The sequence below is a fragment of the Cornus florida genome, unplaced genomic scaffold, assembly GCF_030987335.1.
Source record: "Cornus florida cultivar Cherokee Brave unplaced genomic scaffold, ASM3098733v1 CherokeeBrave_3.0.0_Hap2_Chr04, whole genome shotgun sequence".
NCBI lineage: Eukaryota > Viridiplantae > Streptophyta > Magnoliopsida > Cornales > Cornaceae > Cornus > Cornus florida.
Genome location: NW_026775574.1, coordinates 13,620,748 through 13,692,836, shown reverse-complemented (window position 1 = coordinate 13,692,836; position 72,089 = coordinate 13,620,748). Strand labels below are relative to the sequence as shown.

The following is a 72,089-nucleotide window of genomic DNA, read 5'->3' as shown; positions in this document are numbered from 1 at the left end:
GACTTTTGGCAGGAGCTCCAAGCACTTCGAGAACTTATGTTGGGGGAGTTTGCCACCCTACGTAGCTATGTTGATCAGGAGCTTGGCACTTTCCGCGAGCAAATGGAGGAAATGCGAGCGGACTGGACATTGTGCAAATGAGCGGTGGCTTCCGGCACAACTACTACGGGGATAGTGGCACCCTGGGTTGATATTCCTAAGCCTAAGTGCTATGGTGGGAACCGGGTAGCGAGGGAGTTGGAGAACTTCCTCTTCAGCATGGAGCAATACTTTGAGGCTACGGGCATGACCGATGAGACCATCAAGATACGCACGGCGACCCACTACCTCACCGACCATGCCATGCTATGGTGGAGGAAAAAGTATGGTGACATAGGCAAAGGTACGGTCTCTATTGATACTTGGGCTGATTTCACTAGGGAAATTAAGAAGCATTTCTATCCTGAGAATGCCGAGGATGAAGCTAGGGGCAGACTCCGAAGGCTAAAACAAGTTGGGTCAATTCGGGACTATGTGAAGGAATTCACTAACTTAACTCTTGAGATCCCGGATCTATCAGACAAGGACTCTCTTTTCTTCTTCATAAATGGATTGTAGTTGTAGGCTAAGACGGAGTTGAGGCGGCGCAATGTGCAAGACCTTGCCACAGCTATTGCAGAGGCGGAGTCCTTTATTGATTTCAGCTCCAAGAAGGAACCCTCGTCCAAGCCAAAAGACAAAGACAAGGACAATGAGAGGTATGCCGGCAAAGGTGGGGGAGACAAGGGCGTTGCACCCCACAAGGATTGGTCCCGTAAGCCAGGTGGTGGCCATGGAGGCAAAGAGGGAAGGGAGAACAAGGAAGGAGCACCCAAGCCAAAGGGTTCTTGCTTCATATGTGATGGACCACATTGGGTACGAGATTGCCCAAAGTGGAAGACCCTCAATGCCATGACGAGCCACTATGAAGAGCAACAACAGGAGGAGGCGCAGATAGGTTCACTGCAAATCAATAATGCCATCAAGGATAAAACTGAAGTCCCTAAGGCGGCGGCTAAAGGGCTAATGTTGGTGGAGGCGAGCATCAATGGGACACCCACACGTGCTTTGGTGGACACGGGTGCATCCCACAACTTTGTGAGCCTTGACGAGGCTAAGAGGTTGGGCCTCAAGTATAGCAAAGAAGGGGGCTCCATCAAGGCAGTTAACTCGGCGGCAAAGGCTATTCATGGCATTGCACACGGCGTCCAAGCATGCATTGGCGAGTGGGGTGGCCACATAGATCTATCGGTGGTACCCATGGACGACTTCAAACTAGTCCTTGGGTTAGAGTTCTTAGACAAGGTGAGAGCCTTCCCCATTCCTTTTGCTAACACTATGTGTATTATGGAAGGCAACACAGTATGCATAGTGCCGGTGGAGCGAGGCGCCAAGTTGGAAGCCCAAGCTTTGTCAGCTATGCAGTTCAAGAATGGCTTTAAGAAGGGAGAGACTAGCTACCTTGCTACGTTACTGGAGACACCCGAAGATGAGCTAGTCCCTTCCCCACAAGAAGAGGTGCCTAAGGAGATACGAGCCGTGCTAGACGAGTACACGGACGTGATGCCTAAGGAGCTGCCCAAGAAGCTTCCACCTAGGAGGGAGGTGGATCATAAGATTGAGCTGGAACCGGGTTCTAAACCCCCTGCTTTGGTGCCCTACCGAATGGCATCCCCAGAGTTGGAGGAGTTGCGGAGGTAACTTAAGGAACTGTTAGATGCGGGCTATATTCGACCATCGAAGGCCCCATATGGCGCACCGGTGTTGTTCCAAAGGAAGAAGGACGGGTCCTTGCGTATGTGCATCGACTACTAGGCGCTCAACAAGGTGACTATAAAAAACAAGTACCCCATTCCTCTCATTGCCGATCTCTTTGATCAGCTTGGTGGAGCACGCTACTTCACTAAGCTTGACTTGCACTCGGGGTACTACCAGGTGCGGATAGCGGACGGGGATGAGCCTAAGACTACGTGTGTGACAAGGTATGGCTCTTATGAGTTTCTTGTTATGCCGTTTGGCCTCACCAATGCACCTGCTACTTTCTGTACTTTGATGAACAAGCTCTTCCATCCCTACTTGGATCGCTTTATGGTGGTGTACTTGGATGATATTGTTGTGTATAGCACCACTCTAAAGGAGCACGTATAGCACTTAAGGGCGGTCTTCCAAGTCCTACGGGAGAACGACCTATATGTGAAGACGGATAAATGCTCCTTTGCCCAAGAGGAGGTGTTGTTCCTAGGGCATAAGATACGAGATGGCAAGTTGATGATGGATGAGGCAAAGGTGAGGGCCATTTAAGAGTGGGAGCCGCCCACTAAGGTGACAGAGTTACGCTCATTTCTTGGGCTTGTCAACTACTACCGCCGCTTTATCAAGGGTTACTCAGCGAAAGCAGCCCCATTGACAGACCTTCTCAAGAAGGCGCGTGCTTAGAGTTGGACAGAGTCATACCAGGGGGCATTTGATGACTTGAAGAGGGCAGTTACAGAGGAGCCGGTACTTAGCTTGCCTGACCACTCCAAACCATATGAGGTGCACACAGATGCATCAGACTTTGCTATTGGGGGCGTGTTAATGCAGGAAGAACACCCCATAGCTTATGAGAGCTGCAAGCTTAATGACACCGAACGGCGCTATACGGTGCAGGAGAAAGAAATGACGGCGGTCATCCATTGCCTACGTACTTAGAGGCACTACTTGCTCGGGGCACAATTTATGATCAAGACGAATAATGTTGCAACCAGCTACTTCCAGACACAGAAGAAGTTTAGCCCCAAGCAAGCTCGTTGGCAGGACTTCCTAGCGGAGTTCACTTATCATTTTGAATATAAGCCGGGCAAGGCCAATGTTGTAGCGGATGCGCTTAGTCGCAAGGCCGAGCTCGCAGCTATTAGTCGGCCCCAGCACCCTCTTATGGAGCGGATCAAGGAGGGGTTGCAGCATGACCCTCTAGCCAAAAGCCTTATTCAGCTGGCTAAGGAAGGGAAGACTCGGCACTTTTGGCTAAGGGATGATTTACTTCTCACTACAGGGGACCGAATCTTTGTGCCCAGGTGGGGCAACTTACGAAAGGAGCTAATAAGGGAGTGCCATGACACCAAATGGGCTGGTCACCCAGGTATGCGGCGCACACTAGCACTCCTAGAAGATTCTTACTATTGGCCTCGGATGCGTGATGACGTGGAGACATATGTGAGGACTTGTCTTGTGTGCCAACAAGCCAAGATTGAGCAACAGCATCCTGCAGGCCTACTAGAGCCATTGCCTATTCCAGAGAGACCATGGGAGAGCGTCTCTATAGATTTCATCACTTGCTTGCCCAAGTCAGAAGGTTGCGGGAGCATTATAGTGGTGGTAGATCGGTTCAGCAAGTATGTCACCTTCATGCCTGCACCAGCAGACTGCACAGCAGAGAGGGCAGCGGAGTTATTTGTTGACCATGTGGTCAAGCTTTGGGGAGTCCCGCAAAACATTGTCAGTGACAGAGACCCGCGCTTCACGGGTAGATTTTGGACGGGGCTCTTCAAGAAGATGGGGACGGATATCAACTTCTCTACGAGTTTCCACCCCCAATCAGATGGGCAGACGGAGTGTATCAACGCTCTCCTGGAGCTTTATTTAAGGCACTATGTGAGTGCCAACTAGCGAGATTGGGCCAAACTCCTTAGAGTGGCACAGTTTTCTTACAACTTACAGCAGAGTGAGGCTACCAATCACAGTCCATTTGAGGTTGTTACCGGACGGTAGCCTATGACACCCAATGCCATTGCTTCGATTTGCGATGGTAAAAGTCCGGCGGCTTACAAGTTTGCTAAGAGGTGGCACGAACAGTCCGACTTGGCTAGGGCGTACCTTGACAAGGCGGCAAAGAAGATGAAAAAGTGGGCCGACACCAAACGAAGACGGGTGGAATACATAGTGGGAGACCAGGTGATGGTTAAGCTACTACCCTAGCAATTCAAGCCCTTCCGGAGCGTGCATAAGGGGCTAGTAATGAGGTACGAGGGCCCGTTCCCCATTGTCAAACGGGTGGGCAAGGTCTCCTACATGGTGGAGCTTCCATCGAAGCTGAAGATACATCCAGTCTTCCATGTCAGCATGCTCAAGCCTTATCATGAAGACACGGAAGACCTTACTCGGGGCATATCGCATAGGGCACCCACGGCCGTTGTCACATCTTTTGACAAGGAAGTTGACTGCATCATTGCGGATCGTGTGATGAGCAGGAGAGGTGTGCCCAAGTATACATAGTACTTAGTAAAATGGAAGAACCTGCCAGATAGCGAGGCGAGCTGGGAGCATGAGGATACACTATGGCAGTTCGCGGAGCATACTAACGGTTTAAGCAAGAAGACGCGACGAAGGCGTCGCGAGCTTAGGTGGGAGAGAATGTCACACCCCGCTACCAAGAGGCTATGCCACGCAGACGCCCAGTAGACGATGACATGGAGCCTGCATGGACTGGAGCTTTCTAAACTTCTCTACACAAGTATGGAACTTTCTGGAATTCTCTAAATTAGTGTGGAGTTGTCTAGCCTTTTCTAGACTTGTCTAGAGTTGTATAGAGTTCTCTAGAATTCTCTAGACTTGTCTTGTACATAGTAGATAGTTCTAGAATTGTGTAAATATTTCTGGAGGATTCTAGACACTAAATCTAGGCTACACATTTGTACACATCTAGAATGTTCTTGTAAGGCCAAAGGCCTATAAATAGGAAGTGGGAGTTCATTTGCTCCTCACCAAGCAACCAAGTTGTAATCTCTCCTCTCAAGCAATACAAGTTCTATACATTTCCAAACTCTCTTGCTCACTTGCCTAACCTCTTCCTACACACCCAAGTAAGCAAAACACTTGTCTAGCCTTAGTCTTCACTATGCTACCACACTCGGGTAGACTGACTTAGCGCTTCAAGGGGGCTTGAAAGTGTCTAAGGCCGCACGGTAACTTGAAAAGGTTCAAGTCTGTGACAATATGCTATTGTTTTTAGTGGAAGAAGAGCAGCTGACCAAACTGCCCGTAACCGACGTCTGACGGATAGAGATGAAAACCTAATTTTATGCATGTCTGAAACGTGGCAATCTAATTTCATGCATGGTGACATGAGACTTCGGTGTTGTACTGATACACTTTATAATCACACAATCCAATAAAAATAATTTTTTTAAAATAATTTAAATTATTTTTATTGTATTTTTTTAAAACCAATTAATGCATAGAGTGACTCATATAGAATCTAAGTAGTCGTATGTTTTTTTTTAAAAAAAAAAACCATATTAATTACTATATTTATAAACAATAATGAATTTAAACAAAAAATAAATAAAAATTTATACAATATGTAAGTATATAACATGTGATAATAAATAACTAAGAAAAACTATTATTCATAACAATATATAATACTATGTCCCAAAAAAAAAAATTACCTATTTTGAAAAACAGAGACTTACAAATCTTTCTGTCCCAAAAAAAAATAATAAATAAATTATCTTTTTTTGAGAACTGCAATTCACAAATTGTGATGATTTTACAAGAAAGACATTTTTTTTTTTAAACGGGGAATAATAAAAAGAGAGGTTGAGCCTTGGAGTCAACATGCATTTTAACCTTTGAAAATAAAAACTAATTAAAATATCTTTACGTTGTTAGAATGTTTTTAGGGATGTCAATTTTTACCGCCCCGTCCCGCCCCATTAATAACAGATATGGGAACATTTTTTATACCTTTGGAACGGGTATGGATACAAATTTTGTACCCGTCGTGGGTTACGGGACGGGTGAGAGTTCAGTATACATATCCTAGGGGCCCCGCCCCGCCCTGCTAAGTATATAACTATATTTTAGCGGCTTACCCAATTACCCATCTCTTACAATCCTAATTTGGGATGTAAATTTGGTATTAAATTTGCTTTTGTTTTAGTTATGGTGGAAGTTGGAGCTTAGAACTTCTTGTGATTTGGTTGTATTAAACTTTTATTTTTGTTTATTATATTCTCTGAATTATGTTTTGTGCATGTTAATTTTTTATTTTTGATTGGATACATAATTTCATTTATGTTGTGCCATTTTCAGGCTTTCTACATTTAAATAGCAGGAGCTTAAGTTCCAAAAAGTGGGAGAAAAAAATTTGTTAGCGAGACGGGCACGGGGGCGTAGTATTTCCCAAAGGGCGGGGTTGGACATGAAAATCCAACTCGTCATTCGTCTCGGGGCGGGCATGGACTTGACAAAAATTAAAAGGGGCGGGGCGGGATTTAGGGAAACCCGCTCCAAACCTGCCCCATTGCCATCCCTGAGTTTTACTATGTAGTTACCATTCAAAGAAGCTAAAAAAGTGTGATCATAATTTGTATATAATACTTAAATTATGATCACACTTTTTTTTTTTTATATTCCTTTGTTTAAATCTTAATTTTTTGTATGTTAATATTGTAAAAAATTTATTTATAATTTACTAAAATTTACAATAAATCTTTAAAACATTTTACGTTTAGGAGTAATTTAATCTAAAATACTATCCTTCCAATCTCTCAATCCAAACGTACCATAAAGGAAGGTTGCTTGTCCGCCATTGCGCATTGTTTTTTTTGAAATCCAACTCATCTAAAATGTCGCCGTTGTCGTTCATAGTTGGTATTTTACTTTTTATTAACTTTGGTTTGTCATAACCCAAGGGGTTAGCCTAGTGGTAAAATCACTTGGGTTTGAATGCTTACTGACACTAAGGTTTGGGGTTCGCACTAGAAGCCTACGACAAAAAAATTTGAGCCAAGTTTTTCTTATACTCCACATTAATGTAAATTAAAGTCTTGTATTTTTCAAACTTAATATATATAAAAGCTTTTCATCCTTCTTGCCTCCAAATTTTTTTTTCTTTTTTTTTTTTTAAAAAAAATAATAATAATAAATAAATAAAATAAAAATAAAAAATTGGCCCAAGAAAGGGAGAGCATGTTAGGTTCAAATCACCATGTGTAGGTTCAATCCACATAATATATATAAACAGCCCTATAATACATAATATATATAGGCTTTATGTTTATATTATATGGGTTTGGGAGCATAAATGGGTCTGGAGCGATTTAGTTTTTAAAGGAAGAGGAGTGCCAATATAGTTTGGGTTGAGTTATTGGTTGGACTTGGGATTAATAAATTAAAAATTAATTTCAATTTCTGGGCTTAGATTTATATTTATACATATATTTTATACATATTTATATTCACTTGTATATATATATATTTATATATTCCGAGCTTAAAATGAACTTTTGAACGAGTCATTTTACCAACATATTTACAAATAAGCGACCTCAGCTCACTTGTTTGAACTTGACCAGTTTAATAATCGAACTTGAAATTTATGTTAGAGAACGATTTATTTAGATTCTTAAATTTACATTATGTTTGTGAGATCCATCTGGATGCATTCAAAAGGTGCAACACTTTGCTGACCTCTTCAAATTTTTGGTCCGAGGATCCACATACATAGGTCAACAAACCCCATGTCAATATTGGTCACACACACAGAAACACTACAGCATCTCTATATATATATATTGTGTGTATGTATGTTTGTATTACTGTATATATGTATGTATACATACTGTTGGAAGAAATCACCACCAAATCTGACTCGCCGATGGGTGGTTTTAAGATCTTTCCGGTTCATTTCGCGGCTTCCAGCATTTCCTTCCATTGTTGCTGCGACTAGGGTTTCGTGCAGCGGGAAGATTTAGGTTTGCAGTGGCTAGGTTTTCATAATTTGGGAAGAGACAGCGTAATAAGATACATGAGATATGTAGGCTGCGCCGATTGAGTATAAATGGGCCTGGGTCGAATTAGTTTTTAAAAGGAAGAGAAGTGTAGATTATAGCTTGGGCTGAGTTATTAGTTGGACTTGCACTTAATAAGTTAATAATATTCACATGTGCTTGTATATATATATATATAGGCAATGTTTTGCTACATGCTGCAATGAAGTCAAGAATATCTGATTTTGGAATGGCTAGAATTTTTGGAAGGGAACAAATTGAAGCAAATACCAATAGAGTGGTTGGAACATAGTAAGAAGCACATGCATTCATGTTATGAAGAAAGAGATTTACAGAGTAAAATATTTAAGTACACTAACAAAGTTTTATATATTATGTGGTTATATGTCACCCGAGTTTGAAGAATTATTTTTAATAAATCTGATGTTTTCAGTTTTGGGATAATAATATTGGAGATCATTTGTAGTAGGAAAAACAGCCGTTCTTATTAAGAGAACTATCTGAATTTGATTGGAAGTGTAAGTAAAATGCATGTTATAGTTTTTAAAATAAAAAATAATAGAGAAAAGTGCAAAAAAAAACCCACCTGAACTATTGGCAAATTTGTAACTAACCCCCTAAACTATCAAAATTGCCCCCCCGAAACTATACAAATTTATTGTAGATCACTCCATCCGGCTACCGGCCGTCCAGAAATGAGCGTGTGATTCTCACGCGACAAACAAACTAAATTTTTTGGACAATAATGCCTTTTAATGTATGAAAATACCAAATTGTCCACTGCCAAACACCCTAATTACACGACTAACAGCTTGGGCTAAACACGCCCTTACATATACGCCGCTCTCCTGTTCATTACTCCATCCCAGCGGTGACTAACTCCATCGTCTGTTCATATCCACCATCGCCGCCACCACAAATTCTTCTTCCCCCAAAACAAAAATATGTTTTGGTTGCAAAAATCTAAAATTGGAGGGGGAATTGATTGAAAGAATTAACACAACAGCTGCGAGCTTGGCTTCGGATAATGGCGACCGGCGGTGGAGAGGACGGCGACGCCGATGATGGAGATTCCCTAACCCTAAAGACTTCCGATTCGGAGAGTTCTGACTCGGATTAAGACTCAAAGCAATTGGCCAATTTGGCGTCGAGTTTCAGAGTCTTCTCCGAGTCCATGTTGAGAATGAAACTTGAATGATCAAGGCCAGAAAGGCTTTGCGTTATGAAGCAGAGAAGCGGCGAGTCGAATCGAAAGCCGAAATGACTCGGATGTTGTTGCAGACTCAGTTGCAAATTGCGTCATTTCATTTGGGGGTGATTGTTGACGGTGGTGGTGACTGATGGGTTGAAATTGGTTGTAAGGGTGGTTGTGGATGGTGGGGGTGGTTGTGGGTGTGATGGGATGGGCAGTATTGGTGGTGGTGGCGGCGGCGGTGGCGGTGATACGGCCGAGTTCAATGGCAGAGATTCGAGTTGGACTCGGTGGTGGCCGGGCTTCGAACCAGCCGTCTCCATCAACACCACCTCCCTAACCTGTACGGCACCATCACAGCTCCGCCAACGCCATCGATCCAACCCAACCCTCTCTCCTCATCGGACGCTGCCGCTGCGGACGTTCTCTCCCAACTCCTTCATCACCTCCGACCCAATCTCTCCCTCCCTACTCGCCGCTCACCACCACCACCTCTTATTCCCTCATCTCTCTTTCCAACCCAAATCATTTGTTTTACTGGTTCACTGTTAGTTTCCCCAAATCAGGCCTCCTTGGTGGTGTCTGTAATTTGAGTTTTGAGATGGGAAAGAGAGAGAGGACAGGGACGGTCAAATTTTGGTCAAAATTACTTCAAAGGTAAATTAGACTTTTTATTTTTCCGGTTAAAGTCAGTCACCGGAATGGACTGAAATGCAACAAATTCATAGTTCAAGGGGGTTTTTTGTAGTTCAGGGGGGTTAGTTGCAATTTGCCAATAGTACATGGGGATTTTTTGCACTTTTCTCAAAATAATATGATTGATGATTATACTTAAATTGTTTCAGTTTTGGGACCTTTGGGGAAAAGAAAAAGCCTTGGACATGGTTGAATAATAGTAAATTGTAATATTTTGAGAAAAATAAAATAAAAAATTGTGAGATATAATGTCAATTTCGACAATTTTTTTTTTTTTCCTAGTTGATACTCACACACACACATGCCTCCACTGAGACTCAAACCCCTGACCTCCTTTTGGGAAGTAGGGGCCTGTTACCGCTAGGCCACAGGCCTGTTGGTCAACATTTCATACTACGGCTTCTCAATCTCCCAATTGGTTAAGAGATATTGCAGTGTAACTACACTCAACTCAAGTGAGCACACACCTTTAGTGAATCAATACTGTTGATGAAGCATATTCTTGCACCCACCTTAATTAATTGGATTAAATAATACTCCAATTGACAGTCTTATATAATTAGGGCATGTTTGGAAGGCCAAAATGATATTGGTTTTGGTTTTGGTTTTAGGCCAATATCATGTTTGGAGTGGGCTGATCTGATATTGAATAGTTGTATAACATATATGAAATTTAGGCCAAATACCACCAATTTGTTGATATTGGGTGATATGGCACTGTAACGGTGCTGTAAGCCCAAAACAAAACCATATCAACCCTATTTTTTTACTATAGCGGTGATATCACGTATATAAGGTCGCATATCAGATTTCAGCCATTTTTCAGCCTCGTTTCTCTCTCTTCGCGTAGCTCATTCGAGGCAATTTTAGTGGCGATCCAACTGTAGGTGACTCTATACACACCACTAATTTGGCAGAGCTCCTCCACCAGCTACCTCCTTCCATTTTCACCTCTTATTTATCTGTCTTCTCGCAGGTCAATTGAGGCAATTTCATTTTGCGCCTCTCATCTCTTTCTATTCTCGCAAATCAAGGTTGGTAGATCGTTTTTGTTTGCAAATCTTTCAAAAAGAAAAACCAATTTCATCTTGGCATCGGCTTTCCTATCGTTTCTTTCTACTCTCTAAAACCCTAGCTCGGTGGCCAGCAGATCAAAGGTATTTCTCTTTTCTCTGAAACCCTAGGTCGATATTTTTGCCTTTATTATATATACATAATAAACCATCATGGGTTTTAAATGTAACTAATTTACTTTCTAGTTCATCTGGATTCTGTGTTTTTATATGGTCTGCCTTGGTAAGCTTTTCATTTCTATCACATTACATGACTACTTTAAGTAGCAAAGCCTATACTTATAGATATATATATATATATATATATATATATATATATATTTATGGAAAAATAGTGCTTGTTTTCCCGGAAATGAAATGGTTTTATTCTTAACTGACTTGATAAATCAATAAATTATGGAGAAAAATGAATAAGATTTACTCGTTGTCTAGTATCATACTTAAATTAAAGACGAAACAAATTTCCTACTGTAATACCCCTAGTTTTCAAAAGGATAAGATTGAAATTTAAATTTGATTCAATGTGTCAAATTGTTTATTTGAATAATGGTTTATTTTAATTAATTATTTTATTTAAATGAATTGTTTTTTTAAAAGTGTTTATTTGAATTAATTAATTGTATTTTGATTTTCGGTAGTTACATTAATTAATTATTGTTTTTTTTATTACGTTTATTACTTACAGTCTTTTGAACGTCACGTATGTGGAGCCGTAGGTTATAATTTAGGTGTTGTGGATGATAACTTGGGTTTTGTTCTATTGGCCAACTAGGATTTAGATTAGGGCTCTGTCTTTAATCCTACAGGGAGTATGGTTATAATTAAGTCTATATATATATATAATAGTATGTCACCTTAGGGTATTAGCAAACACAGACCCTATTTACGTTCAGAGTTGTTGAGAGAAAATAGAGAGGAATAGTGAGAGGTTGTGAGAAACAAACAGAGCAACTTTGGTGTAAGGTTTGGCCATGGCTTGAAGGACGGACGTAGGAGAGGGGAAGATGGAGCTATAAGAGATTGAACAGTGAATTGGATCGTCGAAAAAAAAAAAAAAAAAACTTAAAAAGATGGTAACAAAGTTTTGAATCCAAAACTATAAAGGCAAGTTCTATTATCTCTCTATCCTTTTGTCCTGTGTTCTGTGCATACCTAGATGTCTCTAGGATTTTGATTAAATATTAATCGAATCTGGTATGCATATTATATGTCCAATTGATTATCCGTATGTGTTTATGGTTGTCTGAAACAAATTCTTGTTTGACTGGTGTTTGTCGTCTGTTTTAAGCTTACAGATTTGTATTGTTTTGATGGGTTATTTAATTCATACTGTTATAAACAAGGGTTTAGGATGTTATTGAATATATATAAGATGGTTAAGATCAATTTTGATTATCTGTATATGTTTTAGTATTGTCTGTAATTATGCCTGCAAATTTGAGTTCAAATTTTGTGTTAACGTGTAATGAATCGGTAGGGGTTTTAAGTCATTGTAATAAATTCCAACTGTTAAACCAAACCATTGGGATGCTACTGGATATTTATCAGACTGCTAAGATCATTTTTAAGGAAGAATAGAGGGGTAGGAAGAGGCTGCAAGTGAAGCAGATAAAGCAGAACGAAGTAGAACGCAAATGAGAATGCTCAAAGGAGGAAAGAGAAGGCTCCAGAAGGTGGGAGCCTGCTCCCCCTTCATAGAGCCATCTCTAAGGGGTTAGGGAGCCGGCTCTAAGGTAAAAGAGCCTGCTCTGTGTTTTTAGAGCAGGCTCCTTTGGTTAGGTCTTGTTTGGGTGCGTTCCGGAGTTTGTCTTGGCACTTTTGGGCCATATTTGGGATTTTAAAGGGTTTCAGGAACTGGAATGAAAATTCTAAAAGTAATTTCAAGGGATGTTAAACCCTCTAAGTGTATAATTTGGTCCATAAGGCAAATGGAATAAACAGTGAAAAATAAGCAACTTTGTACGCTGCTAACGGATAGGAAGGACTAAGTTGCTAAATTTTGTTTTAAAAATTTAACGGATTGTAGCATGGACTTTAAACATGATATTAGGCTATGTTGGAGCCACATTAATTAACTTAATATCTTTGTGCTCAGGGATTTAACCGTAGGGAAGTTTAACCATTTTTGCAGGCTGTTAACGAACAAGCAGTATTAAATTAGTCAGTTTTATTTTCCAAATATAATGGACTATAGAATGATTTTTAAATCATGTTCTGGATGCATAATAGAGTCATGTAATTATCAGACTTGTTGTATGCTTACTTTGGATTATAATTGCTGAACTAATACTTACGTTCTGTCAATTACCTGGATAGATGCTGGATTTTAACTTAATGAATTATTAAATTTGTCCCGTTAGTTACATGAATGGATTCTGGATTTTTAGTTGATGAACTGTTTAAATTATGTGTTTATCAACTAGATGGATTATGTGGACTTTATTTGATGTACTGCTCATAATGTTGCATCATTTACGAATCATTTGCATGGTATGCACCGGTATGGGACGGTGGCATACGGAGGGACGGATTAGATCCAAACGTTAATCCTTACCCATTCATACATATGGAATAGATTAACTAAAATAGTTAAATCCTACATGGTTTCATGTCCTGTCAACTAAAACAGTTAAACGACATATTGGATGGTTGTTTATATTTTCTGTTAATAGGAAGGATAGGGATTTAATTAAAATATTTAAATCCTAATTTTATGTCGTGTCATGGCAACGAACAGTTGAGCGGCACTACATTAGTTTGGATGGGAATTTATATATATAAATTATGGTACCGCGATCTGAGCTTGAGTCTCATAGTCGACGGTTAGGGAACGTATATGCAGCAGGATGCATAGCTAGCTATGTTGGTTGAGGTATACCCTGTTAGGCTTAGGTAGTCATGTCCACTCAGGTGCATTTTGCATGTTACCTTCTATTCAGGTTGAGACCCTCGGCATAGTCTAGTGAGAGTCCTGTAGTGTGGATATATGTATATCTATTTACGGACTATATAGATATGGTTGAGACATCTAGGATGTATCTGCGTATCGGGTCTCTGTTTGGATTGTAGTTAGGATAGAACTTGTTCGTGGGCCTGACCCACTCTTATTTTTCATGTAACGGACAGTTCCAGGTCTTAGACCTTGTTCATGCTGAGCAAAGATGGCTTCTCATTCTTCCGACGACGTAGGAGTTTCTTCAAGATTTAGCATTGGAGTTCTTCAGTTGTTGATTTCGGTATTGAAGTTTATTAGGGGTCCACCAGATGGATTCCCGAGTTGTATTAGAAATGGAGAATTTGGATGTATCGAAATAATACTTTATTTATAAAATTTTATTCTGAGGTTTTCAGTTTTGGATTATCATTCTAGTTTCTTTCAGCAGTTTTATTTATTCTTGATTATCTTATCTGTATTCTGTGTTCGTTTATTACTAATTTATTTGATATCCTCGGGTAATCGGGCGTAGGCCTGGCCAACCCGCATCCGAAAATCCGGGGGTATCACACCTACCCTCTTTCTCCTGCTAAAATTGATTGAAAATTAGAAAATTTGTGACATACTTTGACATAATAAGATACAACAAATTTCTCACTCTCATTTTTTCTCCAGCTAAAGTTGATTTAAAATTAGAAATTTTGTGACATATTTATGTGGTGAAATCAAATAGGTTTGCTCTTAATTAAAGTAAATAAATAAAATATAAAGAATGAGAACAAGATTTATTTGAGGATTGTTAAATAACATGGTTATTAATTCTTTAAATTTTTAAAATTGTGCCACTCAATTTTTTTTTTCTTGCATTGTGCCCCTATGAACATAATTTCTAACTTAATTTTATAGTTGTAACAAATTTTGCATTTTGTTCGTCAGCTAAAGTTGATTAGATGAATTTGTGACACATTTTTGTCTTGATTTAATAATTTTGTTTAATATAACTAATTAACATAAACAATCTCTTGTTTATAGAGTTACAAACTTGAGGCCTATTAGTTTTATACGAATAGAGTTCTATAGAAAATGATGATAAACAACTCCTGTGTGTTGTAGAGATACAATTGTGGAGATGCAGCGATTGGTTAACGCTTGATAGTATCTTAATTAATCTGATATTGAGTGTTTATAGGGATTCTTTGTGTTGCCAAATAAGTTCTCATATGGGATCTGGTATCATGTTATTAGCCATTAGGAATGAAGACGATATAACAATTTATCATAACTATATTGTAACTTAGAGTATTCCTTCGTATTATAATTTAGTTATCATCACTTTCTTTTAGATAATATATATATATATATATATATATATATATATATATATATATACATAAATGTAAATGACCCATGTTGTAGGACATATGAAACCATCATGGGTTTTTACTTCCCAATCTGATCATAGGTTTAATCATATTGTACATGAGTAACAAATAATTTTGCAACCTCGTGAGGGATAGTATTAAGACTGACCTCCTAATGTGGTTATTAATAATATGACTGAATTGTTTTTTAATTTTTAATTCTTATATAATGTAGTACCATTGAATTATCAGTTTAAAATTAGTATTATCTAAACAATTTACTAAACTGTTCAATTTACTTAATAATAATCAGATGGACATGAATAATGATAATGTTGACCAATAGCCATCAAGAGACATTCATTCTCTTGATGGTAAGAGTGGTGAGGACGTTGTAGTTATTGAACAGGCCGATGCCACTGTTTGGTGTGATGCCCATCAAGAGAAATTCATGCTCTTAATGGAGGAAGAAGTTGGAAAAGGAAATCGTACAGGCATGACTTTTAATCCAATTAAGTGGACACATATTGTGGACGCAATGTTGGTAAAAATTCAAAAGAAGTACACGAAGGACCAATGTAGACAAAAATTCAACACAATAAGAGCACTGTACAAAGATTGCAAACAAATATTATCTGAGACTGGTGTAGAATACAACACTGGTATGATTGAGTTGGAAGCTGAAAGATGGGTTCGATTGTGCAAAGTTAGTATTTTAATACATGTCTACTTACCATACATAAAGTTAGTAATTAGTGATTTAGTATTAAAAGGGTTTGATGAACAATAATTGTAAGCTAATAACGTGTAGGTTCTCAAGTATGGCAGAAAATAAAAAAACAATGGTGAAAGAATTATGAACAGATGGTAAAGATTTTTGGGGATACACATGCTACTGGTCAGCATGTTCATCCTTCTACAAAAGCACCCAAACCTCACCAAGTGCTAACAATGTCTCAAGTGGCAACACATGAAGTTACAATTCATAATATTGAGGGTAATGCGAACATGACTGATGTAGAACGACCTAATGTAGGAGGACCTATTGACCTCAGTCCTACTCCCAAACCTGTAGCTAAGAAACCTAAGAAAGAAAGTTTTTCCTCCACAATGTCTCACGTGATGGCATGTTTGACTGATATTGGGAACGCGAAAGCTGATAAAATTGCCAAAGCCATAGCAGAATCATCTTCTAGTTGTCAACCATCTCGTGTTAAAGAAATGCCTGAAGTGACATCTCCCAATAAAAAAGGAAAAGAAAAATAAATGGATCCCCAACTTGAGGAGTACCTTAGGATCATCAACACATTAGTGGGGATTGATGATACCCATTATGCTAACATCATAAAGATGTTTGGTGAGGACAAGGTGTGGAGGGACATATTTATTCACATTCTTGATGAGAGGAAGGTTGGGTGGGTGATGAATTAGCATCTGTGATATATTCGCTATCTTACTTTTATGTGTTTTTGGATGACTGTTTTATGACTCTTTTTACATTACTGTTAGATGACTGTATTAGTTTTCTTTATCTACTGATTTTACATTACTGTTGGAAGACTGTATTTAATTCCTTTATCTACTGCTTTTAAATTAATGCTTGATAACTATTTATGTTCTATATCTATTACTTTTACATTATTGCTGGATAATTATATGATTTGATATGTCTTTTATCATTTTTTATAATTATTGGTGAATAACTGTATTATTTGTTATACATTTTTCTATTTTCCTTATATCATGAAGTTGTTTAATTTTTATTACAATAATTGCTTCTGTTTATTCTTAAATAGGATAGTAGATATGGATATAAGGACAATATTAACCATGTATAATGATGATGTTGATGAGAAAATTCTTGCATTGATCGCAACCGTATATGAGTACTATTATAAACTTTTTGATAAGCAACGTTGTAGGGATTTCATGTTACAAGGGGAAGATTATGTATTCGAGATTTTAAATGGACATGAAGATAGGTGTTATGAAAATTTTCTGATGTACCCCAATACCTTTAGGGCTTTGTGTCGTGAGTTGAAATTGTTAGGATTGAAAGATTCAATATTTGTAACAGTAGAAGAACAAGTTGCAATTTTCCTACTTACCGTGTCTCACAATGAAAGGAATCGTGTCGTTGCTGAAAGATTCCAATACTCTACATCTACAATTTCATATCACTTTCATGCTATCTTAAAGTTAATTTGTGAGTTAGGAACTAAGATTATTGTTCCCCCGGATTTAAATGAAATTCCTAAACAGATAAAAAACAATCCAAAGTTTTATCTATATTTTAAGAATTGTGTAGGAGCTATAGATGGTACCCATATCCATGTTGTAGTGCCAGTCAACCAACAAATACCCTTTCATACCCAAAATGTCATTGCCGTGTGTTCTTTTGATATGAAATTCACATACATTCTAGCAGGGTGGGAAAGGTCTGCTAATGATTCGAAGATTTTAAATGAGTGCATTCAGAATGAGGATTTGAATTTTCCATCACCACCCAAAGGTAAGAAAATTACCTTTCCATATTTATATTTAACATTAAAAATACGTTAATTTTAATACTTAACATGGCAGGTAAGTTTTATTTAGTGGACTCTCGGTACGCCAATCAACCGGGGTTTTTGGCCACTTTCCGAGGTCAACATTACCACATGCAGGAATATCGTAGACATGCTAAAGGACCGCGTGGTAGAGAAAAGGTGTACAATTTTAGGCATTCATCATTGAGAAATATCATAGAGCGATGTTTTGGGTTGGTAAAGATAAGATTCGCTATATTGAAGCAAATGCCCCCTTATCACTTTGACACTCAAGTTCTTATTGTCATTGCTTGTTGTACATTATATAATTTCATAAGATCCCAAGGTGAATCTGATGAAATTTTTTATGGTGAAACCCCTGAATCTTCTACTTCACAAAATGAACCTGATGTGGATGACATTGTTGAGGTCATCAGTGCTACTAATACACAGATGCGACAGATGGATATTTATCGTGATCGTTTTGCCAACCTAATTTAGGAGCACTGTAATCATTAATTATAATAATGTGTAATAGTGTGTCGGATTTTAATATGGATAACTGTAATAACTAATTATATTACGTAAATTAAACTCACATATATACAATATGGATAACTGTAATTGATAGGGACAAAAAAACCTAACCTACTTTGACTAGCCGCCAAACCTCTTCGGTGATCAATGATAATATTTTATTATTAGAGGTAACGATTTCCATGGATAAAAATGATGACAAATCTTATCAAGGATAAGATCTCCATAGGATAAGTTCCATGGGATAAGGATGATGAAGTTCACTTATCAAGAATAAGGGAAGTAACGATAAATAGGACGACGACTCGGGAATAAGGTACAACGAAAAAACTATTATTAAATCCCTGCCTTCCTTTTTAAACCTCTGGTGACTAACTTGATCGTCGGAGAGCTCTTGGCAGGCACCACACCGGTGCTGTCAAGGTTCATCGATTTTCTCCTCTTTCCCTTGCAGGTAAACGGTGTCATATCGGACCGTGCGGATTTCACCCTCAACAGTTGGTGCCGTCTATGGGAACAACGATTCCCTTGAATCAATTAATTACTCGGTTGGGTATATACGTTTGTGGTCCGGTATAGTTACCGAAAGAACACCGTCTAGGGATATGGTCAAAGGGTAGAGTCGGGTGAAAACCTAAACGTCCCAAACAACCAGACACAGCTTACAGCATTGGAACTGCAGGTCCAAACTCTGAGTCAGAGAATGGACCAGTTGATCCAACAAAATGCAATGCTCCTGCAACATCTTGTTCCATCGGTTCAACAAAACTTGCCACGACAAGATCTCTCAAATCCAAACGGAGGGAATGGGAATCTTGCAAAACAGGACAATCATCCCTCCCAAAATGAGACCGAAGTGGAACAAAGCCAGGTGAGAAACCGACATAGAGAGGTGGTACACCCATCTCTCCCACGGAATTCCTAACCTCAGGAAGGCACAGCTTTTTGTCTTAAGGAAAAGATAAAGAAAGTTACCTATTTCGACCTGCAAGTCAAGAATCTCAAGGGGAAAATGGAGGGTGTAATGTAGGCTATGAAAGGGAAAGGTCCTGTAGCCGTAAATGACCTGGTACAAAGGACCCACTTGCCGTTCAGCTTTGCCGTTATGAAATGTCCACTGCCTAGCAAGTTCAGGATGCCCTTATTCGAAAGCTTCGATGGGACCAAAGATCCCCTCGATCACCTGGAAATCTTTCAAGCTTTTATGCATTTATACGCCGTACCAGACGAAATTTTGTGCCGAGCTTTTCCCACTACACTTAAGGGATCAGCAAGAGTTTGGTTCAACAAGCTGAAGCCGGGAACTATCAACACCTTCGAAGAACTGAGTAAGCAATTTGTGAGCCACTTCATTGCAGGTCAGAGGCATAGGAGGCCAGCCACCTACCTGCTTATCATGAAGCAGCAGGAGGGTGAGTCGATCCGGGAATACATCACCCAATTCAACATAGAGATGTTGCAGGCAGAAGAGGTGGACGACAAGGTGGCCTTGACCGCTTTCATAAGAGGACTCCAAACCTCCAGATTCTTGTTTGCCCTATCCAAAGAACCTCCCACCAGCATGGTAGAGTTGTTGATCAGAGCGCAGAAACACATGAACACTGAAGACGTTATGAATGCACGGAAGGGAAAGGAATGAGAGGACAAGAAGAGGTCTGCCCCTCTCACCAGGGATGAGAATGATACCAGTTATAAAAGATCATTCTTCAGCCAAAACGATATGACATATAGTGAGGAGGACTCAAATAAGTATACCGATTAACAATTACCTCACAGCTAGAATTAGCCTTATCAAGTCATTCAAAATAAAGACTGGGGGCATCTCAGTTCATCATTTCACATGTTATTTTATTTTATTTTTCAATAAAGTCACTATCACCAATGAGGTGGATGACCCTCAATTTCTACGCAATAAAATATTATATTTTCAGTTCCCTACTACCTATGTGGTAATATTAAGCCAATAATAATCTATTTATCTCCAACTACACATTCTTCCCTTATTAAAGGGACAAGAAGCCGACTACTCCTTATATACAAAAGGGTGAGATAATTAAAACTTCCTTCATTTACTAGAGGAACGTGACGACTACTTCCCGTATTACAATGGATAGTAAATAAAGTCCTGTATTAAAAGGATCCGGGCTGAATGAATCCCGTAATCCATATCCCCGTACTATAAGGGATAGTAAATGAGTATCCTGTATTACCAGGACCCGGGCTGAATGAATCCTGTAATCCATATCCCTGTACTATAAGGGATGGTAAATAAGTGTCATGTATTACCAGGACCCTGGCTGAATGAATCCCATAATCAATATCCCCGTACTATAAGGGATAGTAAATAAAGTCATGTATTAAAAGGATCCGGGCTGAATGAATCCCGTAATCCATATCCCCGTACTATAAAGGATAGTAAATGAGTATCATGTATTACCAGGACCCCGGCTGAATGAATCCCGTAATTTATATCCCGGTACTATAAGGGATAATAAATAAAAATCCCTTCTTAAAGGGATGAGTAAAACTCGTAAAGTTTAATTCCCTTATTAAAGGAGTGATGACCTGAGTGAAGCTCGTACAATTCAGGAGAAGATTACTCAGGAGTATTAAAAATAGTACCCTGGGACAGAGTACCCAAGTGTACCAAAAATAGTAACTAGTGGCAGAGTACCCAAAGGTACCAAAAATAGTACCCAGGGGCAAAATACCCAAAGGAAGGGTACCCGTGGCATTGTTCCCGGGAATAATGCCGGGGGCAAAAAAAAAAAAAAAAATTATGCACTATTCATGTGAATAGTACCTGCGGGTACTATTCCAGGGCAAGAGAAAAAAAAAGTAAAAAAATTTATGTATTGTTCATGTGAATAGTACCCGCGGGTACTGTTCCAGGGCAAAAGAAAAAAAAAAAAAAAAAGGAGTGTTTCCTGTACTATTCATGTGAAGAGTACCCGCGGGAATAGTACCAGCGAGTACTATTCCAAGGTTAAAAAAAAATAATAATAAATTATTATTATTATTACATTCCCAAAGCTAGACGAGCAAGCTTGGGAATGGGGGGCAACTGATAGGGAAAAATAAACCTAACCTACTTTGACCAGCCCCCAGACCTCTTCGGTGATCAATGATAATATTTTATTATTAAAGGTAACGATTTCCATGGATAAAAATGATGACAAATCTTATCAAGGATAAGATCTCCATGGGATAAGTTCCATGGGATAAGGATAATGAAGTTCCCTTATCAAGAATAAGGGAAGCAACGATAAATAGGACGACGACTCGGGAATAAGGTATGAAGAAAAAACTATTATTAAATCCCTGCCTTCCTTTTTAGACCTCTGGTGACTAAGTTAATCGTCGGAGAGCTCTTGGCAGGTACCACACCAGTGCTATCAAGGTTCATCGATTTTCTCCTCTTTCCCTTGCAGGTAAACGGTGACGTATCAGACCGTGCGGATTTCACCCTCAACAGTAATAAATAATTATATCAGGACATCAAATATTAAATGTTTTAGTACTTGTAGGCACACTTATGTATAGGCTTGAAGGTAAGCAACCACAATGTGCATGTGGTAGAGGTCCTATGCATTTGTATAGGGCTCGAACTCCAAAAAATGATGATCGACAATTCTATAGGTGTCTAGCTCGAGAGGTATAGCTTTAATCTTTTAGGTGTTATTTCTGTTATTGTTTCCTAATTGTATAATTTATATTTCTTGTAGTCACATATGAATGCATTTATGTGGGTGGATAAGTTACACCAAGGTGCACAAGTTGAAGAACAGGTTCCAGCTGACTTGGACAGAGTCATTGCAATGATTCAAAATGAACAATGTAGATAGAAATACATACTCTTCCTAGGTTGTGGATGTCTTACTATCACAGTCATGTTTATTGTGATTATTTTCTTCTTGCTCATTATCATTGTTATTGAAAGATGAAGTTAGATAAACTTCCATCTTTTGTAATATATGACATGTAATAGGTATTTAGTTAATTTCCTGTGTTTCATTTGGTATGTAATAAATACTTAATTTTCTGTATTTGGATGACCTTGCTACTGAGAACTATAAATGCTATATTTTCAACTGCGTATTACTTGCTGTTGTTTTCTCTAATGTTGTTCATGTGTTTGATTTTGCACGAGGTCATTTACATTATAAATTTGCAACTTAACCTAAAAAAAGGTTAGATATATCTTGCTTACTACTTATAATTACTTCGTTCCTACCATGTGTTATTTTATTTTTCTCTAATGTTGTTCATGTGTTTGATTTTGCATGAGGTCATTTACACTCTAAATTTGCAACTTAGCCTAAAAAAAGGTTAAATATATCTTGCTTACTACTTGTAATTACTTCATTCCTACCATGTGTTATTTTGTTTTTCTCTAATGTTATTCATGTGTTTGGTTTTGCATAAGGTCATTTACACTCTAAATTTGCAACTTAGCCTGAAAAAAGGTTAGATATATCTTGCTTACTACTTCTAATTACTTCATTCCTACCATGTGTTATTTTGTTTTTCTCTAATGTTGTTCATGTGTTTGGTTTTGCATGAAGTTATTTATACTCCAAATTTACAACTTAGCCTGGAAAAAGGTTAGATATATCTTATTTACTACTTCTAATTACTTCATTCCTGCCATGTGTTATTTTATTTTTCTCTAATGTTGTTCATGTGTTTGGTTTTACATGAGGTCATTTATACTTCAAATTTTCAACTTAGCCTGAAAAAATGTTAGATATATCTTGTGGTTGTTGGAGTAATTTAGAAGGAGAACGGGTAATTTTACTTGGATTTGTGAATTAATTTTGTAGGCAGTGTCCCTTGTTGAATTGATTGAATGAAGATGATTTGAAAAGTTGAAATTGATTTTTGGTTGTTGAATGATAAATATATATGTGTTTCTTGTGTTTTGAAAATTTGAAAATGTCCATTTTTAAGGGGAAACCATGCCGGATTTTTGAAAAAAAAAATAAATAAAAAAAAAATTGAATTTAAACTTTGATTCCAAAAAGGCATGTGGTTGATTTTTGAAACTTGAAATGGATTTTTGAAAGAGTTTTGAAGTGTGGATTTGAAATGAAAAGAAATAAATTGTTAAATTGTTTTAAGAATCCAAGTTGTTTTAACATGCATAGTTTTTGACTTTGAAAAATATTGATTGATCAAATTTTGTGCTCTGTGATGCTGAAGTTGCTCTGATTATCTTCTCTCAAAAAGGAAGCGTCTATGAGTTTTCCAGCACCAAGTATGTTACTCATCATCTTACCCAGTCAATTTCAGATAACACCTATTCAATTAGTGTGTGTGTGTATAAATTGTGTATAGTTTATGTTCACTATAAGTATTGTAAATTGTGTATAGTTTATGTTCAGTGTGCTTCTACAAACTGCTCTTAGGTACTAAAATATATGCAGTTTTTCCTTATTGAGCAACATGGTTAAAACATGATCATTGCAATGACTTTGATGTGAAAATGATTGACAAAAACAATTCATGAAGGACACGGAAGTAAGTTGTGGGCAGTGGCACCAGTGGGATTTATAGGAAGCATGTGATACCCCTCAATTCTAGAGCCACGGGTGATCAAATCTGAACACAGAATACAAGGGATATCAAACAATTAATAGTTAAACAAGCATTTGAATACAAAAAGAATAATAAAGAAATAAATAAACAATAAGCTGAATGGAAACTAAATAATAAAACCTCATTTAAAAATCCTCAAATAAATAATAATTAAAAAACAAACCCATAATAAAATCATCCAATCCTCTGATACCAGTAATTATTTAAACCACAACTCGGGAATCCATACTGTGGACCCCTAATAATATCCTAACTGAAAAAAAAAAAAAAAAAAAAAAAACTGAACTAAAATAAATTCAATAACTAAAACATGAAAAAGAGTCCTACGTAGAGTCAGAAGAGTGAATGACTGACTATACTCGGCATGAACAATCTCTAAGACTGGAACTGTCGAACACTTGAAAAATAATGGTGGGTCAGGCCCACAAACAAGTTCTAATCTATTACATCCTAAACAGAGACTCGATATACGTACACATCCTAATTAATTCAACAATAACTGAATAGTCCGTATATAAATATATACACACTAAAGGAACCTCACTAGACTATAGGAGTTGTCTCAACCTGAATAGTAGGCAACATGCAAAACGCACATATAGTGAGCATGAGTACCTAGACTTACCAGGGTACATAACTACACTATATCTATCTACACATCCCTGACAATATACGCACCCTAACTACTGATCCTGAGACTTAAGCTCATATCATAGCGTATAATTATATATGTAAAATCCGTCATATCCAACCACCAAAATAAACTATCTAATTATTATTTTAATAATATGTCATCCAACTATTCTGTCGACCTGACACGAAATAAGTAGGACTTAACACTATGGTTAATCCGTTCCCTTATTAAAAATAGGTAGGACTTAACTCTTAAGTTAATTTGTCCTTAATATGCCCCCATCCCATAATGGTGCATTAATCCATATCATAACCAAATAAAAGTTTACAATCTAAGGATAATGTAAATAATATTTATATCTAATAATCCAAATAAACATGACATAAATCATATACACATCCTTTGCATTTACTTGAGCAAAAATATCAATTCTAAGTAACATGCATTTAATTTACATCACAAGAAATTAACATGCATCTCACCTAAATTGTACATCTCCATATTCTGATTAAATTAATTTAAATCTAAACAATTGATTAAAATAATTTAATCTAACAATATTTAATTAATTTATCCTTTTAAAATTAGTTAAATTTTATACTTAGCATGTAAACTTAAATCATGCATTCCAATTCTTAATGAATCAATTTAAATTAAATAAATATTTAATACAAACTCATTAATAAAATATAATTAAAAAATATATATATATTAATTTAATTTAATCATCAATATCAATCATTACTTACTTTATAGCAATCATTATAACAATCATTACTTACTTTATAACAATCATTATATCAATCATTGCTTCAATCATTCCCTTACTTTAGAACCAAAAACCACAATCTGATTACAGACTTCACAATGGATAAAAAACAATTCATGCCAAAGACTATTGTGCCTCGGTCAGCGTGCTCCTCTAGGAAAAACAATTCTGTCACAATGAAAAAAAAAAAAAAAAACTAATTCACACCACAAACAATTTCGCCTTGTTCGGCGTGCTTCCTTCAAGAAAAACTAAACTATTTTGACTTCATAAAACTGATTTATTAAATATAAAAATGCATTACAAAATCATTACTAAAACACATGACTTAAAATTCTTAAATTAATTCCTGTAATTAGATCCAATTAATTTTTTTTAAAAAAAAAAACCTAGAATTAATCTAGCATGTATAGGGTATGAATCAAAGAAGAATAGAAGAATTAAAACTTGTCTTTAGGGATTTGATAAAAATCCTAACCTCCTTCTTCCTTTTTTTCTTACTTTGTCTTCCTTCTTTCTCTCTCTAAAATATATTACGTGATTATTTTCTAACCCCTTTTACTAACATATAGCTATATATTTATAGACTAAATAAAATAACCTAATAATTTTCCCAATCCAAGTCAACTTAACGGAGAAAATAATAAATATTAAAATATTAAAAAGGTAACTGAAATATATGTTACGTATAATCTATGTATATTCTTTTTTATATATAATATATATATAAATATACATCAGATTATTACTAAAGGACTTTTATATATATATATATATATATATATATATATATATATATATTTATTTATTTATTTATTTATTATATATACATATACAATTATCCATAGGTCATTATCCGTACCCATTAAGAAAATAAAAATAAATAAAAATAATAATTAAATTCCTAAATAAATACACATCATCACATAAAATTTAATTTAAACAAAGAAATCGAATACACATTTTAGCACACAATTTAATTTAAACAAATAAGTCAATTAACACATTTAAACAAATAATCAAATCAATTAAACAAGTAAACAATTAGCCAAGAAATCAAATAAAATGCAATTAAAATAATTAAAATAATACCGAGATTATCCTTTTGAAATTAGGGGTATTACAAAGTATTCTCCAGTTGCTACAACTCCAGGAAGCTAGTGATCTCCAAGTTAATCAAATGGAGGCCTATGCAAGTATAAAGAAGTGTGTGTACATTTTATGAAATGAATTTTAGTGATCTCTAGTTGTGTGTACATTTTATGTAAGTATAATGAAGTGTGTATGTACACACATACTATTTTTGAAGAATGTCTAGCTCCCTATATGTGCAAGTATATATGCGAATGGTGAAACAACAATTTATTAAGTTTGTGATGTACAAAAAAAAAAAACTTGTGATTTGTGATACCCCTCGGATCCGAGACACGGATTGATCAGGCCCAGGCCCAAACCCGAGGGATATCGAACAATTAAAGTATTTTAAATCGAACACGGAATACAAAAATGATTCAAGAAATAAAAATTAAAAGCTAAAAAAAACTAAAAGAAAAACCTTGTATCACAATTAGTCTAATCTGATATTCTAAAACCTCCATAAGTTTACAACTCGGGAATCCATCTAGTGGACCCCTTATTAAGAATTCTCAAACTTAAACTGAAACTGAAATAAAAACTAAAGCTAACATAGAGAAGATTCCTACGTAGTCGGAAGAATCAATATCTGTATCTGCTCTACACGTCCAAGCTCTAACCCTGGAACTGATGAACACCTGAAAAATAAAGGAGTGGGTCAAGACCACATGCAAGTCCTGATCTACTACAATCCAAATAGTAATCCGATATGCAGATACATCATAGGAAGACTCAACAATATTTAGAGTAGTCCATATATGTATATAGTACACACTATAGGACGCTCGCGAGTCCAGTAGGTCTGTCTCAGCTTGAATAGAAGGCAACATGCAAATACGCACTCTAAGGTGGGTATGAGTACCTAGACTTACCAGGGAACAACACTTATGTCCAGTTATCCATCCTAGGCTATATACGTACCCTAACCATGGTCCTGAGACTCAAGCTCATACCATGGCACATATAATAAATATATAAAGTTCGTACTCCTAATACAAAATATCATCCATCTGTATAGTGGTCTGATATATGTATAACAAATCCATCCTGAAACCATAATAGGTCATTCAATTTATCTAATTAACATAACACAAGTAGGTGATGGACTTAACATTTATGATTAATCCATACCTTAATCCAAACTAGGTAGGACTTAGTGTTTTGAACTAATCCATTCTCAATATAGGTAGGTCTTAGTGTTTTGAACTAAGCCATCCCTAATATGACACCGTCCCATACCGGTTCATATATATCCATATAAGTAAGACTTAACCTCGTTATGGTTAATCCAATTTATTCCAAATTAGGTAGGATTTAGTGCTTGAACTAATCCATACCTAGTATGTCACCGTCCCATACCGGTACATACAATCCTCCAGTTAACATAGTTGTCAATACAATATTAAATAGTTATCAACCATACTCCAAGTTATGCAAAAGATATATGAATCCATATACATAAATGTTAAGTATTCAATACAAGGCCTAAAAACCATATCCAATGTTGTAAACTGTTATAATATATGCAAACATTTACATCATCTAACAAGATCCATGAATTGATACAATTTAATACAATTTAAGTACTAATTAAGTCCAACCTAAGTATAGCTGTTTATAAATAAATCACAATACTTAAAACACTGAGGAAACATGATTATATATATCATTGAATCATATAATAAAAATTTGCTAAATTCCAGTGCACAAATCTAGCAAAACGGTATGCATCATTTAAGTTTTTTTTAAACTTTATATTGCTCCTTCAATTAATCCTATTATAGATTAATGTTCCTCTAAACTAAGTTTAGGTCTAAAACAGTTCCATCCAATATTTAAAACAGTTTAAATACAATAGAAATACTTAGAATAGTCAAAACAACGCACAAAAACCCAGTTTGCAATCTATTGTTTTTCTTTAGATTTATTTTGCTCCATTCCTTAGCTCAATCATGGATTAATGTTTTCCATATTAGATTAAGTCTATTATAGTCCTAACACATTAATTAAAATAGTTTAAAAGAGATGCTATACACTGTACAACTTAAACTACGCACAAAAAAATCAAAAAATAACATACTGTGAGTGTTCTGGACTAGAGCAGGCTCAAAACAAAGTAGAGCCTGCTCTTTTATGGATTGAGCTGGCTCTATGGCTTAGAGCCAGCTCTAAACAGCCAAGAGTCGGCTCTAAGGATATTAGAGCTGGCTCTTTCCCTTTTTGGAGCCTGCTCTTGCTCCCTTGCATGTCGTTGTCCGTTCCTGCTTCATCTGCTTCAACTCCGGTGTTTTCCTAGACCCTCTGTGATATTTTTAATCCTTGTTCTAGGTTCCAACTCAATCCTAGGTTCATCTTAAACCACAGATATCCATTCATAACATGTATTGAACACAGGTTTTAAAGCAACGACTATAAAGATACAGTTAGCAATCTGAAGCAACCCAAAACAGATTAATTCCATGAATTTAAACACTGTTTTAAAGAACTTGTTCTATGGTTTAATTGTAGACCTAGATAAATTACAAATCATCCACACATACTTATGATCTCAATTTCATCAAAGCTTAAAACGTAAACACCATAGTAGAACCAAATAACAGAACATCAAAAGTTATACAACAGTTAATACACGAGACTAAACAGAGTTTATATTTGCATCAAAGACATGTTAATATGTTTGATTACATTCATTTTAGCTTTTATTAAGTCCCTGGAGTCTAACTAGACATGCACAGAACACGAATTAAAGGGAAAGAGAAGAACAGAGACTTGCCTCTAATTTCCGGTTAGAAATCTAAAACTGTCGTCTCTAGCAACTCCGGCAACGTCAATTATTGTTATCAACCTCTGCCGCTCCTAGTTAAATCCAAAACTCCTCCTTGAATCCCTCCCTTAATCTCTTAAGGTTCTCTCAGTATTTTGTCTCACAACTCGATTGCTCTCTGTATTCCCTCTGTAACTTATGTACGTGAATATGGTTTACAAAAACCCTAAGCAGACGTATACTTATGTATTTATAAGCTTAAGTTGAAACTCTAAATTAAATCCTAAACCAACTACAAATCGGCTCAAACCTAGACACGATGAATTTAAGCAAAACCCTAATGTAAACCAACTCACGTAAATAATTTAATCCATTTAAAATAAAATAAAATTTAATTACATAAACATGAGACTAAAATAATTAACCCAATAACATAAAATAAAACCATTTAATTAAATACACAATTTAAATACAAATTCACAAATAATGCAAATAAATAAAGAAACAAAACCACCAAGCCAAATAAAACAATTAAATTAAGAAAAAAACACGTAAATAATTAAATTAAAATTCCAGGATTGTCTTTTTAAATTAGGGGTATTACATGATTTGATGTGTTATTTATGATTGATTAAAATCTTACAAAATATTTGCGAGTACTTATTTAGATGGCAATAATTTTTCTAGCAGATTGTTTGATGGCATGCCTCTCTTTTTAAATTTTTATTTTTTTCGGGGTGATTTATTGTTCAATCTTGTAAGAGATGGATCTTTCTTGATTGCTTGTTTTTAATCTTTCTTCCTATTTATCAATTATGGTTATGGTTGGAGGTTACATGAAGTATTCAGAAGTTGGTTATCAAAATAAATACTCAAGAAAAGAGGAAATGGTATCATGAGTTAACAATAAAAATATTAGCACTTTGAATGATCTCCACCAAAAAATTTCAAACTAATCTCAGTAAATTAAAACCATTTGCAAACTTCAATGTCCACCAGACCTCAACTCTAACCAATTCAAGAAGATCAACGTTTTGGCTTTGCTTCTTGTTAGTTTCAACTACAAGAATTTCTCTCTCTCACATTCATAATGAATTTATATAATATATATATATATGTATATATATATATATATATATATATATATATATATGAAACAAAACAAAGTTAAATGGAGTGCAAGCTAAAATAAAAAGATAAATGGAGTGCAAAGATCTCCTCTCATTGAAAGATTATTACAAAGTTAGATTTGTAATTTGGTTGCCACTAATCATTTTTATGCCTCATAAACATCCCACATGATCTTATTTATATTCAGAAATTGGTTATCAAAATAAATACTCAAGAAAAGGGGAAATGGTATCATGAGTTAACAATAAAAATATTAGCACTTTGAATGATCTCCACCAAAAAATTTCAAACTAATCTCAGTGAATTAAAACCATTTACAAACTTCAATGTCCACCAAACCTCAACTCTAACCAATTCAAGAAGATCAACGTTTTGGCTTTGCTTCTTGTTAGTTTCAACTACAAGAATTTCTCTCTCTCACATTCATAATGAATTTATATAATATATATATGAAACAAAACAAAGTTAAATGGAGTGCACGCTAAAATAAAAAGATAAATGGAGTGCAAAGATCTCCTCTCATTGAAAAATTATTACAAAGTTAGATTTGTAATTTGGTTGCCACTAATCATGTTTATGCCTCATAAACATCCCACATGATCTTATTTATACATGTAAATTTATTCATAAATTTTTTTCCCAACTCTTTAATGCAGAATATATATATATATATATATATTTTAACAAATTATCTCAAATCATAAAAAAAAAATGGACTATTACATAAAAACTTATAATTGTACTCATATATATAATGATTCAAAACAAAGACAAAATAGTCTTTACCAAATAGGTATCATGTTATTGATTCAAAATTTTTTATAACAAAACTAACTTTCCAAACGTGTTTTGTTTTCGGATTCCTTAAAACGCATGACATTACCAAACGCGTTTTCAAATTTTTAATATACAATAATAAAAAACAAAACAGTCGTTACCAAACATGATTCCGATTTCTAATATATGTTATCACGATCCAAACGGCCCTTGTATTTCCATTATAACATTACATTGCGCTTGCGCTTTTATGTGTGTAAGAACATGCCAACGATTGGCCAACCATGTCAGCAATTATTCTAATGTTGTGCAATGAAACTTCTCTTCCCGCCTAAACAGCCTCCATTTATTTCAAGAAGATCTAAAAATGGTCCGAGCTAATCATCCTAGGTCAAATTTGGCGGCTTGTAGAGAGAGAAGATAGGGAAAAAAAAAAAAAAACTGGCCTTGAAGTCATGTTCATATCAGCCTCACCTCACTTGGACCCCATATATGATTGTGACACTGCTTGCATTTCAACATAGAGGTTAGAAATTAAATAAGAAAGGTAAATGAAGAATATAGAAAAGATTTTTTCAAAAAAAAATCATGCATTATGAACAAAGGTGAACTGCATTAAATCTCTTTTTTTTTTATTTGTGTTTTGCACTAAATCCCTTATTGTCTATTTTTTTTTTTTTTTTTTTTTTTTTTTTTTGCCTAAAAACTTAGCTAAAAGGGACTTGTTTGGAAAGTGAGTTTTCTCGTATATTTTGGAGACGAAATTACCCCAGTATATATACCCCACGTATATATCTATTTCATTGTCACTCTTAGCCACATATCCTCCACCATCAGAGCGCATTTACTCTTTTCATTGTTCAGCTTCTTTTGTTTATCCATAATATATATATTATATATACAATTATAATATTATATATAATATATATCATTAAATATTATTTATAATATATTTTCATTTCCAATCAACCTTCAAACCCACATGAATTTGAGTCTTTTTTTAAAAATTTAACCCTTTTTTTTTTTTTTTTTTTTTTTTTTTGAGAATTATATTGTGCATTCGTTTATTTAATTTTTATTAATTTTCATTTTATACAAATTTGTTAAATGGAGTCATCTTCTGCCAAAACGGGAATAATGAATACATGTTTTTACTCTTCTTTGCTTTTTTCAAAATAGTTTTTTTTTTTTTTTTTTTTTTTTTTTTTTTTTTTTTTTTTTAAGATATTCTTACATTATAAGCTGCTAACTTACAATCTATTCCTTTCATATGATTGATGTGAACTTGACAAGTATTGTGGCATTATTTTGAAATTACGACGACATTGTTGAACTTTTGGATAATTTGGGAGAATTGGGTTGTGAAGGAAGGAATTTGATTATATTGGAGGGGAGTTGCAGAAGCGTTGGTCCTTGCTATTTTCTATTAAATAAAAGACTGCATTCAAAAAGCTTTCTTTTTTTTGTTTTCCAAATTTTTGACCAACCGGCTTAGACTACAATTCTTCTTTTCTTTCAAACTACACCTTCCAACACACGGCCAATCCAGCTTCTAATAAATATGTAAAATTGACAAAACTATAGACAAATGGGGTATTATTCTGTGTCACATTTAAACTTTCACCTTCTGACCGGCCCAACCAAAACTTAGGAGAGAAAATCATCGAAAAATGTATGGTGTCCTGTTTTTTATGCTATTTTCATTTCTTCTCACCCGATTCTGCACTTCCATTGACACTATATCCTTGAACCAGTCCATCAGGGATAGCCATGGAGACATATTAGTCTCTAGCGGAGAATTCTTCGCGCTCGGGTTCTTCAGTCCCGGCAATTCTAACAAATGATACATCGGAATTTGGTACAGTAAAGTTCAAGAACAAACTATTGTTTGGGTTGCAAATAGAGATAATCCGATCAATGACACCTCGGGAGTTCTCTCCATTGATAAAACCGGAAACCTCTTTGTACATAATGGAAATGATAGCTTCCCCCTCTGGTCGACAAATGTCTCGGTGGCAGCTCCTGCCAGCACTTGTTCAGCTCAACTTTTGGATTCAGGGAATTTGGTTTTGCTTCAGGATGATGATGGCAAAAGGGTTGTTGCAAGGTGTACACACAAATTTTGTAAGTCTGCAATAGAAACAAAATATGGAGCAAAATAGAATTTTATTAATTTATGAATGTGGAGTACAGTCCTTTGTAATATCTTTTACAAAAAAGAATGGTCCTCTGATTCGATCTCCTTGTTTTTGGTTGGTTGGATCCAAGGGCTGCATGAGCTTGTTCTTGAATCACTGTGGAATTTAATGAAGAACGGCACGTTGTTGGATGTGCTTGATATTCTTTGCTTTTGGGTTTCGATTCTGAATTTGTATCTAAATTCTGAGTCTCTGGATTTCTGAGTCTCTGAACTTTCTGAATTCTGAATTTGTGTCTGAATTTGTAGACTTCTGAATTCTGAATCCTCTCCCTTTTTTCTTCCTCCAAGCCTCTATTTATAGGCTTCTTGGATTAATAGGATGATGACACGTGTCATCTCCTGATAAGGATAAAACTATAACTGGGCCGGGCCGTTTATATTGTGATAATTATCCTTAAAAATAATTATTCCAAATATATTTTATTAGGAATAATTATTCTTTTTATTTGACCATCTAGACTGTGCTTAATTAAATAATTTAAGTAGACCATACTTGGGCCAATTAAATAACTTAATTAAACATTAGGCCCATATTTAATGGGTCCATTTGTCCAAATTAAAGTCCACTAAAATTTTAGTGTCTACAAATTGCCCCCACCTCGAGTTCTACGCTTAACAGGACTTGTCTCATTTTTCAAGTGGAACTTGAAGTATCTAACTTTTTTTATTTTTATTTTTTATTGGATTTTTACTTTCCAATTTATACAAATCCCTTGCCTATATATACCACCCAAGTCATAGGGTTTGACAACAATTTCAATCAGTTCTAAAGAACTTGTAAGATTGCGGCCTCTGAAGATTGTGTTGGATTGCGGCATCTGCTTGAACACATAGGTATGAATGTTCTTTTTTTTTTTCTTTTTCTTTTTCTTTTTTTTTTTTTTTTTCTTTTTTTCCCCATGCCTGTTGTTGTTGGAGGGAACACATTTTATTTTATTTATTTTTTTTTCCACGTTTCCTGGAGGATTGAGATTTGAAATTTAGTTATTTATTATTATTTTTTTTTTTCACACTTGTTGGAGAAACACAAATTTTTTTCTTTCTTTTTTTTTTTTTTTTTCACGCCTTGGAGGAATCAAAAATTTTTTTTTTTTACTCGCACTATTTTTTCCTTTTTTTTTTTTGTTTTTTTTTTTTTCATGCTGTTTGTTTTTTTTTTTTTTTTTTTTTTTTTTTCCTTTTTTTTTCTATTTTCCTTTTCTTTTTCACGTTATATTTTTTTTCCTTTCCTTTTTTTTTTTTTTTCTCTTCTTTTTTTTTTGTTTTTTTTTTCACGCTGTTTTTTTTATTTTTTATTTTCCTTTTCTTTTCTTTCCTTTTTTTTTTCTTTCCTCCTTTTTTTTTTCACGGTTTTTTTTTTTTCCTCCTTTTTTTTTTCACGGTTTTTTTTTTTTCTCTTCTTTTTTTTTTTTTTTTTTTTTTTTACGACTTTTTTTTCCTTTCCCTTTTTTTTTTTCACGCTAGATTTTTTTTTTTTTTTTTTTTCACACTTCACTATAGGATTTTTTTTTCACGCTTTCTAACTTCTTCTTTTTTTGTTTTTTTTTTTTCACTATAGATTTTTTTTTTTTCCTCCTTTTTTTTCATTATTTTTTTTTTTTTCACGCTTTCTAACTTTTTTTGTTTTTTTTTTTTCACTATAGATTTTTTTTTTTTCCTCCTTTTTTTCATTATTTTTTTTTTTTTCACGCTTTCTAACTTTTTTTTTTTTTTTTCACTATAGATTTTTTTTTTTACGCTTTCTAACTTCTGTTTTTTTTTATTATAGATTTTTTTTCACGCTTTTTAACTTCTTCTTTTTTTTTTTTTTTTTTTTTTTTAAAGGACTTGACCGTATAGCAAATTGGTTTTGTCAGCCATAACAGAAATTGAAATCCTCTTTCTAAACAACATCGATCGAGCTTTGGTACCCATCATGGTGGTGTTCAAGTGTTTCTCAAAGCAAAAGCTGACTATCTTAGAGAGCGAAAATAGTCAACGAGTCCAAGGAACGACATTAAGTGTATATGACTCACTTTTTGGTCGTAATGCTATTCAAGTGCCTGATTCTAACAATAAACATTGTTCATCTCATTGGACATGCACGGTCACATGCGAACTCACCGACTTTGGTCCTGATCAGATTAATGAAGAATCTATTGTCTCTAAAGCCTTGATACTAAATTCTTCACTTCATGAGAGAGTTGTTGAAGAAAACCAGTTTTCACTATTGGGTCTTAATGTTCAGGCGAAGGAAATATCATGGAGTATTCCCTATAAACTTCCTGCTGAATTGCTATACACCGAACTATATTGGGAGTGGTTAGAAGATGTCTTGGCGCGTTTCCATGACTTTCAATCAAAACAACAACTATATGGTGCTTTATTCGCCTCCCTATTTTCCTATGATCATCATGAAGATGTATTCAAAGCATTCCTTGAATGTTGGTGCCCAGCCACTAATACACTTCATTGTTCTATTGGCGAGCTATTAATTTCTCTTCGAGATCTATATATGCTAGGTGGTCTCCCTCAGCAAGGAACAATTTATGATGAAGTTATTCCTTGTGCAGATGAACTATCAAGAGCTGGCAACAACAAAAATTCTATCCCTTTGAGTTGTCAACACCTATTTTTGGCCTTCCACAGACTTTCCAAGAAGTATAAAGGAGATCAGAATGTGAAGATATCTGACTGGATTAATTTCTGGTTTAAAGTTGCATCAAGACATGCCAAACCTTCAAAGAAATCAACAAAAAATAAAGTTCACCGCCCTATGAGGACTCAAAATCCGTCTGGTGTGATCCCTCCTGTCCGGTCGATGTCCACCAAAGAGAAAGAAGTATTTATCAACCTTGGTGTAGATGAAACATCGAGAGACACCACTTATCTAGCTACTTTTTTAGCCTGTTGGCTCTGCAAATTTGCCTTACCTGCACACCCTGGCAACATAATTCGTCTTGGGACTTTCAAGGTCGCAAGCATGTTAGCAGATGGCTGCAACATTTGTCTTTCCATCCCGGTTCTGGCCAATATTTACAGAGGCTTGAACGAGATTGTTTCCTCACCAGATCCTGGAAGCTGCTCTGCGATATTTCCTATTCACTATGTATTCGGATGGTTAAGTGAATGTCAATTTTCAATGCGGAAGAGATCGTTCTTGATGTTCATCGTCGTGCTGCTTTATTCTTTATTGATTTCATAAAGAATATCATACGCAATACTCCTACCGATAAAATACCGTCTCGAGCACCTAAACTTCAAACACTTTATGAAGGACTCGCAAAACTCCCTGGAGACCATTCAGCTTTGAAGAGGCGAATTGACTCATATACCAATAATGCGGCCAATTATATTGCTACATCTTCTTTATATGCCTGTATGATGACTTCAGACTCTCAATCCCAACGATTGGCCAGTATTGATGCACAGCTCACCAACGCTAGGTCTATAGAAGATGATGGTGCTAAGCGTATAGAATCACATCAATCTAGTTTGAGTGAAGCTGAATTTACAGAAGCTAGATTAGTGAAAGAATTGCAGGAAGCCAGGGAAGAGACTCAAGGGCTTAAAGTCCTCATATCGACAACAGATGCACAGTTATCTCAGAAGAAGGAAGCCATCACCAAACTTTGGGAAGATCGAAAATCAATAGAAGAAGCTAACATCATCTTGAATCACGATCTTGAAGTAGTGAAGCAACTGGAAGAGATATTATGGCAAGAACGTGGCGAAATTATCGCTATGGAATTTTAGTATTGATCATCATTTTTTCTTTTCAAAAACAAAGTTGTAACTTTGAATTTTAGCAATAAAACAAATGATTTATTATCTCCATTTTATTTACAAAGATGTTATCATTATTTATTTGTTTCACCGTTCACAGTTTATACTCTTGCGGGCCAGGAGTTTATAAAGAATTTTTTTTTTTTTTTTTTTTTTTTGCAATCACAGTTTTAACTCATGTAGGCCAGGAGCATAGTGCAGTTTAAGCTCGTACGATCAAGAGCATTGCCTTCATGGGTAGTAGCGCTTCAGGAATTTGCCATTAATGGGCCCCACTCTTACTCCGTCTTCATCAATAATGAGATATGCGTCGTTAGTATAAACTTCGCGAACAACATACGGTCCATCCCATTTGGATATAAATTTATTTCCCTTGCGATTTATGACAATCGGTCTACGAACAGCTAATACTAAGTCTCGAACTTGAAATGACCGAGGTCGAACTCTCTTATTGAACGCTTTAGAAAGTCGAGCTTGATAACACTCTAGCTGTTGTTGAGTTTCTAATCTCTTTCCATCTAATGCTTCCAGTTCTTGAAGACGTAAAATGGCATTTTCTTCACTTGTAAGACCTTCTTGTATGGCTATCCTTAATGATGAGATTTGTTGTTCCAATGGAAGAACTGCTTCTACGCCATAAACCAGAGAATATGGAGTTGCTTGAGTAGGTGTCCGATGCGTAGTGCGGTATGCCCATAATGATTCTTCCATTCACTCATGCCAATCTCGCTTTATTTGGTTGACTACTTTCTTCAATAGCTCACATAGAGTCTTATTAAATGCTTCTGCAAGACCATTTGCAGGGGCATTGTACAAGGAGGATTTACGTTGTTTGAATCCAAATTTCTCACAAAGGTCAGTTACCCAACTGTTTTTAAAATTCGTCCCGTTATCAGTGATGATGTATCGAGGGACACCATATCGATAAATAATGTTGGACTTGATGAAGTCAACCACTGTTTCCTTTTTCATATGTTTATAGGGTGCAGCTTCCGCCCATTTTAAAAAATAATCAGTTGCAGCCAAGATATACAAGTGGCCTTTTGAAGACTTTTCTAAAGGACCAACTACATCTAATCCCCATGCATCGAACGGCCATGACGTCACAGTAGGGTGTAATGGTTCCGGTGGTTGGTGTATGAAATTGGCATAGAATTGACAGGCTTGACACCTTTTTGCATACTCCAAGCAATCTTTGACCATAGTGGGCCAATAATAACCCATTCTTTTGACGCGAAAGTGCAACTTTGGACCAGATTGATGAGCTCCACAAATCCCAGAATGTGCCCCCTTTATTGCATGCGTTGCTTCATCATTTCCAAGGCAGCGAAGGAAAAGGCCCTCATAGGAACGCCTATACAATGTATTGTTGTAATAGATGAAACGAGGTGCTCGCCTTCGTATTTCAGTCTTATGGCGTAGGTCTTCGGGAAGCTTTCCATGTTCCAGATAATCAATGATAGGGATTCTCCAGTCTTCTTCCTCTTGTGTCTAACAAGAAACCACATTACTTTCTTTAAATTTATCCTCCAAGACTTGTGGCAAGACCCATCTTTGACATATAGGAACATCAACCAGGTCTTCATCAGTTAACGCCAATGTTGTAGCCAAATTTGCCAAAGCATCAGCTATCCGATTTTCTTTTCTTAGAATGTGCTCTAGTATGACGCTGTCAAACCGTTCCAACAAATGAGAGGCGTAACGATGGTACGGTACTAGATCATCTTTCTTAACCTCATATTCTTTAAGAAGTTAGTTGATCACCAACTTAGAGTCTCCATATATTTCGCGGTCCGTGATGTTCATCTCATTCGCCATTTGAAGGCCGATAATCAAGGCTTGATATTCAGCTACATTATTTGAGCAGTTTTCAGCAAGTACAAAAGAGTATGGAATGACATGTCTCTTTGGAGAAACAAAAACTACACCTGCTCCAGCCCCATCTGATCGTGCTGCCCCATCGAAAAACATCATCCATGGAGGGAGGATGTCCATAAGGAAGACTTCTTCATCAGGAAAATCTTCAGCAATTTCCCAATCGGCTGGAATAGGATGGTCAGCTAAGAAATCAGCTAAGACTTGTCCTTTTACTGCTTTTCGTGGCACATAAATAATTTCAAATTCGTTGAACAAAATTGACCACCTCGCCAATCATCCGGAAAGGACCGGCTTAGACATGACATATTTGAGAGGATCTGCCCTTGCAACAAGATGTATCGTATGAGCCAAGAAATAATGCCTCAATTTCTTAGAAGCGAAGACAAGTGCGAGGCATGTTTTTTCAATTGGAGGATAATTTCGCTCCGTCGGGGTGAGTCTGCGACTTAAATAATACAATGCCTTCTCTTTATGTTCTTCATTATTCTGAGCAAGTAAGGCACCCAGTGATTCTTCTTGCGCAGCAATGTAAAGTATGAATGGCTCTCCAGGTACCGGTGCTCCCAATACCGGAGAATTGATAATGTACTTTTTGATGCTATCAAAAGCATTTTGGCATGATTGGTCCCAATTAAATGGAACATCCTTTTTTAGGAGTCAATTAAAAGGCTGACAACAACCCGCTAAATTTGAGATGAACCGACGAATGAACGCAAGTTGACCTTGTAAACTTCTAAGTTCACGTAAATTCTTTGGTGGCGGCATCTTTTGAATGGCCTCAATTTTATTAGGATCAATCTCAATACCACGATGACGTACAACGTATCCCAGGAATTTCCCTGAAGTCACACCAAATGCGCATTTAAGGGGATTCATCTTAAGTTGATATTTTCGAAGGCGATTAAAGACATTACGTAAATCTTGTAAATGATTTCTTCGTTCTTTTGTCTTAACCACCAAGTCATCAACATAACATTCAACAATCTTGTGGAGTATGTCGTCGAAGATCCTTTGCATAGCGCGCTGGTATGTTGCTCCCGCATTTTTTAGTCCAAAGGGCATAACTTTGTAACAATATATGCCTTTAGGAGTGCGAAAGGCAGTTAACTCCTCGTACCTCGGAGTCATTCTTATCTGATTGTACCCAGAGTAACAATCCATAAAAGAGAGAGCTTCATGTCCAGTGGTTGCATCTACAGTGAGCTCAGGGATGGGAAGAGGAAAATCATCTTTTGGGCATGCCTCATTTAAATCACGAAAGTCCACACAGATTCGAATCTGTCCATTTTTCTTCTTCACTGGAACAATGCTCGAAATCCATGTTGGATATTTGACCTCACGGACAAACCCTACTTCAATCAATTTGTTGAGTTCTTCCTCTATCCTTGGAACTAGCTCTGGACGGAAGAAACGTTGAGACTGCTTAATCGGACGTGTCCCATGTTTGACAGCGAGATTGTGCACTGCAATTTTAGGATCAAGACCGGGCATCTCTTTGTATGTCCAAGCAAAGACATCCTTGTACTCAGACAATAATTGAAAGTAATCATTTTCTTCTGAGGGGTTTAGGAATGCACTAACAAAAACTGGTTTGGGTTGATCGTCAGTTCCTAAGTTGATTTCTTGGAGTTGATCAACAGTAGCCTGCCCCTCGTCTTCTAGTGTTGGTGGAGCTTTCTCGATATCATTTGGTTGTTCACAGTCAGGTTCTTCTTCAACAGTGATGTGGTATGAAGTAACACAAGACGATTCGCCAGTGCCTTCAATTCTATCCACTTCTGCTGATTGATTAGTAAATACAATGGTTCGCCTTCGAGCTTTCAATGTAACATCATTGGTGACATCTATCTCTGTCTTACGTTTCATTCGCGAAGGCACTAGGCTCTGAACCTCACTATTATTCACCATGTCGATGTTAGCTTCTTCTGACTTCACAATCTTACTGTTTTTTAGTGGTGCATCATAGATAGTACCAATTCGAGAAAATACTGACTTTCGAGATTGAGGTTGTGCAGATTTTCTTCCTTGGTCATGAAAGCTCATTCTGTTAAAAACAGAGTTACGAGGCAAATTGCTGATATGAGAACTTGAAACATTTGATTCTCGGCTTGACAACCTGTTGAATACAGATGTTCGATCACATGGAGCTCTTATACGGTCAAAGACTGATTTTTGATGCCTAGTCTGCTGATCTTGTTCATCCTCAACTTCTTCAAACCCAATGTATGAGGTGCTTGACTTCTTATCCCTCTTTGTGATTTGAATTCGAAGTGGCTCAAAAGCTACGAAACCGAGACCAGACTTAGGTGAAATGATTTTATGCCCTTGATCTTTCCACTTCTTCTGTGTCTCATTGAGGCCATGCACCTTCTCACCGGTGACCTCAGCATTAAGTTTTCCAAGGCTTGCAGGATTTGTAAAATCATACCTCGACTTAGCCAAGAGTTGGTATACTTTAGGATCGAATCCTTCGTCGGTCCTTTGTTTTGGAAGTAATAAATGATCAACCATAGATTGAGAAGGTCGCACGAACCCTTTTAACGGAGACTTGGAAGGCGAAGACTTCTGAATCTTAGGGAGAGGAAGAGTTAACTCTCCTTTAAGCTTTTGCATATCTTCTTTTTCCTTGGTTTGTGACATCTTTAATTTAAATTCCTTAGTTTCAATTATCTCGATAACAGGTGCCTGCCCTTCTTGTCGCTGAGATTTGGGAACATACTTTAAAATAGGTTTCGTCCGATGTGCTTTTATCGAGACCCCTCGCATTTTAGCTACCTTTACAATGTCTGTCACTGAAACGTCTAGTGGATCACTTAATGCTTCTTTTGCTTTTGTAGATTGAATCTCTTGTGTAGACGGAAGGCTTGGGATGGGCACTTCCGAAGGTGTATCATGATCGATATAGAACTTGGCATCGGCAAAATGAGATTCTGCCTCTGTAAATGGCTTATGATCCGCCACAACCGTTTGTACGCCATTTTTGTAGAATTTGAAGCACTGATGAAAAGTCGATGGAATGACGCCATTACTATGTATCCAAGGCATTCCCAACAACAAATTGTAGGACGTCTTTGCATCAATCACATGAAATAAGGTTTCTGCTTAGAGCTCGCCAATAGTTAGCTTTGCCCGAATCATGCCGATAGCTTTCTGTCCTCCTTGGTTAAAACCTTGAATAATAAGACGGCTACGCGATAACTCGTCAATTGTGATGCCAAGATTTTTCATCGTAAATTTTGGCATTAGATTCACCGCCGAGCCACCATCAACAAGAATACGAGTAACTCTTCGTTCTTTTATGTAACCGCCGACGAAGAGAGGACAATTGTGCAGCTTCGAACCCAACTGAAGATCCTCGTCCATGAAAACAATTGGTGCACAACATGACTCAAACATACCTCTGACCACTTCATCATCATCAGATTTTTCAATGATGGCTGTATTATGGTTCTCTACAGTCTGGACTTCATCATGATCCTCATTCTTCTCATCATTAAGGCTTGTTTTCTTAGTTGAAACCATGTAAGTTGTTACAACTTCGTCATTTAGGTATCCTTTTGGAAAGAACTATTGCAAAGTAATAGGCTTCTGACTCTTTTTGCTTATAGAGGTGTGTTTAGTTGACTGTGTCTTCTTGACCCATTTTCTGTTATGGCCAGACTGTTTATGGTGATATTGGGGTTTCTTCTTCCTTTGCCCTCTGTCAGAATAATTAGTCTAAAAAATATCAGCTTGTTGCTTCCGTGGTTTCTTTCTTGTCACCAGAGTCCATCCTTCTTCATCATCTTGAGGAAAAACCCTTCCAAATGTTAAAATGTCACGTACACTCCCTTGGCCAATATAGATTGGGATTGGTTCCAATGAACCAAACTGGATAGTTGTGCAAGATACCTCCGAAGTTAAAGGTTGAGAACAAGCACTCCCCACGACAGAGGTTGTCAAAGTAGCAATAGTATGATTTGAAGTTACAACTTCGTCTGTATCCAACAAGATTTTTCCTTGTTTTGCCAGATTCATCACCACCTCCTTGAAGATAAAACACTTCTCAATTGGATGACTGATAATGCGATGATATTTGCAGTATTTTGGATCGTTGATACGTCCCATCTCTGGAGGAAGGTTGCATTTAGGGAGTTCTATAACTTTACTTTCAAGTAAACATTCCAAGATGCCAGGAACATCGGAATCGGGGAAGGGGTATTCTTTCTTCTCTAACTCCTTTAGCGTAGGACGCTGTCTCTCCCTCTCTTGAAATTGGCGAGGCTTTTTATCATCCTTCTTGTCATCTTTAACAGATATCTTGATTGGGGTGGTTGAGATAGCCATTGAATCTTTAGCCACATTTTTTGATGATTTGTCGCCCTTCTTCCAGTCCTTCTTATCTTTGCGTGGTTCTATAGTCACGGGACTTTTGCGTCATGGGATTTCATACTGATCTCCATGTCATGGGCACGCGTAGCCAATTCCTCAAATGTGCGAGGTTTTATGCCTTGCAGAATGTAGAGCAGGCCCCAATGCATTCCCTGCATACACATCTCCAAAGCAGATACTTCTGACAAACGGTCCTTGCAGTCAAGACTGAGGGCTCTCCACCGATTAATGTAGTCGATTACAGGCTCATCCTTCCATTGCTTCGTGTTAGTCAACTCTATCATACTAATAGTACGACGAGTGCTATAGAACCTATTCAAGAATTCTCGTTCCATCTGGTCCCAACTATCAATTGATTCTGACTTTAGGTCAGTGTACCACTCGAACGCTTTTCCTTTAAGGGACCGGACAAACTGTTTGACTAGTAAGTCCCCCTCTGTTCCAGCATTGTTACAAGTCTCGACAAAATGGGCAATGTGTTGCTTGGGGTTACCTTTTTCGTCAAATTGCTGAATCTTCGGAGGTTGGTATCCTACATGCATTCTCATACTGTCGATTCTCCTTGTATAGGGCTTTGAGTACATGAGAGTGCTCTGTGAGACACCACCATATTGAGCTCGGATTGTATTCGTTATCATATCTTGCAATTGTTCAACAGATAATGAAGAGACTGAAGAAGAGGTATGATTGGTTTGACCAGTCGCCTGTTCTATCCCCGGCGTCTGGTTTTGACTGGTCGCTTGTTCTGTCACCGGCGTCTGTTTGGGATTCTCCCTGTGAGTACCTTGTGCTGTAGAATTAGGATTCTCCGTTAGTATTGCTGTGGAAGATGTAGGTTTCCCAGACGGTGGTGGTGTGAAAGTTGCACGATTCCCGGATAGCATTGGTGTTTCACCGAAGGTCTGAACTTCCAATTTATTCATTAGTGTAGCGATTTGCAAGTCCTTTTCTTCAATAGTCTTTGTGAGGTTCTCAATGGAATGAGCCATAGTTGCTAGTTGTTCCTCCACCATAGCAGCTCCAGTCATCATAGCAGCAACCACATCTGAGTATGATAGGCCTTGAGAATCCACGTTCCTTGAAGTGATTGATTGCTACGAAGTCTGACGTGGTGACTCTGGGGGTGAACCGACACTAGAGTGAGCATCATAGATAGAACGAAGTGAATCTGGTGGTGGAGCCTCCTCTGGAACAATGTCAAGGTTTTTGACATGTTGAGTTTTCACGTTCGCCGGTGTTGCAGGATTAGTTTTCACCACATCTTGCTGAAGTTTAAATGACGCCATCGCCTGGGACTTGCTACGTGTCACAGGGCCCGTCAAGGTACTTCCATCGCTTAATTTGGTCTTCGTGCCACTTTTCATGGTGGCTTTAGCGTCGACCTTTGCAATAGCGATGTTCTTTTGGGCTTTCGTGTCTGTCTGAATCTTAGGGGGAGCCATAGAATCTGATAGAGAAGAAACTTGATGGTAGGAGAAAGAGATGAGAGGCAAAAAAGGTCCCACTGGGCGTGCCACAAATTTGTTCACACAAATTTTGTAAGTCTGCAATAGAAACCAAATATGGAGCAAAATAGAATTTTATTAATTTATGAATGTGGAGTACAGTCCTTTGTAATATCTTTTACAAAAAAAGAATGGTCCTCTAATTCGATCTCCTTGTTTTTGGTTGGTTGGATCCAAGGGCTGCACGAGCTTGTTCTTGAATCACTGTGAAATTTGATGAAGAACGGCACGTTGTTTGATGTGCTTGATGTTCTTCGCTTTTGGGTTTCGATTCTGAATTTGTGTCTGAATTCTGAGTCTCTGGATTTCTGAGTCTCTGAACTTCTGAATTCTGAATTTGTGTCTGAATTTGTAGACTTCTGAATTCTGAATCCTCTCCCTTTTTTCTTCCTCCAAGCCTCTATTTATAGGCTTCTTGGATTAATAGGATGATGACACGTGTCATCTCCTGATAAAGATAAAACTATAACTGGGCCGGGCTGGTTATATTGTGATAATTATCCTTAAAAATAATTATTCCAAATATATTTTATTAGGAATAATTATTCTTTTTATTTGACCATCTAGACTGGGCTTAATTAAATAATTTAAGTGGACCATACTTGGGCCAATTAAATAACTTAATTAAACATTAGGCCCATATTTAATGGGTCCATTTGTCCAAATTAAAGTCCACTAAAATTTTAGTGTTTACACAAGGCAAGGCTTTTATTATCCAACAGATACTATGCTTCCTTTCATGAAAATCGAGATGAACCGGAGGATAGGTCTGAACCGGTTCCTAACGGCCTGGAAGTCACCTGATGACCCGGGAATTAGAGAGTGTTCTTACAAGATGGACCTTAGTGGGTCCCCACAATTGTTCTTATCCAAGGGTTCCGTTCGATTATGGCGAACCGGTCCATGGAATGGGTTTAAATGGAGTGGTGTTCCGGAGATGACATCTAATTTCATTTTTAATATCAGTTATATTGACAATCATGATGAGGTCGCCCTACTTTACAGTTTACTTAATACCTCAATTTTCTAAAGATTAGTCGTGAACGAGTCCGGGATTGTGCAAAGGCTTACATGGTTCAAGGGAGACCGTAGATGGGTCAGAATCTGGTCGGCACCCAAGGATCAGTGCGACTCGTATGATACATGTGGTTCATATGGTAATTGTAACCCACGTAATGACGTGGAGTTCAAATGTACATGCTTACCAGGTTTTGAGCCCAAGGTGGCACGTGATTGGTTCTTGAGGGATGCGTCAGGCGGGTGCGTGAGGAAGTGCAAAGGACAAGTTTGTGGAAATGGAGAGGGGTTTGTGCTGATGACACAATCTAACATTCCCTATGCAACAGTGACACATGTGAATATAAGTTCGAATTTGAAAGAGTACAAAGAGGTGTGCTTGAAAGACTATTCTTGCAATGGTTACACGAGTGCAGACATAAGATGAGGAGGGAGTGGGTGTGTCACTTGGCACAGTCAGTTGATAGATACAAGAGTGTTTTCAGATGGGGGCCAGGATATATACATTCGAGTTGATGCAGTTGAATTAGGTATTCAATCAATCTTTCCATGCTCATATTATTTGTGATTCTTCATTTAGACTCCGTTTGTTTTGACGTAAAATATTCTTTTTTATTTTTTTTCAGGTAAAATATTCTTTTATTTTTACTTTATCGGTATTTGGCAAAGGTCTACACCGAGGTTGAGGTCAAATTCATCGGGTGGAACATGTAAAATAACTTGCCAAAAACTTATGAATAAATTATTTTTGTTAAATTTTAATATTTTTTTTCTTCGTAAATATTTTACGACAACCAAACACCTAAAAATAAAAAATAAAAAAAATTCTGAAAAATATTTTACGCCCAAACAAATGAAGCCAAGATAAGGTTAAAATAATAAAAATCCCCTTATATTATCTTAAAACAATCATATACTACACCTTTACATTTAAAAAAATAATAATAAATAAATAAATAAAACTACAACTTAAAAATTTCATTAATTTTCAAAAATCTATCATATCATCCCATTCCGTTTATTTATCATTAAAATCATTAGACCTCTCTACTATCCAATTTGATCACATAACCCCCAATACTAACAAATAAACCTCAAAATTAACAAAAGTAATCATTTTACTTACATTCTCAGACATTTTCTTAAGATGGTGTTTATAAGAAAAATATTTAGAATTTTACATTAATCTCTATCGACAAGTCTTCGAAATATTTAAAGGAAGGAAAGATAATGTATCATGAGTGTGCGATGGTAAAAATATCAACAACATTAATAATATTATATATGTTAATATTTTCAAGTGCAAATGAAAATTTCAATGATATTATATTTGTTAATATTTTTTAATTCTAAATGATAAATCTTATAACTACTCATTGCTCTGCAAATGGCAGACTTAAGTGCTTCTCTATTTTGATCATTAAATCGTATTTTATTGTTAAACTTTGTGAGGTTTGTTTAATTAGATTAAAAAAAAAAAAAAAAAACTTTTCATCAAGGTAGTAATGATACTGTCAAACTCCGTCCTAATTTAAATGTCCCTTTTCGAAAATTTAACTTTTCAAGAAGTGGATTTTAATAATTTTTATTGTATTGATAGTGAATGAATTATCAAATCTATCCATGGTGAGTCCAAGTGATGTGATGATGTTTTGTTTTTATAAGTTTAATGTAATAAGGGTAAATTGGGAATAGTGTAAAAATAGTATATTAACTTTTTTGATTTGGGTCAATTATTTTAGGGCAACCAAATAAGAAAAGATGGATACTTATTATAGGACAGATGGAGTATATTTTTGCCAAAGTGGAATCAATGTATAAAAATAAATAAATAAATAAAAAATAGAAATTAAAATGATTGAAAATTCAAAACAATTGCTAAAGTAAAAAATATTTTCCTTGTCATATTAGTTTTCCATATATTTATTTAGGTTGCACTTTTTTATTTTAGGATTATATTGTTTCAATATATATATATATATATATATATATATATATATATATATATATATATATATACTAAAATTAATATTATATAAAAATTATATTACAATTATTTATAAAATAAAAATAAATTTAAATTATATAATACAAGATTGGCTCCCCAAAATAAAAATTCCTAGCTCTGTGCTTGAATGGAAGAGGTACAATGGACTTGATTTGGGGTCTAAAAAGGCACGAGTTACAAGGACATCCTCGTCATATATTATTTTAAAAGTTGGCATATGACAGGCACATGCTAGTGTCCCGTTATTATTTGATGGCAAACAAAAGGATTGAGAGTGATACGATAGATATTTAAAAAATAATGAAGTTTTTAAATATTTTTCTTAGTATCGAGGATTATATGACTCATTTTGGATAGTATAAGAGAGATTTATGATTTTAAATATGGAAGTCAATTTTATCATTTCATATGTCAGTTAACAATTTGTTAGTATAAGAGGTTATGTCACTGTTTTAGAATAGTAATAGTTGATTTTAAATGAATTGGAACTTATTTGTAATTAAATTGAACTTAAAATTCATTAGTCTGTTTGCACCATGATCAAGTAGTTAGAGTTTATTTATTTATCATTATTTTAAAAAATTAAAATTCTTTTGTGATATCAACAGGGATAGTTTCTGTATAAAATCCCTAATGATTTCTTCTTTGCAGCTCAACATTCCAAGTCAAAAGGCAATCATGGCAAGAAGTTGAAGGTGGCCATTGTGGTAGTGTCAGTCGCTGTAGTGTCATTTCTCATCTTCTTCTTGGCATATTGGTTTGTAACGAAGAAGAGCATAGGTAAACAGATTATTCTTCTTTGCAGCTCGGTACCGTGCAAAACGCATTAAACATACCATCAAGAGCTACAACCCAGTGTTTCTTTCTCACTTTTCAAAATAAAAAGTCCAATGTTCAAGACACTAAGAGGCAATGCCTGTGTGACTTCCTTGGCAGTACAAAAATAAAATAAAATAAAGAGTAAAGTATATAGACACCCTCTGAGGTTTGACAAAAGGACACTCAGGTGAAAATTTGTTTATTTTGGGACAATCACACCCCCTAGCGAAATTTGCCATCCAAACACAGCCTTAAAACATGTGAAAAGACCATTTTACCCTTCACCATTTTATTAATTTTAATTATAAAATATTAAAATACATAAATGACCAGATTGCCATCAGCACGCAATCAATCCTACACTGCTTCCCTCATTAGAGTGGTTTATGAAGCAGGGGCAGCTACTCCGATCCGAACAGTGGAGACTTCTAGCCTTACCTTCGTTGTTGGTTGACTGGAGTCTAATAGGTTTTCTAACCCGGAGGTCTCAACCTGAGATCCCTAACGGCAGAAGTGGAATGAATTGATGGTAGAATCAAGAATTGACCTTGATTTTATAAAGGTCAATTTTTATACTCTAATGGGTACGAGGGTATAAAGGTCATTTTAATAAAATATAATTGAGCCACTTGATTGTGTTTTTGACCGATTTGTTGGCCTTTGCTCTAATACTATTTTGTTGGAAATAGTGGCCTAGTTACACACACAACACTATACTATTTGGAAGAGAATAAAAACGGAAAAAAACACTTTCTATTTCACTTATATTCTAATAAAATTGCTAGAGTACATGATTATATAGGCCTTGAAAACACATATCTATGAATTACATATAAATGCCCATAACTCTTATTTCTCCCACTAACATAATCTTCAATAAGCATAACTCCCACTAACATAGTATTTACTAGGTTCAACTCTCATGATTCTTGATTTTACATAACCTTAACTCCCACTGAGACAATTTACTACCCACTAACATATATGATAAATTCACACATGCATCTTGGATATAAAAATACTTGAAAATACTAAATACTAAAATACTAAAATCAAGTTTATTATTCAACACGATTTGGCAACGAAAACATGAAACAGAAATCCTTGCCTAATAGGCACCAGAACGTTTCATAGCTGGATCACTCAGTTCCTTCATTACGGATATTGAGCCTGATATATTTACTGTATAATTCATTGCAGGAAAAAGGGGAATGGGAAACTTGTCATTTATTGAAAATGAGCTTGTTGAAAGTGAAGCAAGTACAGATTTACCATTCTTTGATCTGAGCACCATTGTAGCTGCCACAGACAATTTATCTTCTAATAACAGGCTTGGACAAGGTGGTTTTGGCACAGTTTATAAGGTACATAATAGTTGTCTCAAAATTGCATAGCTAGCTTAATGCAATTGTGTTTAAAGTAAAGCAAATTTAACTTTATGTTCAAGGTAGGATTGGCTTGAATAGGCTAAGAGTAAATTTGTACAAAATTGCCATTATGACAAAATTAATTTAATCAATTTCAGGGCCGGCTACTTAATGGACAAGAAATAGCTGTGCAAAGACTATCAAAAAATTCGGGACAAGGGATAAAGGAATTTAAGAATGAAGTTACGCTGATTGCGAAACTTCAGCACAAGAATCTTGTTAAACTTGTAGGATGCTGCATTCAACAAGTGGAAAACATGTTAATCTATGAATACTTGCCAAACAAAAGCTTGGACTCGTTTATCTTTGGTACACGTGTTTTTTTCTAAAACTTTCATTTGGCTCATCTTTTAGGATGCTGCATTCAACAAGAGGAGAAAAAGTTACTTTTCAGTGTTTTTTATACATTAATTTGGCAATTTATGATGAATGATTCGACAATTTTTAATTTCACGGAATCAGATGAAGCTAAAAGGTCATCAATGGGCTGGGGAAAACGGTTTGATATCATTTTAGGAATTGCTCGAGGAATGTTATATCTTCATTAAGATTCGAGATTACAAATCATCCACAGGGATCTAAAAGCCAGCAATGTTTTACTAGATTCTGCAATGAACCCAAAAATATCAGATTCTGGAATGGCTAGAATTTTTGGAGGGGACCAAATTGAAGCATATACTAATACAGTGGTTGGAACATAGTAAGTAGTACATGCATTTATGTTACGAAGAGGGAGATTTACGGAATAAAACATTAAGTACGCTAACAAAATTTTCATATGTTATGTCTGCAGTAGTTATATGTCACCTGAGTATGCAATGGCAGGATTATTTTTAACAAAATCTGATGTTTTCAGTTTTGGGGTGTCGTAGTATTAGAGATCATTTGTGGCAAGAAAAACAGCAGTTATAATCAAGAGACCTTTCAGAATCTAATTGGACATGTAAGTAAAATGCAAGTCATAGATTTTAGATTAATAACATATAATATTGTTGCTTAATTGTTGGCCTTCAGATTTTGTATTGAACTGTTTCAGGTTTGGGACCTTTGGGGAAAAGGAGAATCCTTGGACATAGTTGATTCATTGTTAGGTGAGTCATATCAAACTCATCAAGTTCTTAGATGCATTCACATTGCGCTTATGTGTGTGCAAGAACACGCCAATGATCGGCCAACCATGTCAGCAGTTGTTGTTATGTTGTGCAATGAAACTTCTCTTCCTCTGCCTAAACAGCCTGCATTTATTTCGAGAAGACCCAATGATGGTCCAGACTCATCATCGGCTGATGTTGGAGCTTGTTCCATAAATGATATTACAGATACTATGGTTGAGGGTCGCTGAAAGCTTTAACTATCACATATTGTACCTTAGTCTGCCATTACTAGTAGTATTATACATGCTGACTAACATTATATTTCCCTATGACTTTTGGATGTTAGCTCAATATCTCGAAATGTTGTGTTGTGGTATTATTTTGTTTATTAGTAATAATTTCATACAACCATTTAGTGTATTTTCTAACAGCTGACTAACCTCGTACAAGTTGAAGTAAATTCCTAAAATTAGGGATAGAACTTGGGTGGGCCTTATAACCCGAGCAACCCAAGTCTTGCCTGAAAGGGATTTGGGTAAAGATTTTACTAACCCGAGCAACCCTAGTAATTTGAAACAATAAAAAATTATAACTTATATATTTTTATGACATATTATTCATACAACATATAATTAAGGTTGCAATTGGATGGTTTATTCTATGGTGGCATAATGTTATTGGTAGTTACTAACCAAGCTTGTGACCGAGGTGGTTTAAAAGTCGGGTTAAATACGGTGACTTTCCGTGAGTTTTGCCAAGTAAAATTATAATAGTTGGTGTTAGGTTAAATTTATTAGCAAAATAATTATATAAAAATAAAGTATAAAGTTTTGATACCTTTCCAAATTATAATATGAAGAAACATGAACCTACAAGTTATACAATCTCAATCTCCACATATGGAACAAGTGTGCCATCATGAAACATTTCTGGAACATTCTATGCTCTAAGAACATGTAATGGATTCAATGGATCAACACATATCTACTTAGAGGAAGAAGCATCTGGGAGGTCAACATACCTGGGCAATGCTCCATTTTGCCCCTTGTCAAGCTCGAAATTGGAAATGGCCTCAACTCCAATTTTTGGTTTGACAGTTGGTGCTCACTTGGCCCATTACACCTCAGAATCTCATCCCAGCAGAGAAATGATTCCTCCTACGATTCCGCCACATCTCTCACTACCTTTACTGCTGATTCATCATGGGCCTTCCCACCCTCAATCATAAGTCTCATTCCTGAACTGGGTAACCAAGCATTACTACCCACTCCTTGTTCACATAGGCCTGACATACTGAAATGGTCTCAATTGCTAGCACTTCGAAATCCATACACCAGAACAGATCAACTCTCCATTGACCGGCCTTAATTTGGTCACTAACTTCATTTTGTGGATGGCTTGCCATGTTCGATTTTCCACCCTAGACAGGAAACATATGCCTCATGGACAAGGCCCAAATTTATGTAAACTTTGCTCAGACATGCCTGAAGTCACATGACCATCTTTTCTTCCAATGCTCCTTTGTTCGTCCCATTTGGCCATTCATTCAAACACGTTGTGGGTTTTATAAATTTTCCTAGTGGCTTGAAATGGTTGGATGGGGATCGATTCAGTGGAATGCTAAGCCAACCAAATAAAGAGCTTCCATCTCCAAGCTAAGGTTTGCTTCGGTTGTATACAGCATTTGGTCTGAAAGGAATAGAAAAGTTATGAAAGGCAAATGGAGATTGGCTTCCTCAGTTTTGAACCAAACCCTTGATACTGTGAGATTAAAGTTGATGTGCTGCTCCTTTATTGATTCAACAATTGCTAGACACATCATCTCTGAATGGGAGCTGCCGCCGGCCACTTCCAAAGGGAAGCTCCCTGCTTGTCTCGCTGGCTCTCTGCTGCGAGTTCTAAATTAATCGATTTGGAAGAATAATGACCAACGGTTATGGTTTTTAACTCTGGGCTCTAGTCTTGTACTAGGTTGGCTTGGGTTTGGACTGGGCTCTTTGCTCATGTTTCGTCTTTGGCATTGTTGGGCCTTGGGGCCATACCCTTTTTGGGTTGTACACCTCCGCACCTAAAGTGAATGTTAGGGTGTTTTGAGAACGTACATTCTCTGTATGCATATTACATGGTGAATCTATATACTCGTACATTTGAAATTAACATTTCAAAAAAAAAAAAATTGTACACTTTTTTTTTACTTTTTAACTTCTTTTTTTTTTTTTTTTTTTTTAAATTTATTACAGTTGAGACGAGGTAAGTTTTTTGGTATTTGAAATCGACTCAAGTTGAGATATTAGTATCTTGGGTCCCAACTAGGGGTGGCAAATTACGACACGATACGAGTTAAAAGGATTTAGATTTAGCATAAATGGGTTTGGATCATAAAAGGGTTGACACGATTAACTCGTTTACTTAATCGTGTCGGGTTAGGGTTGAAGGGTTCAACCCGTGTAATCCGTTTATGACTCATTTAACTCAACATACTATAATCGTGAATATGACCTATGTAATATGTTACATGTTTAAATTCATTTACTGTCAAGTCATTTCAACATAAACCTTGTCTATGCCTTATAATTTTTTTTTTTAATTTTGAATATTTGGGTTAATTATGACAAATTTTTCAATTATTTAGTATTTAATTAAATATTAAATGTCTCATTTTGATAAACAGGTTATTAAACGGGTTAACACGTTTACCTGTTTAATAAACAGATTAGGCTAGTGTTGAAGATTCTTGACACGATTATTAAATGAATTGGGAGTAGGTTTACCTATTTAGTAAAATATCATTATATCAACATGACACGAACACAACCCACGAGCAAGAATTGCCATCTCTAGTCTCAACCCTACTTGCTGCCATGCATGCTTACCGACCCATTGTTGAAATTAAGACTGGAGGGGAAATTCTAAATATCATCTCACTACAAGAAACGGTGATATTAGGGACGAAAAAAACTGTCCCTATGGGTCCTCAAACTGTCCCTAATATCTTTTTGGGACGATTGATGCAACTGTCTCCATATGTAGTGTCCTAAAAGGTATTTAGGGACGGACTAATTGGGACGGAATAAAACTCTGTCCCAATTGAGTATTCGGGACGGAGGATCGGGACGGAATAAAATTAATTCCGTCCCAATTGAGTTTGGGACGAAAATTTACTCTGTTCCAAATAGACGGATGTTTATGCCATCTCAAATTGGCATTTGGGACGGATGATGTATCATGTTGTTTCAATTCATAGCCTGCTATATCCATCCATTCATAATCTGCTGGTTTATCCATTCATAATCTACCTGCTATATCCATTCATAATCTACTTCTACACAAACTAAATTTAATGTCAACACTAATAATAACCATTAATTAAAATCTATATAGGTAGTTCAAATCGCACTTCCAGCAATTCTCAAAACAGTACAAAAAAATATCATATATAATCATCAAAAAATTAGTTTCTAATCAAAAACTTTCTTGGCCTTGCACTTGACTTTCTTATACTGCCTTTGGACAATTTGCAAACATAGCTGAGGTGCAGCAGCTGCCACCTATTTGTGTGCCTAGCTATTAGGAAATGCTATCAAAAACTTAGTTTCTAAATTTCAATGTCTGAAATCATTGATCATGTATTGCAAGCTCAGATTGAAATGGTTGGTACGGATGACCAAATGCCCCAAACATAGGTGGCTGAGAACTATTTAAAAGACAGCCGAATGGTCCATAAGTTAACGGTTGTTGCTGCTGTTGTGGGCTACCAAATGGAGGTCCATGCGCGCCAAATTGTGTGAACATAAGCTGAGAAGACATTCTGTTTTGATTCTCCCAAGACTAGTCACAGTTGCCTTCAAATCATTTATAGACTCCATCATTCCATCACATTTTTCTCCTGCCCTATCAACCCTCCTCCTCTCAGCTTCTAATTTTGCCACCAATTCCAATGGATGAACAAATATTGCAGAATTGTCCTCGTGGAGCCTTCTTTTCCATGATCAAACCCGCGGAAATAAGTACCCTTTCCTTTTCTAGGACAATTCTCTAATATTTGTTCATCCACTGGAATTGAACTACTGGCATCCACATTAATAGATTCCTTTGATTGGGCCACCATATTATCATACATTTTGAAATGTCAATGAAGTAATTTAATAGAGAAATTGATGCAACCTAGATGAGTAATAATTTATATTGCTTTCATAAGGAAAACCAAATTTATTTGGAATTAAGGCAAAACTGAAACACTCTAACTTTATGGATGATGACAATTTTAGTTCAAATAATTGAAAAGAGTGATAAGTTTGCTATGTAATGATAAAAATTCCTCCAATAACAACATCACTAACACACAAAAACAGAGTTACGCAAACACAGAGAGGTCATGGCAAAAAAATTAAAGGCCCAAGTCACATCTCTTCTCTACTCATACATGATCAGTAAGCGCAGCCAATTAAGTAGATATGATACTAACGAAACAATGCCAGATCTATCACAAAAAAACGGAATAGTGTCTGTGACACTATGTTTATTTGATTCATGGGTTGTGGTGAAATAAAATCATCACCTGATATCAGCTTTCTGTACATCAAATGATGGAGGACTGAAGAACTGCCTCCTTTAAGCACTAAATTTCTGTGGTTAATGTCTTTAGTCAACCTAGAATGACACCTACTACTAGTATTCAAATCTGAAGTCTAGAATTCATATCAATTCGTACGGTGATGAAGGTATATTGCAAGGGGGGACTGATAAGTGATGCAGAGCAGTTGATTGAAGATATGAGTACTAGTGAATCATTTAATAGTAGTAAGTTCATTCAAACACCAAATTGTCGGGCAATTCTCAAAAAAATTCAAGGACAACGATCATGTAAAGATTTGAATGTTGAAACCAAAAAGTAACAGTTCTTATAAGAATCCCTCCCAAATCCAAAGTTGTACATATTTATGTTAAGAGAGTAACAACTTCACACAATGCAGCTAGCTTAGCTTAGTCCAAATTCCCATTTTTCTCTCACAATCCAAACCATAAACTCCATTAACCACAGTTCAAATTCAAAAATTAATTTCAAATTGTAATCTGTAAAAAAAAAAAAAAAAAAAAAAAAAAAAAAAAAAAAAAAATCAAAACTCCTAATCATTAGTATATATATGTGTATGCAGAGAGATAGAGACACAGAGAGGACTATGAAAAGTGGCAGAACTTCATGCTAAGTTAAATGATTTAAGTTCTATGAAAAGAAAAAAAAAAAAAATTTCATAACTTACATATGCTTTGCGAGCATCATCATTAATCCATCTAATCACTTCCTTGAAATGTGCATTCTTGTACATTTTGATGGTAGGTCCTATGATACGATCCTCATTCTCTTCATCACTATCTTCATCATTTAAAGTAGCTTCCTTTTGTTTCTTCATTAATTATTTTTATATATTATAAGGTACAATTGTTGAATGAAAAGAAAATAAAGAAATCTAAGTATAGTGTTAGATATTACATACCTCCTCATAATGTATAGAATACAAAACAGAATCATAGAGTTCTGTCCACAAATTCAACTATATATCACAAATGAATGGGATATTCCAAAAATATAAAGGACGGGCACTTTACATGTTCAACTAAACATTTTGAGCTAGTACAAAATTTACAAATCCATTGAATTGATAACATTTTTGGCTGTTCAAGTGGATTAGTAATGTTTGGGATTAGAGATTTTCATAAATACACGGTACACAAGTGTTGCATTCCATAACCATTGGTTACCAAAAAATTGTTAAAATAACTCAGTAATCTTTTGAAAAATAAAGCTTGAATTTGGTATTTTTAAAACTGTAAGATTAGCAATACAAAATAATAGGGATCATCGAGTCACTTGTTGAATTTAAAGTACTATTGGAAAAAAAAATGCCCAAGAAATAATTTAGTAACTAATAACAATTTAATAAATAGCTAGTAAGTCAAGCATAATTAGGGAAAAAGTCCCAGATATTGGATCAATTTTGGGTGAGCTGGGAGGCACTCTCCTAGTCGGTGTGACTTTCAGCACCACTCTAACCAATTCGTGCACACAAAGACGGGGCGTGACACCTTCTCCTTGTCAGATATATATATATATATATATATATATATATATATATAATAACTAAAAAAAAAAAAACCCTCATCTTGTGAAGCTAGAACCAAATCTGCAGAATGATGGAACCAAGTCTGCAGACTATTGTGGTACTTTGGAATTAAGGCAATTCAAGGAGAATTAATTTATTCATGTGCTTTATAGATATTTCCTGTATATTGCATCTGCAATAGACTTGTATGTTAAACCATGTTCCAAGTCCAAGATCAATCAATGAACGAGTTAGTTAAGAAAATAGCTCTACCTAATAAACTTCATGCAAATTTGATTGATAATTTTTCTCAATAGATTGTAAATCAGCTGAATGTGATTGCATATAGAATTTTTTGCAATCATAATTAACCAGAATGAACTCACAAGATCATTTACTGGAATGAACATAATCAGCATTCAAACCCACTCAAGCGAGTAGCATAACAAAAACTTTCACTATTTTTGAAACAATTAAATTATCACAAGCATGTAGGTCACAGCCTGTCATAATTAAGAGAAGAGTGAAACCTCTTCCATTTCCCAATTTTACTAAGTTACATATAGGTTTGGAGATTTAAAGGAAAAGAAAAAAATTAAAATTGATTATTATCCTTACTTCAATAAAACTAAATTTTAAAATAATATGACTAAAATAAATGTCAAAAGCATATAAAACCAAAATATCTCAATTACTTTACATCAAGTCTCTTTTTCTCTATTTCTCACCATATCAGAATTTAAAAAATGATATGTTTATTGCTTTTTTGTGTCACTAGATTAATTCATTATCAATCAGTTGAGTTAGGAGCAATTGCAGGTTGGAATGGTAGGAAAATCATGCATTTAAGCTTTAAATCAGTGTAAAGAAACTACACAGTACACGCACAAAATTGAAGACAAAAACACACAGAGAAATACAAATACACACAAAAATCCTTCAAAAGTATGAAAATATTACCTCACGCACAGAAACGCCGTGGAGAATACTGGTATGGGTTAACCCAACTGCAGTGGCCAAATACCCCAAATCCCGTAGCCAATCACCCCTCTTCTTCGTCACATCCAGTCCCAAACTGCGGCTCAACGACGGCGAGGATACAGTGACCTCTGCAACTCTTTCTCGGCGATAGCAAAGGACCAACCGATGGCAAAGGACGAAGCAATCAACACCAAACGTAGATACCCACCACAAATTCAGTCACACAAGGTGACTACACAAATGACAATTGGCCACAGCGAACAGAGGGATCGTCGAATCGGTGACCTCACTCCCAGTTCCAGCTCCGCCGAATCGGTGGCCACCACAACTCCTCTGCCTCCATCCTCTCAATCCTCTTGTTACTCTGCTTCTTCTTCCTCCGATATCGAAACCCTACAGATCTCATCGCCGCCGCACTGGCTCTACGCAGCCGCCGTATCCCCGCCGCCGTCTGATCCACCTCCTACTCCCCCACTTAGAGTGAATAACCTTCTAAGGCATCGTTTGGGTTACACCGAGAGAGGGGAGAAGAGAGATCGTGTGTGGTGGTCATTTATATTTTTCTCAAAGAAAATAAAAGAGTGAGTTATGCAATATGGTTGAAGTTTTTCACTGAACCACGATCACTTTTTGTGTTGGCATTTGCATTATGTACAGTTTACACAACAGAACACATCATTTACAAATCAACAATATAAAACGGTTGCTTAAACGATCTAAATATAATTATTGTATAAGACTAAAAATTTATTTCATAAATAATGTGAAGTATTTGCTCAGTGAGTTATTATTTCTGGTGGGCTTTGAAAAAAACTTCTTACATTTATTAATCATAAAAAAAAATAATAAAAATATAAAAATAATTACACAATTAATACAAAGTTATTGCTGTGTAGCACAAAACAGCGTAGAAAAAGATCGAGATTCTATTTCATTATCATACTTGAGTTCGAATATATATTTTTCAAACACCAACAAAAAGGCCAAAAGAAAGAAAAAGGGAATCACTAATGCTTCAAATCTTGTAAAAGAGCTTCATCTAACAATCTCTCAGCTGCATCCATCAACTGAGGACTCAATCTGAACATCAAAACACAAAACTCCATTTGATTGAGAGCGCCATCACCGTCCAAATCTCCTTCTCTCACCATATTCACTAACTCTTCATCTCTCAAATCTTGCAACCCAAGAAGAGCAGACTTCCTCTTGAGGCTCTCGAATGTAATGAGTCCCTTATCACCGTCCATCAACAACTGAAACCCGTTGCACAGCTCTCTGATCAACCCTTCACCTCCTAGCTTTTCCGCTATAATCGGTAAGAAATCTTCAAAATGAACCCCCTTTGTTGCTTCCATTGGAAAAATGGAACCTAGTAATGCTACAGATCTTAAATTGGTTGAGTGAGTTTGTGAATGTTTGTAGATACAAATTACAGACTTTATAGTGTATGCATATAAATACTAGCAGATATACTTGATGAGGTTCTAGGAAGTTGAGTCCATGAATGCCAACCAAGTCGAGGAAGTTGCATTCCTATTGTTTTTCTCTTGTGGACGCACTAAAGGAGTGTCTAATACGAGTCTAGGACGACATTGATGACGGTGTAGGGTAAATTTGTCGATAGAAAATTTATGAATGTCTAATAAGGTAGATTGGGACCAAAAGCTTTGGAATATTTTATTGAAGAATCAATTAATTTTTTATTCATGAAAAATAAGAATTGATTTCGATTTACTAATATTAAATTTATATACGACAGGGTTGTCATGTGAATGGCTTGTGATCGATGACAGGTAACACCTCCATGGAAACTTACCTGGCTGAAAACTTGAAAAGGGAATGGATTAGTCTTTACTCTTTAGATTAAGTTTGATACTTCCAAACTAAGAATTTTCCTTTTCAAGGCAGAGGAAACTGTGCTTGAAATTGCCTGGAAAAAATAAATAAATAAATAAATTGGAAACCACAAAGCAAGATCACTTCATTTGTGTAGGAAATTGCTTGGTAAAATACATGATATTTTGACCCTTTTTTCCGCATTAGTGGCACTTAGATTATTTTAAGAAGAAGAATTTTTCTATGAGCATGTTTGCAATAATTATTCAAGTGAAGTATTTCCATACTGAAACTATTGAATTTTAAGACAAAAAACTATACAATGACATAAAGCAAATATTTCAAGAGTTTATTTATCTAGAACTCATTGTTGAAGCCTACTATATTGTTGAAACCTTTCATCCTCAAATCATCAAGCTGTCTTTTCAACTCTTCCAATTCAACTGGTGCCATACGATACGGCGCCATAGAAATCGGCGCGGTACCAGGCATCAAATCAATAGTGAACTCTACTTCTCGGTGTGGAGGCAACTCCGTTAAATCTTGCGGAAGCACGTCCAGAAAATCACGAACAACTGCCGGATAATCTACTTCCGCAACACCATCTTCTTCAGCTAGAAGACTAGCCAAGAAGCAATCACTACGTCTTTTTCCACGAACTCCATACAATGACATAAGATGGGAATCACTCCAATCTCCCATGAAAAAGAAACAATCTCCCTCAGGAGTGCAAACAGTGACTTTTCCTTTGAAACAATCAATCGTGGCATGAAAGAATGCTAACCAATCCATCCCGAGAATGACATCAAAACTAGTTATCTCCAGGAGAATAAGGTCAAACACAAAAGTTCGCCCGGCGATAATAATGGAACAATCCCGCACAACTTGGCTCAAGGACACAGAAACCCCAACTGGCGTATCAACTGATAACGCCTGATCCATAAAACTGATCTCTAACCCCGATGCAAGTGCAAATAAAGATGAAATGAAGGAATGAGATGCACCATAGTCAAAGAGAATGCGAGCCCAAGAACCAAACACAGGAAAGATACCTCGAAGAACTGAAGATCCAGGAGATGCATCAGTTGGTGCAAGTGCAAAGACACGTCCCTGTGGTGCTTGTGCCTGAGAACTGCTACCCTGAATACCGGACTGTTGCACCGACACAGTAGGGGCATCCCTCCTAACAGGTCATGAACCCTGAGAAGACATAGCAAGCTGTGGTGGTGGCGGTGGTCTGGAACCTGACTGAACTGTAGCCGACTGGGACGGCCTCTGTCGTGATCCTCTGCCACTACCAGTGCCTGCTCCCAGACTAGGACAATCCCGAATCAAATGACCCTGCTGGCCACACCCATAACAAGCCCTTGGAGCTGAAGAAACTGAAGACGATCTCATGGGACAACTAGACTTGTAGTGTCCAGGCTGCTAACATTGATAACAGACAACCCCACTCTTGTTAGATCCAGCTGGCATAGGAGTGGTAGGTGCAGATCTTGCAGACTGTTGCCCCTGAAACTGAGAAGAACCACCCTTGTTCCTCTTCCAAGAAGATCCTTCCGAAGATGGTCCCACACCTCTCTTTTGCTTCCACTGCTCTCTCCTTGCATCTTTTTCTTTATTATCAGCTTCTAGCATCAATGCCCTCTCCACTGCTTCAGAATAAACTTTGATGAACTGTACCGTTATCAGCGGCCTCATTCGATCATTAAGACCAGAAACAAACTTCCGAGTCTTGTTAGCTTCATCTTTCACCATTTCTGGAGCGAAGCGAGAAAGTGAAGTGAACTTGTTCTCATATTCCGCCACTGACATGCTCCCTTGAATAAGGTTATGAAACTGGTCTTGTAACTCCCATCTTTTGGAAAGCGGAAAGTACTTCTCATAAAACAATTCCTTGAACTTATCCCAACTCATCTCCTCCACCTTGTACCGGCTCGTAACCAACTTTCACCATAGTTTGACATCCTTAGCAAACTTATAAGTAGCTAGGATGATCTTCAAATGATCCTCTGTCACATCCATTAAGGTTAGTTGAGTCTCCACTTGATCCAAGTAGTCATTCGCTACCATTGGATCCGTACTGCCCTCAAACATAACTGGTATCAACTGAGAAAACCCTTTAATGATCTTAAGACGCTTTTGAGCTGGCGTCTCCTCAACTTGAACTGTAGGTTGTGGTGCCGACTGCGACTGAGCAGTAATGGCGGCCCTCACGGCACTTTGCAACAAACGATTCAACTTCAGTGCCACAGAACCTTCACCCACTTCTACGGGTGCTTTAACATTTTCCCTTCTTGTGGGAACAACTCTTGGGGGAATTAAGTCCTTAAGAAGTGTGTTCTCATCATTTAGCTCCTCCGGATTGGAGCTAGAGTTCTCGCCAACATCACCCCTTGTTGGCCTAGAGCCAACTTCCCTTGCTTCCTCACGTCGTGACATCGTACTATAAAATGAGAAAATGGTTCAATGACATGACACTAAGGTCCACTGAAAATAACTCAACATGAAATGGCGTCATACTAACACTTAGCATACACAGCTGTGTAAGAAACAGTTTAACATTAACAAGTAAGTAAGCACGTCAGCACATAGACAGTTAAGCATGTTTCTTCAAGTAATAAGCAAGTAGCAAGTAGTCACATAAACAATGCAATCAACACCCCATGCAGGCCTCTACCCGTCGTCCTAAAAGTTTTCGAACCATCGCTCTGATACCATTAGTTGTAACGACCCTGACCCGGAGGCCCGGATCGCTACACGGGTCCTTACTCGAACCTGAGGTTACCTAGGTCCAACACGACATTTCTAAGGTCTAAACACCATTACTACTCTTGAATCACACCCACTATACACCTCATCACCCAATCCGTCATTGAACCAGTCAAACACCAGAAGAAAGAAGGAAGGATGGCCAAGCTGCTTCATTTCGGTCAACCGATGTACCATTTCGGTTGTCCGAATGAAGATCCCGAGAGCAAACAAAGAGAAGAAGGAAGCTTGATCACAAGGCTTCATTTCGGTCAACCGAAGTGGAGCTTCAGTCGTCCGAAATGAGCTTCGGTCGTCCAAACCTCTATTTCGGTCGACCAAAGTAAAGATCCCAAGGGCCAACATTTCTGTTTCGGTCGACCGATGCACCATTTTGGTCGACCAAAATGGAGATCCCGAGCCTGGATCCTAAAGCCAACCTGTTATGCTATGAGAATGGAAGGGGAAACTAGAATAGAAGCTTGGAATTGATCCGAACTCGTTTTATACAATCAAACATATGTTATCCTATACCAGGGACTAAAACATCATTGGGGCCAATTACAAGTGTTTTAACTTAACTTTACATCGTAGACATTTTACATCAAAATGGATTCAAATAGAGAGTGACATTATCATTTACAAAACCAAATGGGCTTAATACATTTCAAATCATGAGCTGTACCAAAAATGAGTTCGAGTTCTACAAAATAAATATCCCAAAAGATTCTTCAAGCGCCATTTAGATCTGGGGTGGATTATCATCCGCCAATTCTTTACTATGACCTGAAAAATGTTAGAATATGATGGGGTGAGCTATACCCTCAGTAGGTGACACTTAAGACACGTATCTTGTGTCCCCGTGAATCCAAACATAGAATAGGTCAATGGGAATGGGGATCATACAATGAAAGAATGGTATTACATAACAATTCAATCTCAAGCACAACAATGTAATGCAATGGGATGCGATGTAATGCTAATGTTGCTCCCTTTTTTATTTCGAAACCGTCACTTTCAAACTGTTAATGTAACCCCCTTTGGTAACCCCTCAGCATCGAAAGAAGGATTGGTTGCTGTCCCTAGACCGTTGGTAACCCCGCAGCGTCATCGAGGGGCCCAGACAGCTCAACCACGCTAGAGCGACTCCCTAGTTCCCTCTAGGTTATATTAACCTACCAGCCCTTTGGTAACCCCGCGGCGACCGGGTTTAAGAAAAACATTACGTCAAATCATTTTCCCAAAACTCCCCCTTTTTCATTTCAAAGTAAATTCTTTCCCTTTTCATGTCCAATGCTAATGCATGAATGCCTCAATAACATACATATGTTCATCATTCCACAATTGTCCAATTTAAGCAACATAGTATAATTCACAAGAAAAACAAGAAAGTTACAACATGCTTAATTACGGCAAGAATCTAGCATGATGGACATATAGAGAATCAACATGTGAAAATGCTCTTCACATAATCCATTTAGCACACATAATCGCATAAAATTAACAAATATACACAACACTAATCATTTAGTTAGATACTATACAAATTGAGCATGCTAAACAAACATTTAAGAGTGATCAACTCACAAAAGCACAAGAACTCATGGATTAAGAGCCCATACCTCAAGATTGGACAAAACCCTTGAAATGGGTTCTAAATTTCGAAATCCAAGGGGAGCACCAAATCTAGAATTTCTGGTACCGATACGTAGAGCTCGTCGTGCTCTCCGTTTTGCCTCAAACGGCACCTTAATCCAACAAAGATCGAGAGATAAATCAAATCTCAAAGCTTGAAACCAAATGAGAAGAAAATGAAGAGAAGAAGAAGAGAGGGAGAGAGTTACGTGGAGAGAGAGAGGAAGTGAGAAAAGTGAGGTGGTCTCTAGACCACTTGTGCATAGTGGTGGGTCCCACCACCCAATTTCTTTTCTTTTCTCTTTTTCTTTTTACATTAAATCAACACCACTCAAATACATACCACCTTAAAATGCTACATCATCACATAAATTAAAATGCACCAATTGCACATGAGCTCAACTAAATTCCTGCATGCAAAACGTGAAAGGACGAAAATACCCTTGCGTTAACAAAATTCCGAAAAAATTAAGAAATGCTGAAATTCGGAAACATTACAAAAAGGATGAAGAGAATGTGTTTCTTGATATCCCAATTGAGTCTTTGAAAGACTTTGCCTTGCCAAGTGTAAGGCCGCTCATCATTGATTTTATTTTCAAGATCGTGGATGAAAGGAACAATATCATCTCTTTCATTTCTTTTCAAGTCATTCTTTTGGAGGATGATTTCATTGTTGTAAGTGGGACATTAAATGAGAAAATGGAAAAGAGGATCAATAAGGATGTTTCATATCCAGTTTTTTATTCTTTTGATTAGTGTATTGGTCCAACGTCTTACTAGAGACATTAAACACTAGCATTCATAGAGTTTTGAACTCTATTCCTCTACCATTTCTTTTTATTATTTATTTTTATTTTTCGTTTTTGTGTACGTTCTTCTATTCATTTTTCAATCTCTATTTTTGTTACCATCATTGGGGCTTAGCATAGGGTTTTCTGCACTTTCATGTTGAAAATTGAGCATTTTGCATAAGTTCGATCGATCTCAAATGAGAGTTCGATCAATCGAACTTCATTCCTGCAGCAAACCTGCATCCAAATCACTCTCTGTCTCATCGATCCAAGAAAATCTTCAGATCTCAATTCTCAGTTAGATCGATCAGAAGACCTTCGATCGATCCAAACATCAAGTTCAATCGATCTGTAGTTTCAACACTTAGAAAAATTTTAAGCCTGCATCAACATGCATATTTCAGCTTTCTGTTAGATGGATCGAAAACATTCCTAGATCGATCTAACGTTCTTCGATCGATCTAACGTTCTTCGATCGATCCAACTTCATTATTGGATCGATCTTGAGATTCCATACTTAGAAAAAATTTCAAAACACTGCAAATTTCATACTCTCTATCCCATCGTGCGAGCATAGATCGATCATAGCTTTGCCCCTTTGACTTTTTGACTTTTTCTTTTTTCTATTTTTATTTTATTTTCTTTTTCATTTTCTTTTTTCCAAAAAAATAAAATAAATAAAAAAGACGGTTTTTCAAAGCAGCATTTCGTCTTACTAGAGACGTTAAACTTAGCACCCACATGACACATTGTATCTTTTATCTCTTGTTTCATACATGTTCATTTTCATTTTTATTTCTTTATTTTTCTTACATTTTGTTTCATTGTACATACTTTCTTCAAAAATAAATAAATAAATAAAACAAATTTTTTGCATCCCTTATTTCCTTGCATTTTCATTTCTTGCATGTTTATTTGTTTTATTTTTGTGTGTGTGTACATACTTGTTATGTCATAAAGAAAAAATGAAAAACAAAAAGTAAGAAAATTTTGTATATACTTGTGTTGTACATATTATTTTTCATTTCTTTCATTGTACAAATTCTTCCATTGCATTTTACCTTCTTTATTTTTCTTTTTATATTTTGTTTATGCATTTGATTCTTTGTTTTTCTTGCATTTTGTATATACTTGTTTTCATTAAATGAAAATATAAAAATAAAAAAAAAGTTTCACCATTGTACCCTTGTGTGTATTCATACTTTCATGCTTTAGTTATGGCTTGATCTCATATCTCTCTTTCATATTGTGTTATATTGCCTTAGATTGCATGATTTAATTATTCTTATCCCATTTGATATTTGATGTGAGTTTGCTAGTATAGTTATTCAAGTAGGTTGTTGATTCCAAATTTGGGAGAGAAGTCTTTCGAATTGGATCGCTACCGGGCTTCATGTCTACATCACCACGATATACTCTTTCCATCTTTTCCATTGTTCTCATTGTACATTGAAGACAATGTGTAGTTTAAGTTTGGGGGTAAGGTGTCTTTATTGCATTCTATTTAAGTATGAGACTTAAATGCATGATTGAGATTTGAGATTGATGTTAGCGATGATTTTGATCTTTTGAGGACTATATTACTTAAAATTTAAAAATTGCTTGACTTGAGAGTCCAATACTCCTTGTATGCCTTGTGGATGCCATTTGTAGACACTAAAATTTAGTGGGCTTTGGTTTTAATGAATGGACCCATTAAATATAGGCCTAATGTTTAAATAAATTATTTAATTTACCAGGCTTGGTCCACTTAAATTATTTAATTAGCCCAGCCCAGATAATTAAATGAAACGATAATTATTCCTAATAAAATATATTTTGAATAATTATTTTTAAGGATAATTATCACAATATAACCGGCTCGGCCCAGTTATAGTTTTATCCTTATCAGGAGATGACACGTGTCATCATCCTATTAATCCAAGAAGCCTATAAATAGAGGCCTAGAGGAAGAAAGGGAGAGGATTCAGAATTCAGAAGTCTACAAATTCAGACACAAATTCAGAATTCAGAAGTTCAGAGACTCAGAATTCAGACACAAATTCAGAATCGAAACCCAAAAGCGAAGAACATCAAGCACATCCAACAACGTGCCGTTCTTCATCAAATTCCACAGTGATTCAAGAACAAGCTCGTGCAGCCCTTGGATCCAACCAACCAAAAACAAGGAGATCGAATCAGAGGACCATTCTTTTGTTGTAAAAAATATTACAAAGGACTGTACTCCACATTCATAAATTAATAAAATTCTATTTTGCTCCATATTTTGTTTCTATTGCAGACTTACAAAATTTGTGTGTACAAATTTGTGGCACGCCCGGTGGGACTTCCTTTGCCTCTCATCTCTTTCTCTTACCATCAAGTTTCTTCTCTATCAGATTCTATGGCTCCCCCTAAGATTCAGACAGACAAGAAAGCCCAAAAGAACATCGTTATTGCAAAGGTCGACGCTAAAGCCACCATGAAAAGTGGCACGAAGACCAAATTAAGTAATGGAAGTACCTTGACGGGCCTTGTGACACGTAGCAAGTCCCGGGCGATGGCGTCATTCAAACTTCAGCAAGATGTGGTGAAAACTAATCCTGCAACACCGGCGAACGTGAAAACTCAACATGTCAAAAACCTTGACATTGTTCCAGAGGAGGCTCCACCACCAGATTCACTTCGTTCTATCTATGATGCTCACTCTAGTGTCGGTTCACCCCCAGAGTCACCACGTCAGACTTCGGAGCAATCAATCACTTCAAGGAACGTGGATTCTCAAGGCTTATCATACTCAGATGTGGTTGCTGCTATGATGACTAGAGCTGCTACGGTGGAGGAACAGCTAGCAACTATGGCTCATTCCATTGAGAACCTCAAAAAAACTATTGAAGAAAAAGACTTGCAAATCGCTACACTAATGAATAAATTGGAAGTTCAGACCTTCGGTGAAACACCAATGCCATCCGGGAATCGTGCAACTTTCACACCACCGCCGTCTGGGAAACCTACATTTTCCACAGCAATACTAACGAAGAATCCTAATTCTACAGTACAAGGTACTCACAGGGAGAATCCCAAACAGACGCCGGTGACAGAACAAGCGACCAGTCAAAACCAGACGCCGGGGATAGAACAGGCGACTGGTCAAACCAATCATACCTCTTCTTCAGTCTCTTCATTATCTGTCGAACAATTGCAAGATATAATAATGAATACAATCCGAGCTCAATATGGTGGTGTCTCACAGAGCACTCTCATGTACTCAAAGCCCTATACAAGGAGAATCAACAGTATGAGAATGTATGTAGGATACCAACCTCCGAAGATTCAGCAATTTGACGGAAAAGGTAACCCCAAGCAACACATTGCCCATTTTGTCGAGACTTGTAACAATGCCGGAACAGAGGGGGACTTACTAGTCAAACAGTTTGTCCGGTTCCTTAAAGGAAACGCGTTCGAGTGGTACACTGACCTAAAGTCAGAATCAATTGATAGTTGGGACCAGATGGAACGAGAATTCTTGAACAGGTTCTATAGCACTCGTCGTACTGTTAGTATGATAGAGTTGACTAACACGAAGCAATGGAAGGATGAGCCTGTAATCGACTACATTAATCGGTGGAGAGCCCTCAGTCTTGACTGCAATGACCGTTTGTCAGAAGTATCTGCTGTGGAGATGTGTATGCAGGGAATGCATTGGGGCCTGCTCTACATTCTGCAAGGCATAAAACCTCGCACATTTGAGGAATTGGCTACGCGTGCCCATGACATGGAGATCAGTATGAAATCCCATTACGGTAAAAGTCCCATGACTATAGAACCACGCAAAGATAAGAAGGACTGGAAGAAGGGCGACAACTCATCAAAAAATGCGGCTAAAGATTCAATGGCTATCTGAACCACCCCAATCAAGATATCTGTTAAAGATGACAAGAAGGATGATAAAAAGCCTCGCCAGTTTCAAAAGAGGGAGAGACAGCGTCCTACGCTAAAGGAGTTAGAGAAGAAAGAATACCCCTTCCCCGATTCTGATGTTCCTGGCATCTTGGAATGTTTACTTGAAAGTAAAGTTATAGAACTCCCTGAATGCAAACGTCCTCCAGAGATGGGACGCATCAACGATCCAAAATACTGCAAATATCATCGCATTATCAGTCATCCAATTGAGAAGTGTTTTATCTTTAAGGAGGTGGTGATGAATCTGGCAAAACAAGGAAAAATCTTGTTGGATACAGACGAAGTTGTAACTTCAAATCATACTACTACTACTTTGACAACCTCTGTCGTGGGGAGTGCTCGTTCTCAACCTTTAACTTCGGAGGTATCTTGCACAACTATCCAGTTTGGTTCATTGGAACCAATCCCAATCTATATTAGCCAAGAGAGTGTACGTGACATTTCAACATTTGGAAGGGTTTTTCCTCAGGATGATGAAGAAAGATGGACTCTGGTGACAAGAAAGAAACCACGGAAGCAACAAGCTGATATTTTTCAGACTAATTATTCTGACAGAGGGCAAAGGAAGAAGAAACCCCAATATCACCATAAACAGTCTGGCCATAATAGAAAATGGGTCAAGAAGACACAGTCAACTAAACACACCTCTATAAGCAAAAAGAGTCAGAAGCCTATTACTTTGCAAGAGTTCTTTCCAAAAGGATACCTAAATGACGAAGTTGTAACAACTTACATGATTTCAACTAAGAAAACAAGCCTTAATGATGAGAAGAACGAGGATCAAGATAAAGTCCAGACTGTAGAGAACCATAATACAGCCATCATTGAAAAATCTAATGATGATGAAGTGGTCAGAGGTACGTTTGAGTCATGTTGTGCACCAATTGTTTTCACGGACGAGGATCTTCAGTTGGGTTCGAAGCCGCACAATTGTCCTCTCTTCGTCGCCGGTTACATAAAAGAACGAAAAGTTACTCGTATTCTTGTTGATGGTGGCTCGGCGGTGAATCTAATGCCAAAATTTACGATGAAAAATCTTGGCATCACAATTGACGAGTTATCGCGTAGCCGTCTTATTATTCAAGGTTTTAACCAAGGATGACAGAGAGCTATCGGCATGATTCGGGAAAAGCTAACTATTGGCGAGCTCCAAGCAGAAACCTTATTCCATGTGATTGATGCAAAGACGTCCTACAATTTGTTGTTAGGAAGGCCTGGGATACATAGTAATGGCGTCATTCCATCGACTCTTCATCAGTGCTTCAAATTCTACAAAAATGGCGTACAAACGGTTGTGGCGGATCATAAGCCATTTACAGAGGCAGAATCTCATTTTACCGATGCCAAGTTCTATATCAAGCATGATACACCTTCGAAAGTGCCCATCCCAAGCCTTCCGTCTACACAAGAGATTCAATCTACAAAAGCAAAAGAAGCATTAAGTGATCCACTAGACGTTTCAGTGACAGATATTGTAAAAGTAACTAAAACGCGAGGGGTCTCGATAAAAGCACATCGGACGAAACCTATTTTAAAGTATGTTCCAAAATCTCAGCGACAAGAAGGGCAGGCACCTGTTATCGAGATAATTGAAACTAAGGAATTTAAATTAAAGATGTCACAAACCAAGGAAAAAGAAGATATGCAAAAGCTTAAAGGAGAGTAAACTCTTCCTCTCCCTAAGATTCAGAAGTCTTCGCCTTCCAAGTCTCGGTTAAAAGGGTTCATGCGGCCTTCTCAATCTATGGTTGATCATTTATCACTTCCAAAACAAAGGACCGACGAAGGATTCGATCCTAAAGTATACCAACTCTTGGCTAAGTCGGGGTATGATTTTACAAATCCTGCAAGCCTTGGAAAACTGAATGCTGAGGTCACCGGTGAGAAGGTGCACGGCCTCAATGAGACACAGAAGAAGTTGAAAGATCAAGGGCATAAAATCATTTTACCTAAGTCTGGTCTCGGTTTCGTAGCTTCTGAGCCACTTCGAATTCAAATCACAAAGAGGGATAATAAGTCAAGCACCTCATACATTGGGTTTGAAGAAGTTGAGGATGAACAAGATCAGCAGACTGGGCATAAAAAATCAGTCTTTGACCGTATAAGAGCTCCATGCGATCGAACATCTGTATTCAACAGGTTGTCAAGCCGAGAATCAAATGTTTCAAGTTCTCATATCAGCAATTTGCCTCGTAACTCTGTTTTTAACAGAATGAGCTTTCATGACCAAGGAAGAAAATCTGCACAACCTCAATCTCGAAAGTCAGTATTTTCTCGAATTGGTACTATCCATGATGCACCACTAAAAAATAGCAAGATTGTGAAGTCAGAAGAAGCTAACATCGACGTGGTGAATAATAGTGAGGTTCAGAGCCTAGTGCCTTCGCGAATGAAACGTAAGACAGAGATAGATGTCACCAATGATGTTACATTGAAAGCTCGAAGGCGAACCATTGTATTTACTAATCAATCAGCAGAAGTGGATAGAATAGAAGGCACTGGCGAATCGTCTTGTGTTACTTCATACCACATCACTATTGAAGAGGAACCTGACTGTGAACAACCAGATGATATCGAGAAAGCTCCACCAACACTAGAAGACGGGGGGCAGGCTACTGTTGATCAACTCAAAGAAATCAACTTAGGAACTGACGATCAACCCAAACCAGTTTTTTGTTAGTGCATTCTTAAACCCCTTAAAAGAAAATGATTACTTTCAATTATTGTCTGAGTACAAGGATGTCTTTACTTGGACATACAAAGAGATGCCCGGTCTTGATCCTAAAATTGCAGTGCACAATCTTGCTGTTAAACGTGGGACACGTCCGATTAAGCAGTCTCAACGTTTCTTCCGTCCAGAGCTAGTTCCAAGGATAGAGGAAGAACTCAACAAATTGATTGAAGTAGGGTTTGTCCGTGAGGTCAAATATCCAACATGGATTTCGAGCATTGTTCCAGTGAAGAAGAAAAATAGACAGATTCGAATCTGTGTGGACTTTCGTGATTTGAATGAGGCATGCCCAAAAGATGATTTTCCTCTTCCCAT

The 72,089-nt window shown here is 36.7% G+C and overlaps 2 protein-coding genes and 1 pseudogene across 2 annotated transcripts; 2 read left to right on the top strand and 1 right to left on the bottom strand.

Moving 5' to 3' along the window:
• Positions 1 to 16,316: 16,316 nt before the first annotated feature.
• On the top strand, positions 16,317 to 18,079 carry LOC132304738 (protein ALP1-like). Its single transcript, XM_059802462.1, has 3 exons — positions 16,317 to 16,465; positions 16,847 to 17,562; positions 17,634 to 18,079. The coding sequence occupies exons 1-3, from the start codon at positions 16,317 to 16,319 to the stop codon at positions 18,077 to 18,079; spliced, it is 1,311 nt and encodes a 436-aa protein (XP_059658445.1).
• Positions 18,080 to 25,810: 7,731 nt separating this feature from the next.
• LOC132304737 (G-type lectin S-receptor-like serine/threonine-protein kinase At1g11410) lies at positions 25,811 to 51,339 on the top strand (annotated as a pseudogene).
• A 7,756-nt stretch (positions 51,340 to 59,095) lies between these two features.
• On the bottom strand, positions 59,096 to 59,443 carry LOC132304736 (calcium-binding protein KRP1-like). The gene has a single exon (XM_059802461.1). It carries the CDS (start codon positions 59,441 to 59,443, stop codon positions 59,096 to 59,098), a length of 348 nt encoding a protein of 115 aa, XP_059658444.1.
• Positions 59,444 to 72,089: the final 12,646 nt, after the last annotated feature.

Excerpts from the sequence above, each read along its gene's own strand:
- LOC132304738 (XM_059802462.1), top strand. The coding sequence starts at position 16,317 with ATGGATCCCCAACTTGAGGAGTACCTTAGGATCATCAACACATTAGTG. Across the intron at positions 16,466-16,846 it reads CTTGATGAGAGGAAGGTTGG|GATAGTAGATATGGATATAA; the intron begins GTGGGTGATGAA and ends ATTCTTAAATAG. Across the intron at positions 17,563-17,633 it reads TTTTCCATCACCACCCAAAG|GTAAGTTTTATTTAGTGGAC; the intron begins GTAAGAAAATTA and ends TTAACATGGCAG.
- LOC132304736 (XM_059802461.1), bottom strand. The coding sequence starts at position 59,443 with ATGGAAGCAACAAAGGGGGTTCATTTTGAAGATTTCTTACCGATTATA.